Source organism: Anopheles funestus, chromosome 3RL (assembly GCF_943734845.2).
Source record: "Anopheles funestus chromosome 3RL, idAnoFuneDA-416_04, whole genome shotgun sequence".
Taxonomy (NCBI): domain Eukaryota; kingdom Metazoa; phylum Arthropoda; class Insecta; order Diptera; family Culicidae; genus Anopheles; species Anopheles funestus.
In genome coordinates, this window is record NC_064599.1 from 73,373,149 (window position 1) to 73,439,089 (window position 65,941).

Consider the following 65,941-nt stretch of genomic DNA (forward strand, 5'->3'; position numbering starts at 1 on the left):
ATAACAATACATATCACACAAAAATAACGGCTTTATTAATCATCTTGACCAACCACCATCAATATCGAGTTAAAGAAAACTTAAACATCCTTTTATTTGTACAGCAGTGAATGGATGCACCTTTTCGGGGATCCATTTCGATCAGCAACGGAAGCACCAAAGTGACTGATGTTACTTTTCTTGTTCTTCTAAGCGTTAAAGAAACACAAACAGATACATTGTACCTAATACAGTGTGTTATTGTCACCGTACTACTTGACGCTTTCCATTCAAGCGAACAATCGGGCAATTGAAATTTATGACCGTAGCACACGTATCGACAAGCGCTCACTTTATTTATGGTCGATTTCAAATCTATTGATTACATGTTTCCTCAACACCATCCCGTTCACCTTACCGATCCTTGGGCGCGTAGACATTTTGTTTGAATGTCTAGTTTTGGAACAGCCACATTTTCTTCACCCAGTACATCCTTGTCTAGTAGCGTTTTAATCAAACGACTACCTCATGCGCACGTGTTTTAATGGTATTCATCATCATCGTCATCTTGCTTGTAGTTCGAGATGCCTTTCAACTGTTTGTAAACAAGCCAACCCAAAGTGTGCAAGGCTTGGGCTATCAATGCTGATATACAGGAAACTGAAGTACTCTGATGAAATTGGAACACAAAAACGGAAAAAGAAACCATTTTTACCGGGCCCGCTTATCGTTAGTGGAAGTGAACTGAGAGTACGAAGAAGTAAAAAATACATACGGGTCAAGATGCGGCCTGACTTAGGTTATGTAAACTTTTGTTCCAACTGTACTAACGGCACCGATGGTTGCAGTTTTGTCTGGCTGCGAGTGATTGTGGAGCCGAAAATATGGCAAGGAAATAAACAGGCACAATCATAACAAGGATTGCCAAACTGGCTTCGAATCGGGGAATGTGACCCGGAAAAAGATGTGAGGAGTTTGTTGAGTGTAGCAACACAACGCTTCTAAGGAAGCGATTATTTACTGCGCTTCTTATTGCTTTGCTGGAGCTGAGTCTGTTAATAAACCACGTTGTTTAGTTTGCTACTTTGCAACTTACTGTACAACTTACTTTGTCGTTGTGCTGCAGCGCCCGGGAGAGGAGAATCAATCAATACGAACGGTCCACATCTTCAGTACCACCTCGTCTATGGGGCACCACCATCTAAATAGGCGCCGGTGTCATAATTCTAATTGACAACTTGTGCATTGCAATGACTGCAGTCACTACCAGCGCATTGCAAACGCTGGCAATGCAATCTAGGTTGTACAAATATCGCTGACGGTTTTGTCGTAAATGGGCACACAGCTGCGCCGGCTGATTGATCGTGATTAGTGAAGTAGGAAATACACACGCTACACGCCGCAGCTCGGTCGGTGCTTTATGCTTTGCAGGGCAGGAGTGCGTGCCCACGGTGTGTAACCATGCACACCATGTTAATGGCGAACATGAACGCCAACGAAAGCGAAAACAGCTGATAAGCAACAACGCTGAACAGCACTCGTTTAGCGAAAGTTTGTCCATTCCGTTCAAGAACTTGATAAGACGGTTGACACAATGTAGCTGGGAGTTGTAAAAATCAAATGAGTGCGTCTAAATTGATTGCCCCGGGCTGTTGGAGCTTGTACTCGATCAAGATATATGTAGATGGTGGCATTTCTTGAGAGGTCCTAAGCAATTTTGTTGCATTTCTGTGTCCTAGAAAGAGTAGAAATACTAGTAGTAGTCCTAGAAAATGGAGTAGTTATAGATCTTGAATGGTGCATTAGGTGTAGTGGAATGTTTTCAGTCTCGCATCATAAAACTCTTAAGACTGAGGGCTTAAAGCTTTCAGCTTGCATTCCAGCAGCAAAACTTATGGTTTGAGATGAGAAACACTCTCGAAGTTCCTGAAGTGTGAAGGTCGTAGTTTCAGCGAAACTCTATCTGAACTAATGGACCTGTACGAACCTGATTAATCAGGATCTTAATATGAGATAAGTCATAGCTCCACAAGTATACATTCGGTACATTGTTATCCTGAGACAGATTGTTTGGGAATTCCACATCATATTGTTGAGAACTCTCAACCAAAGAACTAATTTAGCAAATCTAGTGAGTACTGAATCTGAGGCAGTAGATGGCCTGCAGAGCATTTAGAGAAGGAGTTGATTTAATTCAGATATTAAAGAGTCCAAAGCTCGGTGTAATGTTGTGAATTCTTTCAAGTTATAACGTGTACTTCCTTCTTAATATATTAGGACAGTGAAACATTTCAGGTGACATTTTGCAAGAACTCATTCACAAAGTAAAACGATTTTTTGTATCAAACTGGAAGGCATGGAAACATGTTGTGCTGTTAACGAACTGAGCAAAAATATTTCGACGTACCTATATCACATACACTATGTACCGTATATCTTGGGGAATTGCTTCAAAGTATCATATCTGCGCTGACTAGCTAGGTTTGGTTGTCTTATCAGGGAAGAATGAAAGAGAAAAAACAAAAAGCAAAAATAACATTCCGTAAGAGTACATATTTTATTCTATATTTAAAAGCATTTACTGTCATCTATTCATATTACATTTTACTTATGCTATTGCGGAAAACGAACTACATCAATCATAGAGCACTTCAACGGAATTTTTGCTACCACCAAACACGATACCTTCCCGCTTGTAAAACTCAATTCTTGCCTGCCGTATCGACATCTTGGACGTTTCCGGAAGCTTCCGGTACAGGATATACCCAATGACCAACAGTGGTATACCAGCTACCAGAAGCGTTCCACCGTAGCGATCGTACACGGTAAAGTCCCACTTGTAGACGACCGAAAACACAATCACATGAAGCACGTTTTCCAGCACATGCACCGCAACAATCGAAAGTGCTTTCTTCTGCGTGTTGAACGCTTCCGAGCAGAGTACGTCCGGGATGAAGGTAAGGCCGAGGGAGGCACCCACTTCACATGCCAAGAAAATGGCCATCGCTATGTCGGGTGTGATCGTGTCGGTTGCTATGTAGGTGATACCCATCGCTATCATTATCATACCGGTCGATACGGTGGAGACCAGCTGTAATGCACGCCGTCCGAGCACATCGACTAGAAACATGGCACACAGGCCAACTACCATTCTGATCGACGTCACCATAACGATGGAAAGGCGCGCATTGGTATCGTTCACATTCAAAACTTCCTCGATTACGTTCACTTTGATGGTGTTGACGGCGTAATTGAAGGAGAGCACGGATGCGATCTTCCCGAGCGCGATAAGCACCAGTGGTCGTAGGTTTCCCTCCCGAAAGATCGATCGCGTTGTAGACGCATCCTCCGATAGCATCGTTTTGAATTCCGTCATTTCATTACGAATTTCCCACGTCTCGGTGGACTCGTTGCGCAGCTTGATCATGCTACGGATCGCATCCGAATCAAGGTTACGTTTCATCAGAAACACAGGAGACTCATAGCAGACGATTAGATTCAGAAAGAATGCTAGTGGCATGTAAACTAATCCTATAATTCCCATAAACTGATACGGTGCCAGAGACTCTACCTCTACGTTGTTCATAGCGCCACCGATAAGTATACCGGAAATGATGCAAAAGTTAACCGCCGCCATAATAACGCCGCGTAACTCCTTGATCAGTATTTCGCCACCGTGTATCAGCACCACCAGATAGGCCATACCGTGTGCGATTCCCATCAAGCCACGGGCAAACGCGATACCAATTAGGTTGTGCGGTAATGCAATGCTTACGGTGCAGCCAATTACCACAAGCGACATTATTACGAACTGATGAAGAGAAAGAATAAATCGGATATATTGCGGAAGATTGAAGGACGCAAAGCACGGCAACACTTACATTGATCTGCTTCTTGGTGTAACGCTCGATTAGAAACCATCCTGTAAGGGAGCCCAAAATTGCCGCAATGTGGAAGAGTATCAGCGTTACTAGGATTGTCGAATCCGACCGGTCGTACGTCCATTCGTGGTTTTTATAACCCGGATCGTAAAGCGTTCCAGCGTGGTACATGCCAGTGGCAAGCAGCGTTAATACTCCTATTCGGATAAATTAATATAATGGAGTCAGATTTTTGTACTTGCAGTGGAGATCCTATTTAACAAACTGTGTTACTATTATGTACCAAACAATCATTTTTAATCGAAGATTTTTTTTTGAGAAGAGTTATTTATATAAATCTTCATTGAGAGGTAATTTGAATCATGGGCCAAATCTCAAAAGATTCATAGAACTCTGAAAAGATTCACGAATTTATGGTGATTTCTGATTATACAACTGGCAGTAGCAATTCGGCTTAAATGTTCGACGACACAAGCCAAGACATCATCGAGTTGTAGAATCCCAGAATAATTTTTGGAGATTTATTGAGGATTCAAGAGTCTTTGAAAAATTGATGATTCTTCAAAATTGAGTTTGCAAGTCATTCATTCGGTTTAAAAATTCATCATGATTCATGAATTCCAACACGGTCAGATCTGATTCACTTAACACTTGTTTCTCCATTTTTATAATATAAAATCTTTTGCCATAAAGATTTGTTTCTACTCGGAGTACTCAAAGAGTACGTATCAATCCGTTTTATTTATAGCTAATGCGTGATACATCACAGCTCCCAACACTAAACAAGGTGATGAGTAATAATTCAATTGTTTTGTCGTTTCAAACACACACACACACAACGAGCATCACTTTATCGCAAGTCGCTTATCATTGGGTTAAACCATAATGAATGAACCGCTATAAATTCAAGCAGCGCTTACAACCATGGAATCTTATCGTTGCACAGTAGTGCGATGCCGAAAAGGCTTCCTGTGGCTTGTAAAAACAAATTATCGCGTTGATTTGTTTTGATACCGCTCTCTCTCTCTCTCTCTCTCTGATCTCACCACTTGGATGGGCATTTTCTTAGGCCCCCCCACAGCACTTGCATCGTGTCTTACTGTATGCACCACACATCAGGTCACTTCACTGCATCGCTTCAAGGGTTCGTTTATCGATAGGGTGCTGCTCGTTGATAAGAAGGCGTATAAACGAAGAATAACACTTATCGTTATACTACGCACCTGTGCCTATTGCGTTGCTTTGTGGTTTGTTCTTTTGGTTCGATTCCACCCATTCCGTACAGCCCATCGTTGCCTGTGGTGGAAGGTTAGAAAGTATGTAACACCGGATGGAAAACTATCCTGCCACAAGTGTCTCCAACGGAGTGTGGGTTTTTTGAAGGATGTTTTTAAAGAAGAAAAAAAAAACACACAGACAGAATCACAGGAACTCGTGAAGATTAGTTGCGTCCGGTGGAGCCTTCTCAGCTATACTAACGTACGCCTACAGTTGCAATTGTTTTTTGCGCGCTTCCCGCGTTCCTCGCTGTACCCATCTGATTGCAAACCGTTTCACACTCGAGGCACTGCCGTTATCAACACATGACGATACGAATGACTGGTCCAACAGATATGATAAGTCACCAGAGCACAGCGCGGCTGGAGCAAATAATTGGGGATACATTTTGGGAGCTGCTACAGACAGCCAATGAGCACCCGCAGGGCGGACTCATTTCCGGTACGCATGATTTATCTGCTCTCATGCTATAGTTTGTTTGTTCTGGTTCTTCGCACAGCGTCACATTGTTGTTTGAGAGGGCGCTGTCAAGCTATCGCGTAGGCCACGTAGTCAAAGGCGACTTTTATTTACAAATCAGATCATATACAGCTGATAAATACGAATGTAAATATTGATTCATAACATTCAAGCAGGCGAAATGCTGCTTATCCAATGTTTCTGGTTTTATTTTTTATAGTTGATGTTATGTTAAAATAAAGTTCAAAAGAAGATATATTGTTTATAAGTTTATATATCCGATTTTTTTGTTCTTTCTCTCTAACTTGACTTTATCAGTTTATTAATATTGTGTATTCATACACAACCGCAACTTGCCAAATGTCAAAAATGTCCGCTTTAACATCTACGTTTTTTTTATTGTGATTGTGTGTACTTCGTTCATTTACCCCATGTACTTGACGAATTGTACAAACAGAAGCAAAAACCCCTTTCGCACACACACGCACACACTCTTTCATGGCACTAGAAACAGACAAAGTACTGAGCGTCATCTTAACTACGGTGCAATCCCCCAACAGACGACCCTGACAGGGCTAAGTACACACAAGCGCGCTCGGTTCCATTTGCCTCTCGAATGGCGTTTGAGCGTCTGACAAGTTTGATTCGTTTTGTCGTGTCTTAAGATTTGCCTTAGGTTTTCGGTGAAGCGTTGCAGCTTATATTTGTACAAGAATCGTATTTTTTTGTCTGTGTTGTGTTTCGAAATGTGAGATAATATGAATCTGTCTGTTGTATGAGAGGAGGTTTATCTGGGGAGTAGTAAATAAGTTTAAGTAAACATTTAGTTTACGTTTTTTTAAGCTTCATAATTTTAGTTTTATTTCCCTCTTTTTTATAATTTCGTTATGTGTTTGTTTATTCTTTACGCAATATTCTTATGTGTGTTTGAAATGTCGCTATGAAAAAATATATTTACATTCCTTTGGTAATCGCGTCTACCACCCCAACATTACCGACTCGACGTCTGGCGAGTTTATTCGTCAACAAGAATTTCTTGCCCAACCAACAACCCGGCTAGGTACTGTAGTCAATGAACAACTCGACACAGTTGACACTATCTCCATGAATTCCAAGACCCAATAATCCAAGTCTTGCAAGCTATCCGTACAAAACTATAGCCAGTTCCGGAATCTTACACCTACCCAGCTTCCAGCAAATCATGCAATTGCGAACATTGTCTGCATCTGTTTCTTCGGCAAACAAAATTAAAAAAAACAGGCTTTTGTGTGCAAAAGGGAACACATTACGCCACCGTGCGAACCTGTGTCGGAGTGGTGGAAAATGGAACCAAAAAACCAAAAACCCAAACCCCCAAGATAGCCTTTACCTGTCGTCGGTAAGGTAACTCACACGTAGGAACAACTCAGTGTGGTCGCAAGAGCTGGTGGTAACCCCTGTGGAAGCCCATCCACGAAATAAACTGGCAAATAAGCGGTTTGGCAATCGGATTATCATAAATCTGTCAAATTTTAATTTATTTGCTTACATGACCGCTTGTCGAATGGGCGCCGACACATGCAGACGGAACCAGCTCGTGGTTGGACAGTGGCAGTGTTCCGTTGGGTGTCGCTTTCGGTGGCCCGAGTGTGCGCGCATTCGCCCTTTCGATGGTGAAACATACTTTTCGTTCATTATTTCCTTCATCGCGCTGTTGCTGATGCATTTGCTCAAACGCGTTACACACATTCAGGTTCAGTTACCTTCGGAAGTTCTCGCGTGATCTGCAGAATGGGCCCGGTACGGTGGTACAGTAAGGTGCAGAAACATGTCGCTGACCGGTTTGTATGGGTGAGGAATTTTGAATGTTAATCGCCAATGTAAGAAATAGTTTATTATTCTATAACCGATCAGGCAATTGTTGATGGATGAAACACCGAACGCATGGTAATCGGTCTGTTGAAGCGACCATAAAGAATTTAAATGATCGATTAATGCAACATTGCAGTTCAATAAACGATATGAAGTCTCTTGATATGGCCTGGCTGTTTTTTAAAATATAAGCTAGCATTAATGGATTGTACCATAATAACCATAATCCATAACTTTACCATACGACAAATCTTGGAGAAGATGGAGAAGCAACAGCTCCACCACTTCCATCTCTTCAAAGATTTCAATGGCGCATACGATAGCATAGCCAGAAGTTATTAGAGGAACCAAGTTCCATACCCTGTTTGAGAAAATGTAAAGTTTTCTTCATTTTTGAGCAATTTAGCAAAATTTTTAAATGTGATATATATTAATGCGAATTTGTTGCAATAAGTATCTTTTCACTCAAATAATGCTTTAAATTAACAAAAGAATAAAAAATCGAAAAAAAATTTAAAACAAATTTTCAACTCGAAAATTTCATAAGGCTTACCCCTTACGATTTTTTTGAGAAATTTTGCAAAAAAATTAAATTGTTTTATTTTAATGCCAATCGGTTGCAATGTGTTTCTTTTCACTCAAGTGATGCTTTAAAAAAGAAAAATAGTGAAAAATAATCAAAAAATCAAAAAATTCAAAAATATAAAAATTTACTAAGGCTCATTTTTGCACCCAATTTTGCCTATAACTCGGTCGGTATTCAACGGATCTCCAATCTTTAACCTGTGGTCGATAGATGGCACCAATGGCTACATTTTCTTCTTGGACGGCCATGCCCTCAGATGTCTGTGCCAGAAGTTATTAGAGGAACCAAGTTCCATACCCTGTTTGAGAAAATGTAAAGTTTTCTTCATTTTTGAGCAATTTAGCAAAATTTTTAAATGTGATATATTTTATTGCGAATTTGTTGCAATAAGTTTCTTTTCACTCAAATAATGCGTTAAATTAACAAAAGAGTAAAAAATCGGAAAAAAAATTCAAAAAAAATTTCAACTCGAAAATTTCATAAGGCTTACCCCTTACGTTTTTTTTGAGAAATTTTGCAAAAAAATTAAATTGTTTTATTTTAATGCCAATCGGTTGCAATGTGTTTCTTTTCACTCAAGTGATGCTTTAAAAAAGAAAAATAATCAAAAAATCAAAAAATTCAAAAATATAAAAATTTACTAAGGCTCATTTTTGCAAAAAAAAATTGCCTATAACTCGGTCGGTATCCAACGGATCGCCAATCTTTAACCTGTGGTCGATAGATGGCACCAATGGCTACATTTTCTTCTTGGACGGCCATGCCCTCAGATGTTTGTGTCAGAAGTTATTCGACGAACCAAGTTCCATACCCTGTTTGAGAAAATCTAAAATTTTCTTCATTTTTGCACCATATTTTGCCTATAACTCGGTCGGTATCCAATGGATCGCCAATCTTTAACCTGTGGTCGATAGATGGCAAAAATGGCTACATTTTCTTTTTGGACGGCCATGTCTTCAGATGTCTGTGCCAGAAGTTATCCGAGGAACCAAGTTCCTTACCCTGTTTGAGAAAATGTAAAATTTTCTTCATTTTTGAGTAATTTAGCAAAATTTATAAATATGATGTATTTTAATGCGAATTTTGTTGCAATAAGTTTCTTTTCACTCAAATAATGCGTTAAATTAACAAAAGAATAAAAAATCGAAAAAAAATTTCAAAAAAATTTTCAACTCGAAAATTTCATAAGGCTTACCTCTTACGATTTTTTTGAGAAATTTTGCAAAAAAAAATTAAATTGATTTATTTTAATGCCAATCGGTTGCAATGTGTTTCTTTTCACTCAAGTAATGCTTTAAATAAAAAAAGAGTGAAAAATAATCAAAAAATCAAAAAAATAAAAATTTACTAAGGCTCATTTTTGCACCAAATTTTGCCTATAACTCGGTCGGTATCCAACGGATCGCCAATCTTTAACTTGTGGTCGGTAGATGGAACCAATGGCTACATTTTCTTCTTGGACGGCCATGCCCTCAGATGTCTGTGCCAGAAGTTATTAGAGGAACCAAGTTCCATACCCTGTTTGAGAAAATGTAAAATTTTCTTCATTTTTGAGCAATTTAGCAAAATTTTTAAATGTGATATATTTTAATGCGAATTTGTTGCAATAAGTTTCTTTTCACTCAAATAATGCTTTAAATTAAAAAAAGGATAAAAAATAATTAAAAATAAATTCTATATATTTTAAAATTTCCTAAGCAGAGGCGAATCTAGTCAAGACCTCGAAGCGGCTGAAGCATCTAATAAGTATGTAAGTAAACTACAGTGTATCTTGAAGAGTTTAATGCAAGGAAGAAGCACCAGAGGGATAACTATTCCATTTATTTTGGATTGGGATCAGCAACAGATGAAATGAAATAAATAAATATAAATTACTAAATAGAAAGAAGCATTTCCTCTTTATGTTTCATTATACACTATAATTTATTTGTCTATAATTTCAATAATTCCATTATTCCATACTTCATTCGATTTGGTTCAGCTGCACAATTACTTAATTTAATTAACACCATGTTATGGTAGTTCTTATTAAAATTTCAACGATAATGTTGAAATGTTAACATGTAACTATTGTTTTATTTTAACATTAATAATTGATTTTTCTCAACCTAAACTTCCAAAAAGCGAAATTTAAAATTTTTTGCACAAGAAATCGCACTATCGCGTTGAAATACGTTTCATTTCACTTGCTAAATGACGTACATGATGAAGCTGATACTAAACAGCATGATTACCCGCAAAAGGAACACGATAATGCATAACACACTGCTAATCTAAATTAATTAGACCAATGTTTAAATCGCATCCTGGTACATTAGTCATGCGATTCTAAGGACTATCTATGCCATTTGCACACTATCTATTAATGGGCCAACCGTCCGAAGTTCATTATAATTTATCTACGCTAGTTTTTAACTGTCCGTTTCGCTCTCCGCATGCAATCGTGAGATTCACGGCGGGAAAAATTAATTTTAATGCAAATTGATATCGCTAAAGTTATGGGATTCGTTCCGTAACGGACCAGTTTTGGCTAGAGTTGATTCCTTTTTATTTCTTTTTTTTTACTATAACTGTTTAGCATTTTAAGAGTCTTTCTCAACCTTTATCACAAACATACGCCCACCGGGTCCATGTAGCGAAGATATCAATGGACAAATGATTAGCATAAAGGCGAAGAATTTATCTATTCTAGGCGTGTGTTTCCAAATTATTTTTTTCTGAGTGTTTTTTTTTTTGCATTCCTAATAAATGGTGATACATCGCCGTACTGGAACACATGTGAGCTGCACATTTGCAAAGCTCGATCGATTATTGTACGCTGTGAATGAATGCCTTCTCCCGGGGCGGGTTTACTTTGCACGTGAGAATTTCATTAAAATTCGCTTAACCCGGATCGTTCCCCGTTTGCTTGATTCCACCAGCAAATTCAAATCTCCCTCCCCCCGCAAACCATCATGCCCAGTTCCAGTAAATATCGTACCAAATAGGAGAAGGGTTGCATAAACAGCAAAACTGAAAAGCCCCTTCGTACGATCGACGCTGGTTGTGGTGCTGGTGGTCTTCCAGCAAACAGAACTGGTTCTTCCATCCCGTCACCAATGAGACTTCCACCCCTACTGCTAGGGACAGCTGAAACACGGCAGAACCTGTCGGCATGTTTCTCCCGAAAAATCTCTCGAGAAGGTGTTCCTTTTCCTTCTACCCGGTACTTTTGGCTCCACGTGAATACATTAAGGTTCCGCCAGGCGTGTTGCGAACTTTTTCCCCGCCCCAGCACACTTCCTTCACACGTCCTTCGCCTTATCGTTGCCAGGCCGTCATCGTTACCAGCGTCGGCAGGAACACTAAAGAACCTGCGGGCAAGATGTGTTCTGAAAGCGACCCAAGTCCCGAAATGCTCCAAAAACCTGTCCACGGAACTTGGTGGAGAAGGTTCACGAATTAAGCCAAACATGGTAGAAGATAAAAATATCACCCATCAGCACCACAAAAAAAAAAACAATCTTCCATTCGTCGGACCGTCTTCCTTTCCCTTGTGGTGGTTTTAAGAACAAAACTCTACCGGGCAAAAAAAAACAAACCCAAAGCAACTCCACAAATTCTAGAACCATTCGTGGAAGGAAAGTGCTGGAATGAACGGTCCACAGTGCTTGGGGTGCCGAAATGTGGTAATGGCTTTTCTTCAGAAACGAGCAGAAATTCCACCGAGAATTCGAACGTACCGGCGAAAAACTCTTGCAGAATCAGGCAAAGTTTGTTGGAATGAGAAATGAGCCGAAGAACATTAGAAGCCGCAATAACAACAGCATACAGACACACACACACGCGAAAAGGCGCACCCGGAACATGAAATCATTAGCATTCGCGAGAATCATATATTTTATTCACGCATCATCCAATCGACGCAACAAACCAAAAAAAAACAACCTGCTCGCTGGGGACTAGTGTATTGGTGTATTTTTATAGCACCATTATACGATTGTTTACCTCGCGAGCTCAAGGTAATTCCCATCCGCAAGGGAAAGCACCGGTTCCCCCATCGAAAGCAACGACGTTGGATGACGTTGGCCGGGAAGATCATTTGGAAGATCACGCAGACGGCGCGCTCACATTGCGTATGTTTTGCGCCTCGGGGAACGGATATGTGTGTGCGCAAGTGTGTGTATTTGTTAACAATAAACATGGTGACACTGGTCATCTTAATCATGGCGTTAATTTGGCATGTCGAATCTTTTACTTACCACTGTCCTTCGGTCCATCACCCTCCCATATATGGTCCGGTGTTTAATGAGCAGCTTTAACCCGGCATTGAATGTTTTAGAATTCATTTAGATGGGTACTGGGTAGAGTTTTAGATTCACAAAAAGGGGTGAGCGAATGTTCTTGAGTATTTTTCATGTATTGTATTGTATTGAACATGTATTGAACATGTATTTTTCACAACTGATGTAAATCTTCTTATTCCCCAAATTTTGAAAATTCTATTTAAAAAAAAAGTTCATCAATTTAATTTCCAATATGACGGCATTTGCCACATTGTCATAACTCCTTATGCTGAATTCAGTAGATTGTAATAAAGGCATTTCCTTCTTGTTTTTTTCTTCTCTCGCGCATGCTCGATTGTGACTTTGTGTTTAGCTGTTTATACTATTTGTTGTTGTAGGTTAAAATGTCCTATTGCATTGTGTGTTTTGATCAAATCTAGCTATGTGTCATATCACCTATGATGTCGATGTTGTAGCTATTGCTCATTGTTAGTTGGTGAAGTATTTTGAAAAACGCTCTTGCCGCTTGTTGATCGGGCCTGCATGGAACTATAACAAAATATACAACAAGTAGGTTTAAATAGACAAAACAGAACATTCTGATATGTCTGACTCATATTGATTGTTTCGAACATTGATCGACAAAGACAACGCCATCTATAAGAAATAATTTAAAGGAGTAGACAATTGTCCCTGACCAAGGGGAAGATGAAGACATCTCAGATAGATGTATCCGGCTTCGTATTCCACGCAGGACCACAGAAGGTGATCCACATCGTAAAATCCAATATCGCAGCCACACACTCGTTCGTCTGAGCCAGATTAATACGCTGTAGATGTGCATTCAGAGCGAAATGATTCGACATGCCACTAGACGCATGATCATCCGTAGGAAAGTACGTTCTACAGAGGAACTTGTGGAGAGATCTAGAAAATGAGGGGTTGCTCTGGGGAACTCTTGGGGAATAAGATAGATTGAGATAAGTTAAACTTTTATTTAATCGTTTAAATAAACTTATAAATACCATTTTTTTTTTCAAACTGAAAGATCATCATCATAAACATCACAAGATCATTATACACTTGTATTCTGGACCTGTCATTAGGCATAAATACTCAAAGTTTTCAATTTTTCCCTTTCCGACTAGACGAGCTTGCTACGAAACTATGTTATACTTAACGTTTTTTATAACAAATCCAAAATTGTTGAAATATTTCTTAACATGGCTTACGATCTGATGACTCACGGTGAAATTCAATAACGTTCATTATCAGTAGCAAAACTCAATAAAACACGTGCCCCGGACCGGCTAGATGATTACAAACCAAAGCAAACAAACACGGAAAGCAACACCAACACAAAAATGTCTGATTTAATTATCAATAACAACAACGAACGAAAAAAAACACCGAACTACTCACACTCCATGCAACACTAAACCCCCCCCCCCCCCCCCCCTCCCCCGCCATTATCAAAACATTTCTCGGATGCTGCGTCACGACGTCATTCAGCACTTTGAAGGTCACCCTCAAGAAAATCATCCCCCCCGAATCATTCTTTTCGCTCTTCCGCTTTCCTCAACCATCTTTTGCTGTTGATTCGCAAAATTCCAACCTGAGCGAACCATCTTCATGAAAATCCAACCTCCAAAAACACACTGTACCCTTATAGCCCGCCGCTGTTTTACAACACTCAGCCTCAGCCAGCGGGCGAACCTCTGCCGAATATTTCACTCTTTCGCGCTTATCAACCGTACACGATCATAATCCATCACGGCGCAGCCTTGCTGTCTTATGTTTGAAGTTGGAACGAATGAAGGAAAGAAGACGAAAAAAAAGATCACACACACACTCACACTCGTTGCTAATTCCTTTGAAATTCTAACCCTAAACCCTGAAACATCTCGACTCTCCCCAAAAACACGCGTACTGTACACGGGTACACGGGTGCACGTGGTAGTGGGTTTTGTATGCACGTTAATTTTGCGAAATGATTTGCAGTATTTTACCGCCAACTGCCAGTGCGCCGGTGATTCCTTGGTAAACCAAGCCCCAAAAACGGGAAGGTATCTCCTTGCCTACATCGGTACCAATTCTTGCAAACCTGGCCAAAGAATGGCGAGTAAGAATTCCACCTCCCTTTGGAAAGACCCGAAAGATCATGGTAAGATCTCGAAATAGCTCAAGAGCTCCACCACAACCAATACCCACCGCAACATTAAACGCGAGAAGGTCAAACGGCGCGCGCGAAGAGTATGAAATTTCAAACAGAATAAAAGTAATTGCACACCACACCAGAAAAAGGGAAGGAACAAACGAAGAAGTAAAAACACGACGCCTTCTCCAGTGATCTACTCACCTAATTTATGTTCGTTGCTGTTTTTTTCGCCTCTTTTACACTCCATTTTTTTTACTGTTGTTGTTACGCCGTAAAAAGCGAGAGCACAATAATGATTGGGAACAATATAGACGCTAATGGAAGGGAAGTTGCAATCGGTTTCATTTTTATTTTGATCGCGATGATAAATGAATGAAAGCGATTAGAATTCTTCCAGAACACCTCTTTACACATGGTTTTTTTTTGTTTGCCCCGACTCAGATTCACTGCAAGCTCCATTTCGCACGTAAAGCGTTTGATATCATTTATGATTAGCGAGTTTTTTTCTAAATCGATGAAAAAATGAACTAATGCGTCAACAGCCCATTCAATAGGTGTACAATTCGTCATTAAGCTGCAGTTGGAGTAACGTTTAATACGCTTAGGTGTGGTAACACTATGTTTTTATGCTTGTGAAGTTCGAGCGGAGTTTTTTTCTCTCTCTATCGCATTTTTGCAACATTTCAACAGTCAAACACTTCCTAGTTCCGTCAACCGTGAAAAAAAACACACCCCTTAAACGTAACCCTAATCTGGTAGGATGCCGGTCTATCGTCAACCGAATGAAAATAAATCGTAAAGAAAGAAGAAAAAAACGCCCGTTCGTCGCTTAGCGTTGAAAGTGACTTAAACGGTACATTAGTGAGAAGTGAGCGTTTTTTGCTTCCCTTTGGTGTGTTGTGCAAGAATCAGTGCTTGCGTCAGAGCGTATTATGGATTCGATTTGTTGGAAAGATTGGCATAGGAAATAGGTAGTATTAGAAGAGCGAAAGTAAATTTGGCCACAAGTGATTTTTTTTGCTATTGTTTGAATTTTTTTTATGAACGGTATTTGCTATTAATGTTTTTCTTTTGTTACCACTTTTCTGTTGCTTCGAGATCTTGCTTTGAAGTTAGCAACACTACGAAAAGCGTTTTTAGTTAAATGCATTTCAGTTGTTAATAAAGTGCAGATATAATAATTTAGGAGTATTGAAACACAGTGTCAGTTTTTTTTAAATTACGTCCATATACGAGAAAGGATTTTTGGTTTTGAATCTTAAGCATCCAACCGCCATCAGCCTGCAGTAGGAATCCTCTGATCCGCTCAAGTTTAAGTCAAAATAAAGTAAATTAAGTTAAATAAATCAATTTATAAAATTTTGCTACATTGCTCAAAAAAGAGAAAAATTTTACATTTTCTCAAACAGGGTATGGAACATGGTTCCTCGCATAACTTCTGGCACAGACATCTGAGGGCATGGCCGTCCAAGAAGAAAATGTAGTCATTGATGCCATCTATCGACCACAGGTTAAAGATTGGCGATCCGTTGGATACCGACCGAGTTCTTGGCAAAATTTGGTGCAAAAATGAGCCTTAGTAAATTTTTATTTTTTTGATTTTTTTGATTTTCTGATTATTTTTCACTCTTTTTTTATTTAAAGCATTACTTGAGTGAAAAGAAACACATTGCAACCGATTGGCATTAAAATAAATCAATTTAATTTTTTTTTGCAAAAATTTCTCAAAAAAATCGTAAGGGGTAAGCCTTATGAAATTTTCGAGTTGAAAATTTTTTTGAAATTTTTTTCGATTTTTTATTCTTTTGTTAATTTAACGCATTATTTGAGTGAAAAGAAACTTATTGCAACAAATTCGCATTAAAATACATCATATTTATAAATTTTGCTAAATTACTCAAAAATGAAGAAAATTTTACATTTTCTCAAACAGGGTAAGGAACTTGGTTCCTCGGATAACTTCTGACACAGACATCTGAGGGCATGGCCGTCCAAGAAGAAAATGTAGCCATTGGTTCCATCTACCGACCACAAGTTAAAGATTGGCGATCCGTTGGATACCGACCGAGTTATAGGCAAAATTTGGTGCAAAAATGAGCCTTAGTAAATTTTTATTTTTTTGATTTTTTGATTATTTTTCACTCTTTTTTTATTTAAAGCATTACTTGAGTGAAAAGAAACACATTGCAACCGATTGGCATTAAAATAAATCAATTTAATTTTTTTTTGCAAAATTTCTCAAAAAAATCGTAAGAGGTAATCCTTATGAAATTTTCGAGTTGAAAATTTTTTTGAAATTTTTTTTCGATTTTTTATTCTTTTGTTAATTTAACGCATTATTTGAGTGAAAAGAAACTTATTGCAACAAAATTCGCATTAAAATACATCATATTTATAAATTTTGCTAAATTACTCAAAAATGAAGAAAATTTTACATTTTCTCAAACAGGGTAAGGAACTTGGTTCCTCGGATAACTTCTGGCACAGACATCTGAAGACATGGCCGTCCAAGAAGAAAATGTAGCCATTAATGTCATCTATCGACCACAGGTTAAAGATTGGCGATCCGTTGGATACCGACCGAGTTCTTGGCAAAATTTGGTGCAAAAATGAGCCTTAGTAAATTTTTATTTTTTTGATTTTTTGATTATTTTTCACTCTTTTTTTATTTAAAGCATTACTTGAGTGAAAAGAAACACATTGCAACCGATTGGCATTAAAATAAATCAATTTAATTTTTTTTTGCAAAATTTCTCAAAAAAATCGTAAGGGGTAAGCCTTATGAAATTTTCGAGTTGAAAATTTTTTTGAATTTTTTTCTGATTTTTTATTCTTTTGTTAATTTAACGCATTATTTGAATGAAAAGAAACTTATTGCAACAAAATTCGCATTAAAATACATCATATTTATAAATTTTGCTAAATTACTCAAAAATGAGGAAAATTTTACATTTTCTCAAACAGGGTATGGAACTTGGTTCTTCGATTAACTTCTGGCACAGACATCTGAAGACATGGCCGTCCAAGAAGAAAATGTAGCCATTAATGTCATCTATCGACCACAGGTTAAAGATTGGCGATCCGTTGGATACCGACCGAGTTCTTGGCAAAATTTGGTGCAAAAATGAGGAAAATTTACATTTTCTCAAACAGGGTATGGAACTTGGTTCCTCTAATAACTTCTGACACAGACATCTGAGGGCATGGCCGTCCAAGAAGAAAATGTAGCCATTGGTGCCATCTATCGACCACAGGTTAAAGATTGGCGATCCGTTGGATACCGACCGACTTATAGCCAAAACTTTATGCAAAAATGAGACTTAGTAAATTTTTATATTTTTGATTTTTTTGATTTTTTGATTATTTTTCACTCTTTTTTTATTTAAAGCATTACTTGAGTGAAGAGAAACACATTGCAACCGATTGGCATTAAAATAAATCAAATTAATTTTTTTTGCAAAATTTCTCAAAAAAATCGTAAGGGGTAAGCCTTATGAAATTTTCGAGTTGAAAATTTTTTTGAAATTTTTTTCCGATTTTTTATTTTTTTGTTAATTTAACGCATTATTTGAGTGAAAAGAAACTTATTGCAACAAATTCGCATTAAAATATATCACATTTAAAAATTTTGCTAAATTGCTCAAAAATGTGGAAAATTTTACATTTTCTCAAACAGGGTATGGAACTTGGTTCGTCGAATAACTTCTGGCACAGACATCTGAGGGCATGGCTGTCCAAGAAGAAAATGTAGCCATTGGTGCCATCTATCGACCACAGGTTAAAGATTGGCGATCCGTTGGATACCGACCGACTTATAGCCAAAACTTTATGCAAAAATGAGACTTAGTAAATTTTTATATTTTTGATTTTTTTGATTTTTTGATTATTTTTCACTCTTTTTTTATTTAAAGCATTACTTGAGTGAAGAGAAACACATTGCAACCGATTGGCATTAAAATAAATCAAATTAATTTTTTTTTGCAAAATTTCTCAAAAAAACGTAAGGGGTAAGCCTTATGAAATTTTCGAGTTGAAAATTTTTTTGAAATTTTTTTCCGATTTTTTATTCTTTTGTTAATTTAACGCATTATTTGAGTGAAAAGAAACTTATTGCAACAAATTCGCATTAAAATATATCACATTTAAAAATTTTGCTAAATTGCTCAAAAATGTGGAAAATTTTACATTTTCTCAAACAGGGTATGGAACTTGGTTCCTCTAATAACTTCTGACACAGACATCTGAGGGCATGGCCGTCCAAGAAGAAAATGTAGCCATTGGTGCCATCTATCGACCACAGCTTAAAGATTGGCGAAAATTGGTGCAAAAATGAGGCTTAGAAAACTTCAACTAATTCGCATTAAAGTAAATCAATTTTGTTAAATTTCCCAAAAAAATAGCTAAGGCCTTAGGAGATTTATACCGAGGTTTTTTATGACTCTGAAATGAGTCGTTAAGCGAGCTGACTCATAATAAGGACTTATTCATTCTGAGTTGGTTCACTAAAAAGAGTTGTTATTCTCATCTCTAGTGTGTATGAGGAGAGCATGTTAGAAATGAAAAATAAATCGTGATCAGCGACTCATTTATCAGGAGACAAAGACAATACAAAGTGTTTGATGACCGGAACAATCGAAGATATCGACCGAAGATCAGTTGCCATTGCTGGACTGATTCGCCCGTAATAAGTAATTAGTTATGCCATGTGACGTCAACATTAAGTCTTCCAATGCTCACTACAAAAATGCCAGTAACAGCAACTGGCAAAAAATGAACAATTCCAAATTTATGAAACTGCAATAAAGAGTAGTTCAATTACCATTTTGAGTTTGATGTAATCATATCACAGATAGATAAACAAATCAATCCCTACTTTTATTCTATCACGGAAGTTATTCTGTTTATTATTATCTTTTCACTTCAAACATTCCATGAGACTATATTTCAAAGATTCAGTTGCCTATTTAGTCCAGATGTGATTGACTGAAAATGGTGATCATGTGAACCGCGCTCACATTCATGTCCATATTCATGATCAACAAAGTGGAATAGAACTCTTTGCAGACTCGAATCTATTTGTAGAGCTGCACAGGTTTCTATAATTAGGGCAATTCGCGTTCGATCGGCTTTAAACACCGTAACTCTGGAACAGATTCTGTTCCGATTCGAGTTCTAAAAAAGACAAAGACTCTTTTCAACACATGAAATTTTTTACGAAAATATACAAAACACTCACCAACGAACACCATTACATCCGTGAAAACTATTTGAACCGTTTCAACCTCAACTGCACATGAATAATTGAAGCATTACTCATCCCTTTCATCATTTCTGGATTGCACTAATGTAATCATAAATGTAGATACAAAAAAATCTCTTCAATTCAACACATCTAACAACACCACCACGAGCAAAGACATTGTTGTCACGAAATTAATATTCATTGAAAGCATTTCCCTTTCGAGAAGTGTGCATTAGCTGCCAGTGGAAAGGCTCGGTACTCGTACTAAAACATGGCGTTTCAAGCATGAGAGTCTATGAATGAGAGGTATTGTGTTGGAAGGTAAATTTATGCATAAAAGCCATAACCCAAGATAAAGGAGAATTATCGATAAATGCTTTACGTGGCGCTGTTTTTCTTTTTTTTTTTGAGGCGTTGTTCGCCTTCCCCGAGAACGTTCTTGGCCATTTGCATTTTCGTTGCGTTTTGCATTCTTGTGCGTGAAAAGAAAGATATTTCTTTTTCCTCTTATTTACTCGCCTTTTTTAAACCTTTGCATTAATAACATCTACCATCCGTTGTACACTTTTGAAACACAATCTTCGAGACTTATTACTTCGGTACGGTATGCACAACATCTTCTGTTCTCTGTCATATGTAAAAGCTACCTCGTTTCTTCATTATTTTCGGTGGGACCAAAAAGAAGAAAAAAACATAATCAACAAGCGCTTCAATGGCGCTATTTATTCTACGTTCGACAACTTCACATTAAGCTGCCTGCGGTTGCAGCATCAACCACGTTTTGATTTATTGAGGGGAACCATTTTTTGATTCGCCGTCGAATGTTTTTGGCCGCCATGCGCAAATCACGGTGCAAATTGATTGCTCAAAAGTCCTGAACGATCGGTAAGCGGGAGGTTACCCGATCGATTTGCGCGGCACACGGATACGCTGTATGATACCGGGGCATTGTACACGCATCGGCGGTTACCACCAATTGCGCAACAATGTTGCAGTCGGTCAGTTCAGCTTTTTTTTATATAAGTCGTACGAAACTTAAACACATTTTTATGCGGTTATGAAAAAAAATGTTATCGCCATGATGTATTGATACGCAATCGATCAAATTTGGTGCTGCTTTCGTAAAGGGAAGTGTGGCGAAAAAAATGCTCATGAATATGTGGGGAAATATTTCTTGAAGAATTTCATACAGCAGAAAGCATAAGTTGAGAGTAATTTGTTAAATCAAGATATTGCAAAATAAGTAGAAATTATATTTTTTATATATTAAATAAATAAAGAAAAACTGAACACAAATTAAGAGGTGCGATAAATGCTTTACGCAATCCTATACTTGACTCCAATCTTTTAGGCGCATCGATATGGGATAGTTGTTGGATATGGGAAGTTGTCGGAGCTACGTAGGCAACAACAAAATAATTGATTCGATTACTGTAGTAAGTGTGAATAAATCAGATGCAAATTGCCACTAATTCTGTGAAATCAAGCGCACTACAACACATCTGCCATCACCTCAACCGTAGTACTACACCGTATAAACTGCGACAGAGAGATAGAGAGAGAGATGAAGAATGTCACTGGATAGTGGCAAGATTTATGATCACCGGTTGTAGTGCTGCAGTACAACGTTTGCATCATCGGTACTTCAGTACCAAACGCCTACGGAGGTGCATCGGATCGTGGGGTGAGTGAGTAAGATGTCGCCGTGAGCGATCGTTGGCATATTGTTCCAGAGAATCTGCCCAGCTGAAACTCCCGGAGGTCGCGAATGGTAAATAGGCGACCATAAACCAGGGTGACAGACACTGTACGACCGCAAGGTTCTCTATCTAAAACCCTCCTAACCCTTCATCCCATCGCAATTTCCCTTTCGCGTGATACGCTAATTAACGATGCCATTTGCAGGTTATGAATCACTGAACCAGAACCGGTTCAGTTTAATGGGGTGGCGCGTACAACCCACCAACCGGGAGGTTAAATCAATCCTGGGCTGTGTGATGTTGGTAAGGTACAGGACAAACAATTTGCGACGGAACAGGCCATTTTTTAGCTTTACAGCAAAAGCTTCGGTCGTATTCGGTGTTTCATCAACGCTGTTATCATGGGAAGAAAAATTCTTTCCACACACGCTTGGCTAACTAAACGGGTTGATGAATAGGAGATGCACTGAACTAATCCCAGAATTAATTATTCAGTAATAAGTGTGCTGAAAGAATGGCTGGCTTGACCACGTGAGTGGGTTTTACCATTAGATTTGTATTTACATCCAAGGTATAATTATTTTTTTATTACAGTGCAGCACCGTTTTATCCGAGATCAAACATTAGCCGGATAATGGACCAGCACGGATAAAAGGTACATCTTTGTCTTTGATCAATAATTGAAGCCTTTACCATTTGTCCATATAGACATTAAAGATGATCTGTCAAATTGCGTTTTGAACTGTCATTGGTGAGTAACACGGATAAACTGTCATCCGGTTAAAAGTGTACCCGAATAAACGAAATTCACTGTATGTTCATGGAATATGTTCAAGTAGATAAAAGCAAAGTGTTTTTATTTTGTTTTTTTTTTAATAATAAACGGTCTAACACGATTTTCTATTACTTCTTGACATGACTTCTCCAATCGGTACATTATGAACCACAATAAATGTCACTTTTTTCTTTTTCAACACAAACAGAAAATAAAAACCCTCTGTTTAGCCAACGTTAGCTTAGCAAATCAGCCAAGGCAATCCTTATGAAATAATCTACGCTTATTACAAAATCATTACAAGTGCACGTTGCATGATGTTTGCATTCACGTTAGATCGCAGCGGTCATATATTTGAACCAGCACAAACGCAGAAACAAACGTGACACACCAGATGATCGAGTTCTTTGCTAACGCACTACTAACAGCTCGATTCAATAAAGCTACGGGAGAAACATTAGAACGCATCCGATGATAGACATTTACGTTTCGTGATGAGTTTTATGGCGTTTGCTTGTTAGCGACAGTACAGGCAACCATGATGGTGGCCCCCACCGCTTGAACAGCAGTTCGTAGTTCAACCCCCATATCAACGGGATCGTAAGATGTTTGATGGCTTTTACCCTGCCAGCACAAAGAGATATTCGATCGTGTGGGTCATGATCGATACCGTACAGCCGCAGCGCAGCGTATGTATGCGTGTCTGTAATCGGAGATTTTTGGACAAAAATTCATAAGTTGGGTACCTAAGACGGGTAAAATCGTAAACTGTGTGTAAAACATATTTTAACGAGTATGTTTTTATGGGTAACGCGTGTTGGAAACCGTAGCGATTGTCGACAATGTTTCGTTTTATGGTTGGACGAAATTATGAATTATGATCCATCCAGGCACCAGATTTGTTTGTTATGTGTCCGTAAATACGATTTTGTGTTAAATTAAGACAATATTTAATGTTTCTTTTCGCTGTTGGATAAGCGTTTATCGCAAATGAATTATTATAGTTGAAGTTAATGACGGTGTTCTTCGTCATTTGGTCCACCGTCTCCATTCTCATTGGTTTTGTTGGTTGAAATTGGATGCTCAGAGCAAGTAACCATTGAAAAATACAGTAATGTCAGATAGTCTCGGAGATATACGATACTTGATATAGGAAGATTTTAAAACTTGACAGTTAAATGATTTTATAGCAGATGAGTAAAATATTGCATGATAATGCCGTCAAATTCAAACCAGCTTATTTCTTATAATTTTTTTTTCCTTGAAAAAGTTGCTTTAAAGTTACGAGCAACGAAAATCCTATAAATTTCGACTAAAAACGAATGAAGGATTTTTCAGACTTTTTTCATGAATATGACTTTTCGTGAATATGACTTTTTTCATTAATTTTTTATTCGTTCAGCCTTGTTGTTCTTATCTGGTAAATATCGCCATGATACTTAAATCACAGCTAAAAAGCAATGGGCCTCGTTTTGGTAAATATCACACTTCACTATTATAAGCAAGAAGTTATTTTTTTGCTTGAAAATTAAGCAATAAACAGGAAAAACTTGCCAACAATCTGTAACTGATTGAATTCTCAATGTGTACAGAATTTCAGAAGACGTCATTTAACATTTAATTAATTTCAGGTTGATTAAAAATTTTTAATCCTCATACATGCATAATTTGAAAGTCAAACAAATAGCACACAGGTGCTAAAAACAGAGCAAAGCATTTTTCAGATGTAATAAAAGAATATTTCAATAGCCCACATGATTGCCACCGAAACGGCCCGAACGCCACTAGCTCAAACGTTCAAGCTCAAAGGGAGGGGAAAAAACACTAAAAAGAATACGTGAGGTAGTGGCAACTATTTCGGCAGAATCTAATTAGATGAACATGGTTTCCAACAAACCGCGAAAGAGGAAAAAAAGACTCGCTTCAAGTACCTAAACGTTTATTTCCGCCGGCGCTTCTGACGGTATGGAAACGAGCTAAACAACGTGAAGAAGAGAAAAAAAGTTGCACACACACAGCAGACAAGGATGTACAACAATAAACTCTGATACCATAAATCATTCACCATTATGGCAGTTTGAATAACCTCCGCAACAGTTCGGTACGCCAGCCAAAGCCTAGACGACGTGTACTGGGGCCCACCATTCGTGAGGATCAGCTTTTTGCGGACGTGTTGGCTTAAGGTAATACCTCCCAGCTCGTGTTACCCTGGGACGGAAACCCACACTAGCCCACCACCACCAGGTGACGAACCGGTCTCCAAGAATAGAACAGCTTCTGGCAGTGCGGTGAAGGGCTCCGCTTGTCGGACATGTGGTCCATGAAATGAGGAACTCATTCAGCAGACATGCGATTTCCTCATTTTATCACCACCTAATTGAATAGTCACGACACCGTCGACGAGAACTCTGGTTGCCTTGTACGGTAAAGCACGCCGAACGGTTGATGAGTGCGAATGTTGCCTGTTTTTTTACCGCTAATGTGGTAATCTTGGCCGTCTTGAAGCTGAAAAGCGACTCGCACCTAGAGCGGTTGGTGTGGTACGGTGTGTAACATAATTATAGCTAGATTTTTTTCAAGATACTCACACAGGTAGTATCAGCATCAGAGTTATGAAGATATTGCACCCGTTCATAAAGATTCTGATCGGTGATATTTGCAACCTGGACAGGTTTCAGGTCTGTACACAATTTGTTTAGCCGCTGCGGTTTACGACGCTCTTCAATTCGATTTCTTGGGCAAAAAAAAACTTAACCGGATGGGCTCGAGCGTTATGATCTTGCCAAAAATAAAAAGAAACACCCCGCCTGCAGCTTTTCCGAACGATTTATCATTGTGGCAAGCGCGACGTAATAATCGTAATCGATTCAATCGAATCTTCCTTTACTCCATCCCAGCGGTTAAAACCCGGTAATTGTGGGGACGTCTGCATCTTTGCTGCCCGGCTGAACCAATCTCATCTCTGCCCATCCTATGCCCCGGGATGTTCTATTCCGACCATCATGACCTTCAACTTGTCCGCAGTCGATCGAGAAACGAGCTCCAAACTACAAGCCGAACCGAACAATCGTCCTTTAAGACCCAAAACCTGCGATAGCATTCCGGCCCGAAAAACAAAATTCAAGAAATAGCAGAAGGAGGTAGCACATAACAGCAATAAAAAAAAACCGCATCTGAAACATATCTGCCAAAAACGAGCCACACCATCGTGTGGAGTTTGCGATCGACGCGTTTCGGTCTGGGGCGATTGTTGGTCTTCTTCGAAATAATTATCTTCATCTTTTGCCGAAACTTCATCTGGCTGTGGAGGCTGATGAAGGGTGAGAAGGTGGAAGGTGGGAGGGGGGGTCGACACCAGTAGAACCGATTCCGTACAGCCTCTCTTACCGTGGTTGGAACCGGTTCTGTGGCTTTTGTAATCACCTCCAGGCTCCGGTCGGTACGTCAAGTTTCCTGGTGTTGTATACCACGTTTCCTGGTTCTTGTCCAAAAAAGACTGTCTCGAGGATGCTTCTCAAGCGCCCTTTTCTAGTGGTTCTGCGGTAACAGAGCCACGTACCATTTCAAACCACATCGTGCACCCGCAGTGTACGTAAGGGTACGATGACAACAGCAAATCTTGCCTTCGAAAAACAACGGATCGGATGCACAAGTTGGATCACAGGTGAGGCAGATGCTTCAACGCGGATCTCAAGTCACACCGGTGACGATCCGGTGTGCACTATACGCTCAAGCACACCCTGTAGACATACGCACACAACCGCTGGACTCAACGCCACCTAGCCGCTTGAGTGTGGAATAAATTTATGGAATGATACTGGTGCGGCGATAAATAATGAACGATATTTATTCCGACGAGCCGGCGTCTGTTCCATCCACGGATATGGAGACCGGTTGGCATATTGGTACAACTCCACTCCACTCCACTCCAAAACACAGCAGCCCGCCCGTCCGCCTCTGCCAGGGCCAGCGGCCGGCAAAATGCGGAAGAGTGTGTTAAGGTCAATCAGTACCGGCCCGGTGAAGACCGTACATCGGGCCGATACCGTGAGACGAAACCGTTGAAACGAGCGTGAACCGTGCTGTGAAATCACGGAAATCCCAACCTATGTATACGCAACTGGATTGGTGGTGTAAAGGCCTGGTCTCAACTCTTTGTGATGCGATTGTACCGAATGGTGAACCATTTGATCGTGGTTAGTGTACGAGCTAAAGGCACGCGTACACGCGCGTAGATAAAAATAGTTAGCCGCCGTTCGTTCAGGGACGTTTTTTTTTCTTCAACAAAGCCGCTAACAGGGATGAGGCCGTCGAACTCACCGACAATACAGACGTTGGTCAAACATTTTGACGGTAAATACAGATGGTCATAAAGAAAATGGCATACGAGTTCAATACAGAGTTATTCTAGGTGTAAGATCTACAGCCCCAAGATATCAGAAGAAGCTGGAGTATTTTGTATAGAAATACAGTAGCGTAAGAGGAATGACAATAATTTTAAATGTTCCGAATCTGTCTTTTTACACGCTTAAAAATAATAAGTATCTATGAAGATGTTCGTGTATAGACTGAAGCCATGTAGATGTATAAAAATAAAATATTAAGCCAATATTGAGTTAAGGAAACGAAAAGAATACTCACGGCTTATAAAGACATCTTCAAGCTATGGAAAAAATATAGAATCAGTAAATAACACAAGTTACGGAATCATTTATGATCAGGATAAAGCATTGACTAACTCTGTCCAACAATGAACAACACATGCATTAAATGAATTTGCGTTAAGAACTCAACTAAGAGACGGAAACATGTTAGAAATGTGTCTGTTTAGATTAAATGAAAAATGGATTAGGAAATCGCAATAGTAATAAAAAATGTATCTGTAAATGTAAGCTGTAAATGTAAATGTAAATGTAAGCTGTTTTAAGACTTTACTATTTAGAACACGGTTGCAAAGATTCTCATCTGGAGAAATTGAAACGCGATTGCTTTAGTAAATTACTATTATAGTAAGCTAAAGTTATAGTGAATTATAGTACATAGTTGTTGTACGAGAATCGTCAAGCGGTGTACTTATTTATGAAAATGCCATAAAAACGAGGTTATTTATGGTAGTGTTCTCATTTATCGTTTTGATATTGATGAAGTGTCAACTGTTAATGATGAGAAATTCAAACATCAAGAGCAAAAGCTATAATTACAAATTTATTATGCTCCACTAGAGACATGTTCAATGTGCTAAGTAAATAAAACTGTTATCGAATAAGGAACTCTAAGTCTTCCTTCTACACTGATACCTACATACGTGAGATAATTCTTATCAAACCCTTCTGCACAACCATAAACCTATTGTTTATGATCCGTTTTACGGTATTATAACTACTTCCTCGTTACAGTACGTGTTCTAAAGCGGTGTCCGTATGCAACCATTACAATCACACCGCGGATCGTTGTTTACTAAACTGATTTCATAATAACAACAACTTACAGCAGTGTGCCGTTTGCGATTTGTGTTTCCACCGTTGAGGCCCTTGCCAAACGCCAACGCATTACAGTTGAAACACAATTTCCTGCTGTACGACTTTCGTTTTTTCATGTTTTTTCTTTTCTTTTTCTTTTTAGGGTTGATTTTTTTTTCATTTTGCAATTACAACGATCGGTAGCTAGCGCAGCATGTTGCAATTCACTTCTGGCTTAATTATAGACACCTCACAACTCGAATGGATCCACACTTAGCATGGTGGAACAAATCTTATTATAAGGTTTTTTTTTCGGGGCCCAGCTAACGCAACTCAAAAAAGCACCTTTGCAATAGCACAATTAATCCTCCATGACTCATCGGTGTGTGTGTGTCGTGCAGAAGGTGAGCAAACATCCCGAAAAATCCCACTCAACGTTCGTGTATGAATGGAGCGTAATTGAAGCACCGGTGTCGTGATGATGTGCTGGTGAACTTGGAAGGTAGCGGTGGAGTCATCGTCACAACATGAATTTGATTGATTGGTTAATTGAGGCATTATTCATCACCGTGTATACCTCGCCGGGATTGCATGTTTAACTTGATGGGATGTCCAGTACGGAGCTTCCACTTAATTAGCTCTCATGTCAGGGAATATGAAGTGAAAAAAATGAATCATAAAAGCTCGTTTCAAAGATAAACAAAAAGATGGTTAAAGTACTCTATTTTTGCGTATTTAGCCTACTCAGAGCTGAAGTAATGTTACTAATATTGCAAAAAATTCCCAAAGATTTAATCACAAATCTTTAGAGACGAGCAATTCAAATGAATCATCCTTGATGATTCTTTCTAATTATTAATCATATGAAATCTCCATAGATTCTTGAGTCTCTGAAGAATCCAGAATTTCTGAAGATTCTTGAGTCTCTGAAAATTCATGAATTTCTGAAGATTCTTGAGTCTCTGAAGATTCAGATAAAACTCTTCAATCAAATTTATGACTCGGAATCAACTTCATTTAAACGCGAGGATAAATAAATAGAAATAAGAGTAAATAATATTCCACACAACATCTTCGTTTTCGTTAACAATTATTCTAATTTTAAAATTAATTTCTCTAAGGTAATTAACCACTCATCATTAAAATAATCTTCAGTTCGCATATTCTATTTACCGTCACAATTTCAAAACTTCTGCTTTAGCTTATTGTTTAGCTTCTTCAAGCTTATATTACTCAACGACATAGTTTTTGGGCAAATAATTGAAAACATACCCAAAACGTGTAACTTTAATTTCCCTTTCCCTTTTGCGGACGACATTAAACATGTTGACATGTGCGTATGATGAATGGATGACCAGCCATTGGTTTACCTCATCCACTCCCCGGGCCCGGGGCCTTTAAACCGTGACGAATTACATTACGGCCAGCGAAAGAGATAACTACCGATCAAGCGAATCCATCCTGTAACGGCATGCGCGGGGAAGGTTTTTTTTTTGCCATCGAAATCTCACGCACGCAATCATGAACACTAGACTGACCCCAAAGGAGCCAGAAAAATAAGGCAACTCTGCAGCAGACACAACTGACCAGTCGCAAGTGGCCGCCACCAAGTGGGTGTGTGTGTGTCTGTGGTGTGTGAATCGTCACGGTGCATGGATTACGCCATATACGTATGCACGTTAAGGCACACACGGCGGCGTTTGCTCACTGCACTACTGCAAGGAAGAAGCATTTGCTGGCTAGCCGTGGCCAAGCAATTGGAAGCCGTGCAATGTTTTGCTACCATACACGTTACATTACCAGCTTCGGTAAAATATTTCACCTCCATTTTCCTTTACCTCACATACGCTGTAACGGTCGTGATCCTGCTGCTGTGACGTAACGGAGGCAGACTTCGGTGCAAATGGCTTTTTCCTCTGCGTTATTTCATAGAGGCAGCGGCTAGTTGCAAACGGCATGCCGCCAGATCGGAATCGGGGTAGTTTTTTTTTTGCTTTGCTTGCTTGTTTTGTGTTGGTAAAGCGTCTGCTACCACGGTCAGCGCTACTGAATCGAAAGGAAAATCAACGCAGTTTTGGATAAATGCGGCCATTGTTTACTTTTAACACCTCGATGTGAAGCTGCGTACCGTACCAATGATCAACGACTTTGAGGCTTTCTTTTTACCATGGTCATGAGCTTTTCTCTGTCTCTCTCTCTCTCTCTCCCTCTTTTCCCCTTTTCCATCACTGTACGAAATGCACATTGCACAACACCATTGTGTGTCACTTGGTTTCAAATGCAAACGAGCAAATGCTGCGAATGCTCATTAAATCACGCCGGAAAAGTTGTTGCTAGTGCTTTTTACAAAGTCCACTACTAAGAGGAACTTGAGCCTGTAGCTGGCTGCTTATCGCCGATCTTTTAAAACTCGCGCACTAAGAGAGCACGTTGACTCTTTATGCAAGTGCGCTACAAAATAGCATCTTGATGGCATTTTATTTCGTCATTATGCAAGTCCTAAACAATGAAATTCCACCAGCTTCACGTGAACGCTTCTCTTATGAGTGATTTTAAATTTAAATCTAATAAATTTATTTTTAAGCACTACCTATTTCCTATCTGAAATCACCCGTATTTAAATAGATCTCATCCCGATCGGCTTTAAAATGTAACGGATCATCTTAATTTTGCATCCCGCCTGATGAGTTGCAGCGTTTATATTTCATGCCCAGCAAGGGCATGACAGTTCAACAGGGAAAACAATGGAAATGCTGCCAACTACCAGGTGCAGGTCAAATATTGCAACGAAATCGCTTACGAAAAGGTCATAAAAAATGAATACACGAAAAAAAACAAATAAAATGAAATGCTCACTGAATTGGGAAAGAGGTGAAAGTGAAAGCAAAGCCGGCCCGCGGCCTGCGGTTTTTGTGGTCACGCTCTAATTATTGATGAAGGCGAGACACCTTACCGAACAGACAGACGCGTCGAGTGTTATAAATATTATTTATTTATTGTATGCATGGGAATCGAAATGTTGACTAGCTTTTGGTGCAAATTCTCTTACCCTGGCTATACACCGGCAGTTCTTTCACTGCACTATACACCGGCAGTTCTTTTTGAATAGGGATTTTCCGCAACAGGAAAACTTTCCATTCCCGTGCAAAGGAACTTCTAGGGTAATAAAGTTTAAGTGCGGAAGGCATTAAAAATTCTTTTTTTTTTAATTATGATTCTGGAAAGCATTATCCAAGAGAATTTACAGAGTTTAATGCTATTCTTTAAAGAATCATCTGCGATCTTGCCTCATTTGTCATGCCAGAGTAGTTTTCATAAGCTTCGGAACCTCACATTAGGATTTTACTCCAATATACTGCAGCATTTTGTGTTTCATGTCTTGTCTATGACAATTGGATATGAAATTCAATTCTCAGTTTTTTGTGAAATAGAATTAGATATAGAAATATCACACACTAAATTTGCTTATATGCAGTTTTTATGCGGATGAACTCAAAAGTCAAGCATTGATATGTAATGCTATTGATTCTGCTCTCTCTGAAATAGATCTGCAGGAGTTCACAGTATACTGCAACAGTTAAATCTATGGTAAAACCTGAAGATGTTCATATCAGGCATTTCTTGAGATTAACACTATGATAATGCTAGTCAATTCTTATGTTTATGGAGGATGAAAGATGAGGAGTCGGAACCCATAAAGCTACATGCTCAAGAAATTATCAGAATATTGGTTAAATCTCATGAACTTGAAAACAGTTATCCCATAATACATCAGAACTCTTCATTTGGCTCAATTTAAAACATCCTTACCAAATGTCTGCAATTGAACTCTGACCACATTTTACCAACCATTCGATAGTATGTCAGAACATTCCTTTTGACTCTGAAACATTCATGCCATATGTCTATACCAGGGCTCCGACCACATTAAAACATTCGAGTTGCTAGTATGGAGATTTCTAGGCATTATCATTTGTACGAATTTGGTCCAACATTCGCAGTCCATCGCTAATATCCTCAAGAACCTCCTGACTCTTTGTACACCAGAAAATACCCAATGAGAAGCTACTCCCATTAAAAGAATAATATATCTTCATCCGGAAGATCGATTTTGAATCAATCATTTGTTGCTTTTTTAAAAACCCACACCAACTGATTCGCCACTAAAATGCTTGGAATTTGCTGAAACACATTTATTATGGAATATCTTTTGTTTATCTGTCTTGCGTCAGATACCGAAAAAAACATTATGTTTGGTCTATTTTCTTCACATTAATAATTTGTATTAAAAAAACTAAAGATTGGTTAAATCAAACCCACCGAATTATAAAATGTTTTTGTAATAAACCAACATTTTCAATCAAGCCTGTTAACATGATAAACATTCTTATTTTGGCCTTCATGCTGTTTGTTTGTATAAACCAGCGTGTGTTGGGTTTTTCTTTTCTTAACCCCGACTTATCTTCCATTCGTTGCCAAATAGTATCACAGTGTTTTTTTTCATGCTCCTCTGTGGTTTAAACGCACGAATCCAAATATGTATAAAAACACCTAAGCAAACAGACCAATCTTCTTTCGTAGGGTTCTACTCGCTCCATACATCATTCTGTGCCGATGGACCGCTTCATGTTGATACCGCGCGACGACGCACTTCCTGTGCGAGGACAACGGGGTCGGTAAACCATTTTGTGGCCCCATGCTGCACGGAGCGATAATGCGAACGATCGATACGGCAGTTTATTAACTCTGCAATACATATATTATGCATTCGTTGCGGCCTAATGTTTGCACAATTTGCGTCCCCGGAATCTTACAATCTCCGTGGGTCTGGGATGAGGTTTCGTTTTTATTGCTGTTTGGTTTTTCTTGCTTTACTTGCTCAATCTTCCCCCTATCGTGCAGTAGACCCTGAACCTAACCAAACTCGAACTCGAAGCGATCGCATCGTTGGACGACGTTTGGGTAATGTTTGAACAAGTTTTTTCGCACACAAAAAAAGGAAGAAAAAAACGAAACAACCGTCAACTTGTCCAAACACTGTGAGGCTTTCCTCAATGTCCAAACAACCAGCCACAACCTTTCGTACAAGACCCGCAGGAACAGACGAACCGATGTGTGGAACGGTGTGCGTCGAATCAAACAGATACCGGAGCAAGGCCCTGGAGGACCAAGACTTCAGCCAAGGGGGGAATAGCACGAGGCTGCCACGCGTATGACACCCAAATCTAATGTTCGAGGTCAGTCTCGAAACGCACACCTTCCTTCGCTAGCCGCCCCGAAATTAACACACGCAACTTGGACTATTTTTTCGTCCAGTTTTTTGTTTTTTGACATCTGATGCCGGGCACGTCCACGTGCGTCGAACTTTGACAGTTACGAGCGACGATCATCCGGCGGTTTGGATTGGGTTTTTTTTTTGTTTCTTCAGCAATCGTATTCCAGCTTCAACTTTCAACGGCACGCAAATGTGTGTTGTTTGGGACGCTCTTCAAGCGATCATTATTCATGTGACGCGCGAGTCGCCTTGACTTCTGTAAGACAGTGCGATGGAGGGAAAAGTGGTGCGGTTGTTTCTTAACATTGTGCTGCATTCTAGACGACCGTGTTTGTTTTGTTTTTACGATCACCAACCGGCACACACATTAGTAGTGAAACATACAGTTTGTAAATTATCACTTATACATTCTGAGCCATACCATCTTCCCCCCACGGGGGGCAACCTTTTGCAACAAACTCTTTCCTTCTCGTTTTACTTTGCACTCAAGCGATCACCGTTCCTGTGCAATGCTTTTCACTCCTTGAAATTAATTCAACACCGATCCAGACTGAACTCAGATCCGGTCGGTGGGATTAGACCACAGTAGTCGCGTTTGATGTGTCGCGATATGTTTGTCTCCTCACGTATTCAGCATTATTCATTTCTCTCACCAACTGCCCGATCTCTGATGGTCATCCTCCAGCTGTGGGATACATGAATGGGGATGTTCATCTCCAATTCTACCAAGCAGGACAAGTTACAACTGTACCGCACCGTGACGTTGACTGTTCGCATATGTATAAAGGTGTCGGTTTGCTTGCAATTGCCCTTTTACCGGTTGTCTGAAGCGTATTACCGTGGTGTGACATCCAACAACAAGAGAAGGACAGGAGGACTGATTGCCATACTGACTGTGACTTCTGCAAGGACTGTCTATCTTGTTTAAGGTGTATGTAAACTACTGGAATAGTTTAAGAGGCGATTCAGATCGACAAAGATCATAGAACCTATGTAGGAACAATTATTGAAAAAGTTTGATTGGAGTAAGGCTTTTGCTGAAAATTTGTTTGTTCTCCTGGACATTTAGATTTATGAAGATCCTACGATTTAAAAGATTTAGATGTTAGATACTGAGAACTTAAGATTAAAGTCTAATGATGTAGATGTACAAAACATTCGACGCCATCATTTGCAAATAGATTTAAGAATGTCTTCAATAAAAACTTGAATATTGGAATATTGGAATACTTGGAATATTGAAAGTCTGTCCTATACGTTTGGAGTATCGTACAAGAGACTTCTTGAACTTTAAATTTTTTTAAGGATCCCCAAACGAACCTGCTTCAATAGCAACAACTCTTCGTGCTTACGGACGACAACGCAATGCTTCTTCAGATGATAACTTTAATCTCAAATGATCGAGGGTAACTTTTCGTGATGTCGTGATCTTTGGTTTTACTGGAGAGAATCAAAATCAATTTCCGGCTGATCTTCCGAAAACGACGAAGAGTTTAATCCTTCAAGGATATTAGATTTACTCAACTTTCCAAAATTCCCCGTCATTCATATAGTCTCTACGAAGATCGCCAAAATACAATTATAGGCTGTTCCAAGTGTTTATCGGAAAATATTTTGTTTAAATGGAACTAGTCTGCTAACTTAAAGTTTATCTGTTAAAGATATTTGAGACATTTTTGATCTATTAGAACACTAATTAAAAACAAACAAAATAAAGCAAACTTTAAAAAATGTTACATTTCTTCGTAGTAATAAAAAAGTAATCAATTAAAAAGTGACCAAAAGATCTAGAATACCTAGAATGTTAATGAAGCGAAAAGCTGTCTTCTTGTCGCACAGTAAAGAAATATGTTTCAAAAAGAAAACGAATCTAAACGCCAGGCGACAGCCTAATTGAGGATAATTAAAACCCATAGCGTACAAGCGAACGATAAAACGGTCCACACGATCTGTTCGCTGTTAGTCGAACCGTTGTCATAAGCAAGGCAAGAGGAGCGGAATTTCCCAACCGATACCAAGAGGAACCATGAAAAAACAAAGCAAACAAAAAATGGCAAGCAACGAAACAGTTCGAATAGCCACAGACAGTTAGTGCTATTATTGTTTCATATTTTTAAATTAGTCTAAATTGGTCCCGAAGAAGCAAACGAATAAACCACGATCTTCGGGACCTGATGGGCTAATTTAGTCATTCAGTGTGTTTCTCCTCCTGCGAACATCGTATCGCACAAGGGGTGTGCGGTTCTGCCAATAAAAAAGGGGTTAAAGCCGTCGAACGAATGTGGATCACCCGGTTCGGTTGTCGGACTTTGATTACCTCAAACGACCAGAACGCAGATCGTTCATGTGACCCATGAGCGGGTGTCGAACCGCGGTAAGAACCATTTCCACCCTAAGTCGGATGGAGTAGGGTGCCTGTGGGGCAGTAGCTTAAAGTCCCATGCAGGACGTTTTTCTCCAAACTATACAGCACGGGTAAACCGCAAATGCAGCATAACTTCCTTGCAAAAGCGTAACCATGGATGGTGTGTGTGGTGGTACGAATTTAAAATAAATTGATCTTTATTTAACACCAGCCATCTCTACCGGTCGGTACAACGTTGGAGGTTTGGTGCCGCATCTCTTGGACAAAACCGGCCCAACTGCACATCACACAACATCAGTGTGCAATCATTCATCCACCAAACTCGGCGCACACAGCACGTCGATTTTATATTCATTTGCACGGGTTATGCGCTTGATTAATTCGTCAATTGAAGATCGGATCAGAGATGATGGTACGCTTTTATTTGGTAACCCCTACACTTCAAACCCGTTATTTGATTTACATTCACTGTTTCTGTAACTTATTAACATGACAAAAGATAGCACCAGTGGTTGACGAGCTTGTTTGTGTATTTGTATTTTTTTTATTCGAACAATTCTTTTTACAACCAGAAAGACGCCGGGAGAAAAAGGCGATCATTCATTTCGGGAACAATCATTCGACACAGGATGTGTGCATTTTGCTTGATTTTGTTGTTCGTGCCGAGGTTCGTGATGGAGGACCCCTTTCGTGACGAAAATGATGGTTCACTCCTTTGTTGCTGTTGCCAGTATTCTGCAGGCCTTGATTAATCATAATTATTTATGCATTCTTTTCCCACTGAACCGAGTATTGTCGGCGATGCAAGAACTTTCGGCTGCGGATGCATTCTTCGACATATCTTTTTTTCACAACCTGTCATGTTTGTGGGTTCAAAGATTGTTTTAAATTGAAAGTATGGCTTTCAAATTCGTAACAAATTTTACGCCAGAAGCTAATGAAAAAAGTTCTACAATGTTTTGTAATTGAGATACAAATAATAGAATTTTAAATAAATATTATTAAAAGTAAGAAAAAGGAAGGATCACATATGTGTGGCAAGTGTTGGTACAAGTAAACAAGGAAACAAACAAGAACACTGAAAGAGCACGTACCAAGGGATGTTTAAAAGTAAACGAAAGTGTTAACAACGCACTATTAAAGTGTTTCCCTTTTTTATTCTAATGAGTATTACCACACTATTCTCGTTTCAGTTAAACTCCCCGTACATTCGGTGGGGAATATTTTTCACCGAACACTCTGAAGAAACATTTGCTCAAACAGAACCTTTCAGAACAGCCCTGGCATTAACTGTGTAACGCTGGCAAAGACGGAACTCGTTAGGAACTCTCTTCATCTTCTGTTTATTTTCAGGAGAACAGCTTTACCCAACCCATAAATACACATTCTTTAGCGTTCTCGCACACATCAGAAAAAGCAAGCAGAGACAACCGTGCAAGCAAACGGACGATCGTCAAAACCTTTCAAAGAAGCAAGATGGAAAATAAATACAACGCTCTCCTGCCGCGTCACAAACGATTCCGAGCCATTGGTGAAGTGAAGATGTGAGTGAGCAAAAAAAAAACCTTTGGGCACATAAATGCGACAAACGAGACGCGTTCTTCAAGCGGCTTGTTTTCATGAATGACGGACTCAAACGGAAGACTGCGTTGACAGCTCATGAAGGGACATATTTGCCGCCCGATCGACAGAAGAGACCCCCACAAAGCAGAAATCCGCCACAAAGAAGAACGATGGATATGTTTTTTTCTTTCTTTTCATTTTACTCTCGCTGGCAGTTCCGTGTGGCGATATACATTGCTAACATCTTGGGCTGGAAAATCGTGAAAATTTTTTCATGATAAATCGAGGTCAATTCTGAAGAATTAAGGTTTCAAATTGCTAAATTAAGCAAGCAGTTTCATACTCTAGAATGTACGAGCTACTATATCAAAAACCTCCCAGCTTTCCTTCACTTATCACTTTGCTATAAAATATCGAGGGCTCAACCGGGATTTGAACCCGGGACCTCTCGCACCCGAAGCGAGAATCATACCCCTAGACCATTGAGCCGACAGAAAAAATAGAAGACACACACATACGCAGAGTACATCGAAAGGATTCATTCACAATAAAGTAATCTTTCTTCTACAACACATTTCTACCTTTGCTATAAAATATCGAGGGCTCAACCGGGATTTGAACCCGGGACCTCTCGCACCCAAAGCGAGAATCATACCCCTAGACCATTGAGCCGACAGAAACAATAAAAGACACTCACATACGCAGAGTACATCGAAAGGATTCATTCACAATAAAGTAATCTTTCTTCTACAACACATTTCTACCTTTGCTATAAAATATCGAGGGCTCAACCGGGATTTGAACCCGGGACCTCTCGCACCCAAAGCGAGAATCATACCCCTAGACCATTGAGCCGACAGAAACAATAGAAGACACTCACATACCCACACAACATCGAAAGGATTCATTCACAATAAAGTAATCTTTCTTCTACAACAACATTTCTACCTTTGCTATAAAATATCGAGGGCTCAACCGGGATTTGAACCCGGGACCTCTCGCACCCAAAGCGAGAATCATACCCCTAGACCATTGAGCCGACAGAAACAATAGAAGACACACACATACGCAGAGTACATCGAAAGGATTCATTCACAATAAAGTAATCTTTCTTCTACAACACATTTCTACCTTTGCTATAAAATATCGAGGGCTCAACCGGGATTTGAACCCGGGACCTCTCGCACCCAAAGCGAGAATCATACCCCTAGACCATTGAGCCGACAGAAACAATAAAAGACACTCACATACGCAGAGTACATCGAAAGGATTCATTCACAATAAAGTAATCTTTCTTCTACAACACATTTCTACCTTTGCGATAAAATATCGAGGGCTCAACCGGGATTTGAACCCGGGACCTCTCGCACCCGAAGCGAGAATCATACCCCTAGACCATTGAGCCGACAGAAACAATAGAAGACACTCACATACCCACACAACATCGAAAGGATTCATTCACAATAAAGTAATCTTTCTTCTACAACAACATTTCTACCTTTGCTATAAAATATCGAGGGCTCAACCGGGATTTGAACCCGGGACCTCTCGCACCCAAAGCGAGAATCATACCCCTAGACCATTGAGCCGACAGAAACAATAGAAGACACACACATACCCACACAACATCGAAAGGATTCATTCACAATAAAGTAATCTTTCTTCTACAACAACATTTCTACCTTTGCTATAAAATATCGAGGGCTCAACCGGGATTTGAACCCGGGACCTCTCGCACCCGAAGCGAGAATCATACCCCTAGACCATTGAGCCGACAGAAACAATAGAAGACACACACATACGCAGACTACATGGAAAGGATTCATTCACAATAAAGTAAACTTTCTTCTACAACAACATTTCTACCTTTGCTATAAAATATCAAGGGCTCAACCGGGATTTGAACCCGGGACCTCTCGCACCCAAAGCGAGAATCATACCCCTAGACCATTGAGCCGACAGAAACAATAGAAGACACACACATACGCAGACTACATGGAAAGGAATCCTTCACAATACAGTAATCTTTCTCCTACAACAACATTACTACCTTTGATATAAAATATCGAGGGCTCAACCGGGATTTGAACCCGGGACCTCTCGCACCCAAAGCGAGAATCATACCCCTAGACCATTGAGCCGACAGAAACAATAGAAGAAAACCACAAAAGGCAGAAAAAATTCAACTACTTACTACTGCTAAATACAAAAAAATACAAACTACTTACAATAAAGCAAATCGTTCTGGAAGTGACAAAGCTAACATAAAATACCTTACAGTAGTATTTCGTTCGTAATTACAGCATTTGCTTTTTTGTTTTCATTTAATTTTGCTTCTTCCAATTATTATTGCATTAGTAAATCCTTTGCCCAGGTATATTTTGGTTTTTTTAATCAGTGATTAATGGTATGATTGTATTGCAAAAACATTCAGCTTTAGTTCCCCCTTTTACCGATCACACAAAGCAATGTAAAAAAAATCAACTATGTAAAATAATACGATCGCCCATGGATCATGTTATGCTTTCGATTATGTAGGAAACACACCTAAAACCTTTTAAAAATAGATGGAAAAAATTACGTTTAACCCATACGGTGACACGGAACAGGAAAACCATTACCGATTCCAGCGGTGCCAATGTGGTGCAGTGCGTGGCAAAGCGGGCGTTATAAATAAATGCTGGCCCATAAATTGCCGTACCTAAAAACGCACATGCAGTTACACTTTCGCTTTTTGCTAACGTAATGGCACCAACGGGAGTGCATGTTTCATGTACGGCAGGAAATAGCCCAATGCACCGCAGAGCCCGTAACGGCTGGTGTCCGGGGGCCGAGGCTGCTGTTGCTGCAGAAATGCATTCAAGCGGTGAGCAGCGATCGATTCAATCGAGGCACAATCTGTAAGCTTGATTTGCGCCTTGTACAACGCGACCAATGTTACCAAGCGCTGCGCTACGGGAGAGCTCAATGGGGCCACGGGAGCTGGACAGCTGGACATCGGCATATGCATAACGTCGGCGAACCGGTATGGCAAAAACCAGAAATTCTATTCCCAAGAGGTAAAAACATAATTCTTATCCCACTGAGCTTACAGTCAGCTCCAGCATAGTGATCACTGCAGTAGAACAAGAGCGGTTTTTTTTTCCTGGATGTTTGATTATTTATCCAATCGATGAAGCAAAAAAAACCTAGATCCACAAAATTAGACACCACATCTGAGCACCCGCATTGTGCCCGAACGAAAGGAAAAACATGGCGGCAAAATTATAGACCTAACAACGCAGCTGCAAAGACTTGCCTGTTCCCATACGGATTGCTAGTATGCTACAAGCGAAAGCCTCTGACCGATGACTATTTTTGTGCAAAAACGACTCTGTTGCATTGTCCAGCTGCACGATTCGACGACTTCTGGGGCCAGCTTTTTTTTATGGAACAGTACAACTTGATTGAAGTATGATGTTGTTTTCCATACATTTACCCTAACGATTACAGATTCAAAGTATAAATCCCTTTCTGTAGAAATGATGCATGACTTGAGTATGTCCAGAGAAGTGCCTGATTCAAGCGAACAATTCATTAACCTGACTGAGCTGTAGATGATCAGAACAGTTGTGATCTCTGTCAACCTTCCAAATCTTTTGATCATTCCTCGAAAAACCCGTTACTCTAACCCTAGTACAACCGTAACCAAACATTAAACCGCACACACGCGGTATATTCCCTCGACTTTAACATGTCCAAGAGAAGCGGAACAGAAGGTTTTTGCTAAAAAAACACACACACACCACTCATACGAACCTCACGAGCCAACAGCAATCTTGGACCTGTTTCATGAGTGACTTATCTACAATCGAGTTCGCACCGGAGCGACGGCGCAAAAGGCTTCCGCGATCGTGACTTTAAGGCGCAAACCGGCTAAACTAGCGATTGGGTGGATTGCGCACTCAAACAGGTCCAGTAATTAATATGATCATTTCAGCGGTGTTAATCAACGCGTACGGCCGGCTGGTTATGGACGACGATGGATCGAAACGAGAGTGGTCGTCCAACGTGGTCCAGCTGGTTGGTTGGAGCGCTAGCAAACGAATGACAACGTCAACATATACCATGCATGTGGGTGTCTTGGAAGGTTGCTGGTGGCGGTAAAAAAGAAACCGGTAGATTATCTACAAATTCGGTTGTATTACCCTTTTAATGATTATTAACGATCATGGTGGTACCGAGTAGAAGCTGTGGTAAACCTGTCTATGAAAGCAATTTAAAGTAATTAAAAAATGTTAATAAAAAAAGAAACTACATCATTTTCCTAGTAACAATGCAACCAAGCAGAAACTTTAATTTTTTAAATATTATTCTAAAATATATTATACAGTTCTATGCAACACTACTGCTATATCCGACCGCTTTGCAAACCAGTGAGTTGAGAAAGCTTTGAACAGAATCGATATCGATTGAGAAATTGAGTCGATGAGAAATTTTGCAAAAAAATTAAATTGATTTATTTTAATGCCAATCGGTTGCAATGTGTTTCTTTTCACTCAAGTAATGCTTTAAATAAAAAAAAGAGTGAAATATAATCAAAAAACCAAAAAAAATCAAAAAAATAAAAATTTACTAAGGCTCATTTTTGCACCAAGTTTTGTCTATAACTCGGTCGGTATCCAACGGATCGCCAATCTTTAACCTGTGGTCGATAGATGGCACCAATGGCTACATTTTGTTCTTGGACGGCCATGCCCTCAGATGTCTGTGTCAGAAGTTATGCGAGGAACCAAGTTCCTTACCCTAATTGAGAAAATGTAAAATTTTCCTCATTTTTGCGCCAAGTTTTGCCTATAACTCGATCGGTATCCAACGGATCGCCAATCTTTAACCTGTGGTCGATAGATGGCAAAAATGGCTACATTTTCTTCTTGGACGGCCATGCCCTCAGATGTCTGTGTCAGAAGTTATTAAAGGAACCAAGTTCCATACCCTGTTTGAGAAAATGTAAAATTTTCTTCATTTTTTATTAATTTAGCAAAATTTATAAATATGATATATTTTAATGCGAGTTTTGTTGCAATAAGTTTCTTTTCACTCAAATAATGCTTTAAATTAAAAAAAGAATAAAAAATCTGAAAAAAATTTCAAAAAAATTTTCCACTCGAAAATTTCATAAGGCTTACCCCTTACGTTTTTTTTGAGAAATTTTGCAAAAAAAATTAAATTGATTTATTTTAATGCCAATCGGTTGCAATGTGTTTCTTTTCACTCAAGTAATGCTTTAAATAAAAAAAAGAGTGAAATATAATCAAAAAACCAAAAAAATCAAAAAAATAAAAGTTTACTAAGGCTCATTTTTGCACCAAGTTTTGTCTATAACTCGGTCGGTATCCAACGGATCGCCAATCTTTAACCTGTGGTCGATAGATGGCACCAATGGCTACATTTTGTTCTTGGACGGCCATGCCCTCAGATGTCTGTGTCAGAAGTTATTAAAGGAACCAAGTTCCATACCCTGTTTGAGAAAATGTAAAATTTTCCTCATTTTTGCACCAAGTTTTGCCTATAACTCGATCGGTATCCAACGGATCGCCAATCTTTAACCTGTGGTCGATAGATGGCAAAAATGGCTACATTTTCTTCTTGGACGGCCATGCCCTCAGATGTCTGTGTCAGAAGTTATTAAAGGAACCAAGTTCCATACCCTGTTTGAGAAAATGTAAAATTTTCTTCATTTTTGAGTAATTTAGCAAAATTTATAAATATGATATATTTTAATGCGAGTTTTGTTGCAATAAGTTTCTTTTCACTCGAATAATGCTTTAAATTAAAAAAAGAATAAAAAATCTGAAAAAAATTTCAAAAAAATTTTCCACTCGAAAATTTCATAAGGCTTACCCCTTACGTTTTTTTTTGAGAAATTTTGCAAAAAAAATTAAATTGATTTATTTTAATGCCAATCGGTTGCAATGTGTTTCTTTTCACTCAAGTAATGCTTTAAATAAAAAAAAGAGTGAAATATAATCAAAAAACCAAAAAAATCAAAAAAATAAAAGTTTACTAAGGCTCATTTTTGCACCAAGTTTTGTCTATAACTCGGTCGGTATCCAACGGATCGCCAATCTTTAACCTGTGGTCGATAGATGGCACCAATGGCTACATTTTGTTCTTGGACGGCCATGCCCTCAGATGTCTGTGCCAGAAGTTATGCGAGAAACCAAGTTCCTTACCCTGTTTGATAAAATGTAAAATTTTCCTCATTTTTGCGCCAAGTTTTGCCTATAACTCGATCGGTATCCAACGGATCGCCAATCTTTAACCTGTGGTCGATAGATGGGAAAAATGGCTACATTTTCTTCTTGGACGGCCATGCCCTCAGATGTCTGTGTCAGAAGTTATTCGAAAAACCAAGTTCCTTACCCTGATTGAGAAAATGTAAAATTTTCTTCATTTGTGAGTAATTTAGCAAAATTTATAAATATGATATATTTTAATGCGAGTTTTGTTGCAATAAGTTTCTTTTCACTCAAATAATGCTTTAAATTAAAAAAAGAATAAAAAATCTGAAAAAAATTTCAAAAAAATTTTCCACTCGAAAATTTCATAAGGCTTACCCCTTACGTTTTTTTTTGAGAAATTTTGCAAAAAAAATTAAATTGATTTATTTTAATGCCAATCGGTTGCAATGTGTTTCTTTTCACTCAAGTAATGCTTTAAATAAAAAAAAGAGTGAAATATAATCAAAAAACCAAAAAAATCAAAAAAATAAAAGTTTACTAAGGCTCATTTTTGCACCAAGTTTTGTCTATAACTCGGTCGGTATCCAACGGATCGCCAATCTTTAACCTGTGGTCGATAGATGGCACCAATGGCTACATTTTGTTCTTGGACGGCCATGCCCTCAGATGTCTGTGCCAGAAGTTATGCGAGAAACCAAGTTCCTTACCCTGTTTGATAAAATGTAAAATTTTCCTCATTTTTGCGCCAAGTTTTGCCTATAACTCGATCGGTATCCAACGGATCGCCAATCTTTAACCTGTGGTCGATAGATGGGAAAAATGGCTACATTTTCTTCTTGGACGGCCATCCCCTCAGATGTCTGTGTCAGAAGTTATTCGAAAAACCAAGTTCCTTACCCTGATTGAGAAAATGTAAAATTTTCTTCATTTTTGAGTAATTTAGCAAAATTTATAAATGTGATATATTTTAATGCGAGTTTTGTTGCAATAAGTTTCTTTTCACTCGAATAATGCTTTAAATTAAAAAAAGAATAAAAAATCTGAAAAAAATTTCAAAAAAATTTTTAACTCGAAAATTTCATAAGGCTTACCCCTTACGATTTTTTTGAGAAATTTTGCAAAAAAAATTAAATTGATTTATTTTAATGCCAATCGGTTGCAATGTGTTTCTTTTCACTCAAGTAATGCTTTAAATAAAAAAAGAGTGAAAAATAATCAGAAAATCAAAAAAATCAAAAAAATAAAAATTTACTAAGGCTCATTTTTGCACCCAATTTTGCCTATAACTCGGTCGGTATCCAACGGATCGCCAATCTTTAACCTGTGGTCGATAGATGGCACCAATGGCTACATTTTGTTCTTGGACGGCCATGCCCTCAGATGTCTGTGCCAGAAGTTATGCGAGAAACCAAGTTCCTTACCCTGTTTGATAAAATGTAAAATTTTCCTCATTTTTGCGCCAAGTTTTGCCTATAACTCGATCGGTATCCAACGGATCGCCAATCTTTAACCTGTGGTCGATAGATGGGAAAAATGGCTACATTTTCTTCTTGGACGGCCATCCCCTCAGATGTCTGTGTCAGAAGTTATTCGAAAAACCAAGTTCCTTACCCTGATTGAGAAAATGTAAAATTTTCTTCATTTTTGAGTAATTTAGCAAAATTTATAAATGTGATATATTTTAATGCGAGTTTTGTTGCAATAAGTTTCTTTTCACTCGAATAATGCTTTAAATTAAAAAAAGAATAAAAAATCTGAAAAAAATTTCAAAAAAATTTTTAACTCGAAAATTTCATAAGGCTTACCCCTTACGATTTTTTTGAGAAATTTTGCAAAAAAAATTAAATTGATTTATTTTAATGCCAATCGGTTGCAATGTGTTTCTTTTGACTCAAGTAATGCTTTAAATAAAAAAAGAGTGAAAAATAATCAGAAAATCAAAAAAATCAAAAAAATAAAAATTTACTAAGGCTCATTTTTGCACCCAATTTTGCCTATAACTCGGTCGGTATCCAACGGATCGCCAATCTTTAACTTGTGGTCGATAGATGGCACCAATGGCTACATTTTGTTCTTGGACGGCCATGCCCTCAGATGTCTGTGTCAGAAGTTATTAAAGGAACCAAGTTCCATACCCTGTTTGAGAAAATGTAAAATTTTCCTCATTTTTGCGCCAAGTTTTGCCTATAACTCGATCGGTATCCAACGGATCGCCAATCTTTAACCTGTGGTCGATAGATGGGAAAAATGGCTACATTTTCTTCTTGGACGGCCATGCCCTCAGATGTCTGTGTCAGAAGTTATTAAAGGAACCAAGTTCCATACCCTGTTTGAGAAAATGTAAAATTTTCTTCATTTTTGAGTAATTTAGCAAAATTTATAAATATGATATATTTTAATGCGAGTTTTGTTGCAATAAGTTTCTTTTCACTCGAATAATGCTTTAAATTAAAAAAAGAATAAAAAATCTGAAAAAAATTTCAAAAAAATTTTCCACTCGAAAATTTCATAAGGCTTACCCCTTACGTTTTTTTTGAGAAATTTTGCAAAAAAAATTAAATTGATTTATTTTAATGCCAATCGGTTGCAATGTGTTTCTTTTCACTCAAGTAATGCTTTAAATAAAAAAAGAGTGAAATATAATCAAAAAACCAAAAAAATAAAAAAAATAAAAATTTACTAAGGCTCATTTTTGCACCAAGTTTTGTCTATAACTCGGTCGGTATCCAACGGATCGCCAATCTTTAACCTGTGGTCGATAGATGGCACCAATGGCTACATTTTGTTCTTGGACGGCCATGCCCTCAGATGTCTGTGCCAGAAGTTATGCGAGAAACCAAGTTCCTTACCCTGTTTGATAAAATGTAAAATTTTCCTCATTTTTGCGCCAAGTTTTGCCTATAACTCGATCGGTATCCAACGGATCGCCAATCTTTAACCTGTGGTCGATAGATGGGAAAAATGGCTACATTTTCTTCTTGGACGGCCATGCCCTCAGATGTCTGTGTCAGAAGTTATTCGAAAAACCAAGTTCCTTACCCTGATTGAGAAAATGTAAAATTTTCTTCATTTTTGAGTAATTTAGCAAAATTTATAAATATGATATATTTTAATGCGAGTTTTGTTGCAATAAGTTTCTTTTCACTCAAATAATGCTTTAAATTAAAAAAAGAATAAAAAATCTGAAAAAAATTTCAAAAAAATTTTCCACTCGAAAATTTCATAAGGCTTACCCCTTACGTTTTTTTTGAGAAATTTTGCAAAAAAAATTAAATTGATTTATTTTAATGCCAATCGGTTGCAATGTGTTTCTTTTCACTCAAGTAATGCTTTAAATAAAAAAAAGAGTGAAATATAATCAAAAAACCAAAAAAATCAAAAAAATAAAAATTTACTAAGGCTCATTTTTGCACCAAGTTTTGTCTATAACTCGGTCGGTATCCAACGGATCGCCAATCTTTAACCTGTGGTCGATAGATGGCACCAATGGCTACATTTTGTTCTTGGACGGCCATGCCCTCAGATGTCTGTGTCAGAAGTTATTAAAGGAACCAAGTTCCATACCCTGTTTGAGAAAATGTAAAATTTTCCTCATTTTTGCACCAAGTTTTGCCTATAACTCGATCGGTATCCAACGGATCGCCAATCTTTAACCTGTGGTCGATAGATGGCAAAAATGGCTACATTTTCTTCTTGGACGGCCATGCCCTCAGATGTCTGTGTCAGAAGTTATTAAAGGAACCAAGTTCCATACCCTGTTTGAGAAAATGTAAAATTTTCTTCATTTTTGAGTAATTTAGCAAAATTTATAAATATGATATATTTTAATGCGAGTTTTGTTGCAATAAGTTTCTTTTCACTCGAATAATGCTTTAAATTAAAAAAAGAATAAAAAATCTGAAAAAAATTTCAAAAAAATTTTCCACTCGAAAATTTCATAAGGCTTACCCCTTACGTTTTTTTTGAGAAATTTTGCAAAAAAAATTAAATTGATTTATTTTAATGCCAATCGGTTGCAATGTGTTTCTTTTCACTCAAGTAATGCTTTAAATAAAAAAAAGAGTGAAATATAATCAAAAAACCAAAAAAATCAAAAAAATAAAAGTTTACTAAGGCTCATTTTTGCACCAAGATTTGCCTATAACTCGGTCGGTATCCAACGGATCGCCAATCTTTAACCTGTGGTCGATAGATGGCACCAATGGCTACATTTTGTTCTTGGACGGCCATGCCCTCAGATGTCTGTGCCAGAAGTTATGCGAGAAACCAAGTTCCTTACCCTGTTTGATAAAATGTAAAATTTTCCTCATTTTTGCGCCAAGTTTTGCCTATAACTCGATCGGTATCCAACGGATCGCCAATCTTTAACCTGTGGTCGATAGATGGGAAAAATGGCTACATTTTCTTCTTGGACGGCCATGCCCTCAGATGTCTGTGTCATAAGTTATTCGAAAAACCAAGTTCCTTACCCTGATTGAGAAAATGTAAAATTTTCTTCATTTGTGAGTAATTTAGCAAAATTTATAAATATGATATATTTTAATGCGAGTTTTGTTGCAATAAGTTTCTTTTCACTCAAATAATGCTTTAAATTAAAAAAAGAATAAAAAATCTGAAAAAAATTTCAAAAAAATTTTCCACTCGAAAATTTCATAAGGCTTACCCCTTACGTTTTTTTTGAGAAATTTTGCAAAAAAAATTAAATTGATTTATTTTAATGCCAATCGGTTGCAATGTGTTTCTTTTCACTCAAGTAATGCTTTAAATAAAAAAAAGAGTGAAATATAATCAAAAAACCAAAAAAATCAAAAAAATCAAAATTTACTAAGGCTCATTTTTGCACCAAGTTTTGTCTATAACTCGGTCGGTATCCAACGGATCGCCAATCTTTAACCTGTGGTCGATAGATGGCACCAATGGCTACATTTTGTTCTTGGACGGCCATGCCCTCAGATGTCTGTGCCAGAAGTTATGCGAGAAACCAAGTTCCTTACCCTGTTTGATAAAATGTAAAATTTTCCTCATTTTTGCGCCAAGTTTTGCCTATAACTCGATCGGTATCCAACGGATCGCCAATCTTTAACCTGTGGTCGATAGATGGCACCAATGGCTACATTTTCTTCTTGGACGGCCATGCCCTCAGATGTCTGTGTCAGAAGTTATTAAAGGAACCAAGTTCCATACCCTGTTTGAGAAAATGTAAAATTTTCTTCATTTTTGAGTAATTTAGCAAAATTTATAAATATGATATATTTTAATGCGAGTTTTGTTGCAATAAGTTTCTTTTCACTCGAATAATGCTTTAAATTAAAAAAAGAATAAAAAATCTGAAAAAAATTTCAAAAAAATTTTCCACTCAAAAATTTCATAAGGCTTACCCCTTACGTTTTTTTTGAGAAATTTTGCAAAAAAAATTAAATTGATTTATTTTAATGCCAATCGGTTGCAATGTGTTTCTTTTCACTCAAGTAATGCTTTAAATAAAAAAAAGAGTGAAATATAATCAAAAAACCAAAAAAATCAAAAAAATAAAAATTTACTAAGGCTCATTTTTGCACCAAGTTTTGTCTATAACTCGGTCGGTATCCAACGGATCGCCAAACTTTAACCTGTGGTCGATAGATGGCACCAATGGCTACATTTTGTTCTTGGACGGCCATGCCCTCAGATGTCTGTGCCAGAAGTTATGCGAGAAACCAAGTTCCTTACCCTGTTTGATAAAATGTAAAATTTTCCTCATTTTTGCGCCAAGTTTTGCCTATAACTCGATCGGTATCCAACGGATCGCCAATCTTTAACCTGTGGTCGATAGATGGGAAAAATGGCTACATTTTCTTCTTGGACGGCCATGCCCTCAGATGTCTGTGTCAGAAGTTATTCGAAAAACCAAGTTCCTTACCCTGATTGAGAAAATGTAAAATTTTCTTCATTTGTGAGTAATTTAGCAAAATTTATAAATATGATATATTTTAATGCGAGTTTTGTTGCAATAAGTTTCTTTTCACTCAAATAATGCATTAAATTAAAAAAAGAATAAAAAATCTGAAAAAAATTTCAAAAAAATTTTTAACTCGAAAATTTCATAAGGCTTACCCCTTACGTTTTTTTTGAGAAATTTTGCAAAAAAAATTAAATTGATTTATTTTAATACCAATCGGTTGCAATGTGTTTCTTTTCACTCAAGTAATGCTTTAAATAAAAAAAAGAGTGAAATATAATCAAAAAACCAAAAAAATCAAAAAAATAAAAATTTACTAAGGCTCATTTTTGCACCAAGTTTTGTCTATAACTCGGTCGGTATCCAACGGATCGCCAATCTTTAACCTGTGGTCGATAGATGGCACCAATGGCTACATTTTGTTCTTGGACGGCCATGCCCTCAGATGTCTGTGTCAGAAGTTATTAAAGGAACCAAGTTCCATACCCTGTTTGAGAAAATGTAAAATTTTCCTCATTTTTGCGCCAAGTTTTGCCTATAACTCGATCGGTATCCAACGGATCGCCAATCTTTAACCTGTGGTCGATAGATGGGAAAAATGGCTACATTTTCTTCTTGGACGGCCATGCCCTCAGATGTCTGTGTCAGAAGTTATTAAAGGAACCAAGTTCCATACCCTGTTTGAGAAAATGTAAAATTTTCTTCATTTTTGAGTAATTTAGCAAAATTTATAAATATGATATATTTTAATGCGAGTTTTGTTGCAATAAGTTTCTTTTCACTCGAATAATGCTTTAAATTAAAAAAAGAATAAAAAATCTGAAAAAAATTTCAAAAAAATTTTCCACTCGAAAATTTCATAAGGCTTACCCCTTACGTTTTTTTTGAGAAATTTTGCAAAAAAAATTAAATTGATTTATTTTAATGCCAATCGGTTGCAATGTGTTTCTTTTCACTCAAGTAATGCTTTAAATAAAAAAAGAGTGAAATATAATCAAAAAACCAAAAAAATAAAAAAAATAAAAATTTACTAAGGCTCATTTTTGCACCAAGTTTTGTCTATAACTCGGTCGGTATCCAACGGATCGCCAATCTTTAACCTGTGGTCGATAGATGGCACCAATGGCTACATTTTGTTCTTGGACGGCCATGCCCTCAGATGTCTGTGCCAGAAGTTATGCGAGAAACCAAGTTCCTTACCCTGTTTGATAAAATGTAAAATTTTCCTCATTTTTGCGCCAAGTTTTGCCTATAACTCGATCGGTATCCAACGGATCGCCAATCTTTAACCTGTGGTCGATAGATGGGAAAAATGGCTACATTTTCTTCTTGGACGGCCATGCCCTCAGATGTCTGTGTCAGAAGTTATTCGAAAAACCAAGTTCCTTACCCTGATTGAGAAAATGTAAAATTTTCTTCATTTTTGAGTAATTTAGCAAAATTTATAAATATGATATATTTTAATGCGAGTTTTGTTGCAATAAGTTTCTTTTCACTCAAATAATGCTTTAAATTAAAAAAAGAATAAAAAATCTGAAAAAAATTTCAAAAAAATTTTCCACTCGAAAATTTCATAAGGCTTACCCCTTACGTTTTTTTTGAGAAATTTTGCAAAAAAAATTAAATTGATTTATTTTAATGCCAATCGGTTGCAATGTGTTTCTTTTCACTCAAGTAATGCTTTAAATAAAAAAAAGAGTGAAATATAATCAAAAAACCAAAAAAATCAAAAAAATAAAAATTTACTAAGGCTCATTTTTGCACCAAGTTTTGTCTATAACTCGGTCGGTATCCAACGGATCGCCAAACTTTAACCTGTGGTCGATAGATGGCACCAATGGCTACATTTTGTTCTTGGACGGCCATGCCCTCAGATGTCTGTGTCAGAAGTTATTAAAGGAACCAAGTTCCATACCCTGTTTGAGAAAATGTAAAATTTTCCTCATTTTTGCGCCAAGTTTTGCCTATAACTCGATCGGTATCCAACGGATCGCCAATCTTTAACCTGTGGTCGATAGATGGGAAAAATGGCTACATTTTCTTCTTGGACGGCCATGCCCTCAGATGTCTGTGTCAGAAGTTATTAAAGGAACCAAGTTCCTTACCCTGTTTGAGAAAATGTAAAATTTTCTTCATTTTTGAGTAATTTAGCAAAATTTATAAATATGATATATTTTAATGCGAGTTTTGTTGCAATAAGTTTCTTTTCACTCGAATAATGCTTTAAATTAAAAAAAGAATAAAAAATCTGAAAAAAATTTCAAAAAAATTTTCCACTCGAAAATTTCATAAGGCTTACCCCTTACGTTTTTTTTTGAGAAATTTTGCAAAAAAAATTAAATTGATTTATTTTAATGCCAATCGGTTGCAATGTGTTTCTTTTCACTCAAGTAATGCTTTAAATAAAAAAAGAGTGAAATATAATCAAAAAACCAAAAAAATAAAAAAAAAAATTTACTAAGGCTCATTTTTGCACCAAGTTCTGTCTATAACTCGGTCGGTATCCAACGGATCGCCAATCTTTAACCTGTGGTCGATAGATGGCACCAATGGCTACATTTTGTTCTTGGACGGCCATGCCCTCAGATGTCTGTGCCAGAAGTTATGCGAGAAACCAAGTTCCTTACCCTGTTTGATAAAATGTAAAATTTTCCTCATTTTTGCGCCAAGTTTTGCCTATAACTCGATCTGTATCCAACGGATCGCCAATCTTTAACCTGTGGTCGATAGATGGGAAAAATGGCTACATTTTCTTCTTGGACGGCCATGCCCTCAGATGTCTGTGTCAGAAGTTATTCGAAAAACCAAGTTCCTTACCCTGATTGAGAAAATGTAAAATTTTCTTCATTTTTGAGTAATTTAGCAAAATTTATAAATATGATATATTTTAATGCGAGTTTTGTTGCAATAAGTTTCTTTTCACTCAAATAATGCTTTAAATTAAAAAAAGAATAAAAAATCTGAAAAAAATTTCAAAAAAATTTTCCACTCGAAAATTTCATAAGGCTTACCCCTTACGTTTTTTTTGAGAAATTTTGCAAAAAAAATTAAATTGATTTATTTTAATGCCAATCGGTTGCAATGTGTTTCTTTTCACTCAAGTAATGCTTTAAATAAAAAAAAGAGTGAAATATAATCAAAAAACCAAAAAAATCAAAAAAATAAAAATTTACTAAGGCTCATTTTTGCACCAAGTTTTGTCTATAACTCGGTCGGTATCCAACGGATCGCCAAACTTTAACCTGTGGTCGATAGATGGCACCAATGGCTACATTTTGTTCTTGGACGGCCATGCCCTCAGATGTCTGTGCCAGAAGTTATGCGAGAAACCAAGTTCCTTACCCTGTTTGATAAAATGTAAAATTTTCCTCATTTTTGCGCCAAGTTTTGCCTATAACTCGATCGGTATCCAACGGATCGCCAATCTTTAACCTGTGGTCGATAGATGGCAAAAATGGCTACATTTTCTACTTGGACGGCCATGCCCTCAGATGTCTGTGTCAGAAGTTATTAAAGGAACCAAGTTCCATACCCTGTTTGAGAAAATGTAAAATTTTCTTCATTTTTGAGTAATTTAGCAAAATTTATAAATATGATATATTTTAATGCGAGTTTTGTTGCAATAAGTTTCTTTTCACTCAAATAATGCTTTAAATTAAAAAAAGAATAAAAAATCGGAAAAAAATTTTAAAAAAAATTTCCACTCGAAAATTTCATAAGGCTTACCCCTTACGTTTTTTTGAGAAATTTTGCAAAAAAAAATAAAATTGATTTATTTTAATGCCAATTGGTTCAAATAAGTTTCTGTTCACTCAAATAATGCTTTAAATGAATAAAAAGAATAAAAACTATAAAAAAATTAAAAAAATGAAAATTTTGTAAGGTCCTAACCACCCTCCTAGTGCTTCTATACGTTTATCCCTGGTTTTTTTGTGACTCCGAAATGAGTCGTTTAACGAGCTGATTCCTAATAACGACTCATTCACTCTGAGTTGACTCACTAAAAAGAATTGTAATTCTCATCTCTACAAGCTGCGTACAACAAAGTGAATATGATTTTTTTACCACTCTCCGTGGCAGCCGAGACTGCTGATGCGCAAGTAGGATCCACATCGTTTTAATCACAAAAACCCTGTGATGAAACGAATAAAAAAACAAGATGTGTCGCTTGTCATGATAATCGTTCGTAAGCCAACACTCACACTTAACAAATTTATTGGTAAATATGAAACGAAACATATGATTCCCGCACAACCAAGCAGGGGTTGGTTGGCCCAAACCCGAGCGATAATTTCAACAAACAAGCAAAGCTATTTCATAGTGCACATTAACGATAGCGAGAGAGACAAAAGTCAATCGACCTACTGTCATAAATTTCCGCACCATCCTGCAGAGATCAGGGAAAATAAACGCTGTAAGAAAATATATCCCTCTGCAACGGAAGAAAAGAAAACCATGCTCCACAGTTGCGACCACTTGTCTACCGGGTAATTCGTGATGTCGTAAATAATCGCTAAAGAAACGATTACAAATACGCGGAACGAAAAAAAAAACACAAAACGAACACGACCCGGAGTGCAAGTGCATCGACAAGTAAGGGTACGTACCAGCAGCTAAAACCCAAAGCCAGTACCCGAATTTGAAGGGACCAAAACAACCTTACATCTTAACGCAGTGTGTCTATTTTCCTGTTTTTTTTCTTCTCCTTTCTCTGCTTCATTATCATCATCCTACTTGCTTCCCCTTTGCGTCGTGGGTTCCCGTTTAAATTACCGAAATCCCTTACAACACGTCAAGTGTTTCGAAGCGGAACCATTCCTTTGCTCCTTCCACGCACAGAGAAAAATAAATCTAAAACCCCATCTATCGAGTGATCTCGAGGATCTATGTTCAGATCCTTTCGGGGTTGGTTTTTTTTACTCTTCCAGATACACCTCACTTCTTCATCCCCGGGGGCGTTGTTTTTGTTCCTCGTTTTTTGTCCCGTGTTGGTTTTTTCTTTCAAGTTGCGTATGTCCTCAACGAAAAAAGGGTCCCTTACGGATCTCGCCTTACGCTTGCCACAAAATTCATTATCCATCCATCTCCGATTACCCGAACGTGACGAGGATAAAGTGTATACAAGTTGAAACGATCCTACGGTAAACTGTCCCAGGGAGACCCTTTACCATTTCGTGGGTCTTCCGAGACGAGATTTCGACATTACGACCCCCTTAATATTATTTTACTCAATATTTTACTTCGTTTTGTTTTTTTTCTTGGTTGTTGTTGCTTCATCTCGTACACAAAACTCAACCCGAGCTATCGCTTCCTGCGTTAACGCTCCTTGAAGATATTTGATTTCATGTGTGCGTGTGTGCGGGTCTTTTTTCCTTCTTCAGCGTTAAATGATCTTGAAGTGGATTTCAACCCACCAACAAAAAAAAAAATCCTTCCCCAGCTTAGATATGAGAAAGATTTTTCCATTGGCCTTATTTGTTTATTTACTCTTGCTCTTTCGCTCTATTCTCCATCCTTAACCTATCCTTTTGCGTAAAAGCTCGTTTTCAACTTACCAACCGTTCGCCGTCTTTACCAGGCATCAATTTTTCGTCTTTTCCTAATTACGAAAGATTTCAACGCTCGATAAAGCCTAAACATGGCTCACGATCACTGAAACCGGTTTGTGGAGTTTTGTGGCGTAGGACATCGCGCTACGCTTCGATCGAGGATACCGCCGCATGACGAAGCTCCTTTCGAAGGAGCAAGAGCAGTGTGTCTGTGCAAACGAAAGAAGGCAATGAAGCAGAACAACAGCGGCAGCTAAATATAAAAAAAAGGATTAAATTGACTGACCGTACGATCGGTTAATGGATCGTTTGAATGGTTTTACAAGGACATGAATAATATTTGAAGATCTCTTCATCAGTTTTATTCTTTCTTGCTTCCTTTTTTTTGTTGGCTGTTGACCGATCGATACGTTACCGCCCGGAGGTTTAAATTAAAACAGGGCAAACCTTCTTCTTGGAACGGTTTTCGTTCTTTTTGGGTGCATATTTTATGTAGTGGAGGAAAAAAAAGTATGATGGCTCACATTACAACCGACGCGCGTTTAATCAAATCGATCTTATCGAAATGATCGATAATGCGGATAGATACAGCCCTGATGCTTAGGCGCTTATTGTGGCTTTGCGGGATTTATATCCTTTTTTCATGTGTTTCTTTATTCGATTTGCAACTCTTCAAGCTCATTATCACAATAATGTGGATCAATTTAAAAAAAGTAAATAATTTAAATAAACAAGATTTATTTAAACATGAAAAAAAAACAAAAAATAATTTCTGTTCATTAAAACTCCTAAACTAGGGAAAATAAAATAGTTTTTTTTTAAATAAATTATTAACATGAGAAGAAAAACATTTTGCCTCCCGTATGGACATTATGTCCCGTGTAGCTTTGCCAATTTATTGCATCTTCGCAAACTTCACGGTAGTCACAACATTTCACCCCGATTGGTTCATTATGCAACAACATCCCCAAAACGAGAACCATACCAAGCAGATGAAAACATGATAAGCGTACCCAACATGGGCCGACGCTGGGCCATATGTTTCACCTTTCATACAGTGGACACCAGAAGAGACAGAGCCGAGAGAGCAAAAAAAAATGCACAAACCATGTCTGTTTATCATCAATGACACTCCATCTGCACTCTGGGCCACGATACGGGAGCAGCATATGAACCACCACCGCTCGCCAGAGTCTTTTTTGTCCATGTCACGAAACGTCCTTTAGCTCGTAAAGGAACCAGTTTTGCAACAGATCGCACTGCCGTTCTGCTGTGACCGGTTCGTGTTGGTGCGTGTTTTTTTTTCGTTCACTTCTTTGTGCCAAAAATGGTCCGACGGCCCATAACAGCATAAGCAGAACCAAAACTCTGTGGCATAATTGAGTGGAAAAGATAACATTTCGGGGGTTTGGAACGTCGCATATGACCGTACCACGACGACGCATTGGATTCCTTTTGCATTGGATGCGAACGAAAGAAAATAATAAAAGCGGAAAACCACCAGGGATGAAGAACACACACTGCAAAGGCGTCCCGCGGAATCATTCGCGGACGAAAACGATCGTATTGCTTATCTAAATTAAAAACATTCATAAAACCAGTCACCAGACTTGTTGTCGGGCTCTTACGGGTTCGCTCGGTAAAGATGACGGTTAACAGCATCGCAATCATCATCGTTCCGAGACGTTTGTCGCTGCTGCTGTCGTCATTCTCGCGCTGAGGATCGCGTTTTTGTTTTGTTTTTTTGGTGTGGTATTTGCATTTTTTGGTAATAATTTCCTCCATCTCCCGGGTTTGCTCCCGGGTGCTTTTACGATGCTGAGCGCATAACTCTTCCACTGTCGCGCCATTTTGTGTCGGCTTCGATAATGAGAATGTTGTTGCTTATTTGCCTCAACTTCATCCTGAACACCAAAAACAAAACAAAAAAGATGAGAACAATTTAATGTTTCAGTTCGTCTTTATCGGTGGTTTCGGTAGTATCCGGGCAGGATCTTCAGAACATCCAAGTACGCAAGTGAACACGACGGCGACAGGCATCCAGTAAAACATCACCACCGTTCAGCGAATCAATTACCCTTCCGAAATGGCTCATTCAGAGCGTCCATTGAAAATGGACTAGCTCCCCTTTTACAACAAAACTAAAAAAAAAACTCCCCTTCTCGGAGAAGGGCGAACCGATAGGATCTCGACCCGCAGACTTCCTTAAAGCATAATAAAGCTCTTTTAAATTGATCGTGCTGCGTCACGCTGAATGAGTGGTGGTATTCCTGTGTGCCAAAGTATTCGCTAAATGTTTTCGCCTAAATTTGTTTGATGAGTCAGTCAAAACAAGCACCAACAAGCGCGTAGGGACGCACTATTAGGCGCTGTGTCAATGATGTCAATTATATTATGAGCATACGAAATTATTTAAATTGGTCCATTTACATGAATAGAAAGCTAATGGAGCTTCAACATAATATTGAGCAGAGAATGGGCTTTTATACCTTTGTGTTCCATGTGCTGACTGTGAAATCTTGTAAAATCAATTACTACTAATATTAAGTACGTTAAGTAATAAAGCTGTTGAATAAACTGACACAACTTCATACGGAGCTTAATCTGGGCTTAATCAATATTTACAAAACGCAAGCTTTAAAACTCTATTAAAACCCTCAAGTGTGACATGATCGCCATTAAACAAATCAGGTTTTTTTTATCTCCTCTGAAAAATGAGCCATAACAGGTCGCATCAAACAAACGCGAATGTTGCAAAACACTCAGTCGACAGACCGGACGGCCCTGCACCGTACAACCTGTCCCAACCTTCGGTCGCATCCGTGCCAACACTAGCCTCGAACCAAAGTAAGCCTCAATTATAGTAATTATGTGTAAAAAAAAAAACCTACGGGTACCAAAATTATGCAACAACTCCCTTTCAGATGCCTTACAGAGGCCCCGCGATATGCTCATCGCTCATAAGACAATCCTTTAACACACGATGGCAGCTCTGCTGCAGGACGATCGTGACGAACGGGACGCGATCTTTTGCAGGCGGCACAAATACCCTTCCCGATAATGTATTCCAACCATTGTCTGTAGATTGTACAACGCAATGGCGGCGTTTTTTTTCTTCTCCAAATCGAGTGAATTTTGAAACTGTTCTGTAACCACAAAGCATCAAATTTAAGCACATTTAATTTAGGTCTTTTTGTTGCTCTTTTTTGAAATCCAACTGACTGGAATGACTTAAGGAAATTGGAAGATACTTCCAATAATTACAATATACTATTTTTTATACTAAATTTCTTCTTTGAAAAGGCTCTAATCATAATTCTATATCTCCTTCATTTAGCTATAATTTTATGGTAAAACAACTCAATCGCTTTTCTTAGTGTAATCCAAATCCTTGGTAAAAAAGTGTCTTATCACACTTAAGTGATGCACTCATGTACCTTACTAATGCAACATTGTTGTTGATGTAGCTTTTTTTGTGTTTCGAGTGCTTCCACAAACAAACTGGAACGTAGCCGTAATCGAAAGTGGTTTCTGTCGATTGCTTACGTACGCTTCAGGCTGCAATAGGAGAAGGATTCGATGTAACTCGAAACATCCCGCTCATGTCAAAGATTATCTGTAGGAAAAAGCGGCCTTATCGCGCTGTTTAAACTAGAAGCATTGTAAAACAAAAAACGAGGTAAAATTATAAACATCGGACGGATTAAGACTATGGGAGAATGTTTTCTTTTTTATGGCTAAACATTGTCTAATAACTGAAAAAAAAATTTGTTCCCTAAGAAAAACTTAACTTAAAAAATAGCTTAATGAAAGCATCATCATTGATTATTGTTTTATAATTAATGCATTGCATAAAAATAATTCCACACTTTAATTATAAACAGCTCCGAAAGGTACCACTCACTCACATGCACCTCGGCATTGAACCTAGTCGAACTTCGCATGCAAAACCTCTTAGATTGATAGTGTGCGGGACCGGAATCACTTCAAAGGTTCTAGCGTTAAAGCAATGGTGAACAATATTTGCTCGTGCCGGGTACACCAACCCGGGGTCTCGCTTGACGGTTTGTTGACAAAACGTTTTGCTGCACGTCTGCGTCAATGGTAAAACAACGGCGTACAAGGCGAATGTTATCGCCCATCATCCGGGCAGCGGTTGATAACTTCTGACATATTCAGCTCAACATCCGCATCTGACGGTGCTACCCCGGTGCTGTGCTGTTGATGTGCACCCCAGTTGATGCACGGATGGTAGTATGCAAAGTGCTGAGATCACCAATACTAAAGGGAAAAAGTAACGCAAATCAAATTTGAATCGTGTCTAGTGATAAAATCGTATAATTATATATGATACTTTCATGTTTGTGAACTTCATCGAAGAAATAACGTGAATAATTTAAGATAGAAATCAAATTTTCGCTTAAATAAATTAAACATGAAATTGGTTCTTAGTTAAGTTGACAGAAATAAAGCAGATAAATTTTCAAAAACCTAATACTAAAATGCACTTATCGGATTTCTTGTGCCTAAGACCGAAATTTACATTTATACGAAGATCCTCAAAGATTGAAATCTGAAGAACGAGCTAAATGTTCTAAATACTTGTTTGTTTGAAGAACGCAAACTTTGACTCCTAACTATATCTTGGACTAACGTCCGGCTAAAACAGCCAAGTTGATAAAACTTGGAAGTTGATGGAGCTTCATCCTCAGTAAAAGACTTCGTAGAAAATACCAAAATTCGCAGTGATGATAGATGAATTTGATTGACTCTGAATCTCTATTAGGAAGATTCACAAATCTTTAACGATTCATAGGCTGGAACTTCATCCACAATGGAAGACTTCGCCGAAAATTCCAAAATTCGCAGTGGCTATAGGTGAATCTGATTGACCCTGAATCTCTATTAGGAAGATTCACGAATCTTTAACGATTCATAGGCTAGAACTTCATCCTCAATGGAATACTTGGCTGAAACTTCCAAGATTCGCGACTCTTCAACGCTTTGTAGGCTTTAATAGTTTCTTAAACTCCTCTCTCTCTCTAGGAAATTCATCAATCTTTAGTCAGTAGAATCATGATACGAGTGATTCTGCTCAAAAGATTCATTATCCACAACGCTAACTTACAATAGAAAACGTTATTCAATCTATATAGTTAAATCAATAATCGATTATAACAATTATTTATGGTTATATTCCTTCAATTTCCTTTGCGAATACCTTAAATCAAAAGAAAAGTAACAATCTTCATCACCGTACGATTCTGATCGCGGCTAAACCGTTACCAATATATTTTCCTTGCCAAAAATTCGCCATCCGCAAATTTATAAGCACGTTCTTTGTCTTTGACCGTTTCCTTATGATGTAGTTCCAGTTTTGTTGTTAATACTATGTTTTCCCGTTTTTTTTTCATTAATCTTTCCATCAAGCTGCAGCAGAAAGATTGGTTTTGTCTTCCCTGGTTTCTGCTGTTGTTCCGCCTCCTTTTGCATTCTCAAGGTTGAAAAATGATCGTACCAGCAGCAGCCCTAAAGCGATAGAGAATTCGGTACCGGGGCGGTCCACCGCGGTACATTATAAACCCGGTTGCATCATCTTCATCAACATTATCGTCCACACCGTCGTAATCAGGCGGTGCCTGCTGGCATGGCTGCGGTTTTTTAAGTGATGGATCGACACATTGTTGCTTCAATTTCGTTGCTCCTCACGGCCGAAAACTAAACCTCTCTGGACACCGATACGCTCTTCCAAATGCACTTTTCAATGGTGCCGTGCCCGGTCCACTTATCGGAGTGGCTGTGCGTTCGTTAAGACGTGTCGCCCCAAAAATCGTTCAGGTTTCTCAGGAGTGCCGATCAAAAATTACCCGTCCCCTGTATGCTGAACGTGAGGAAAGGGTTTCGGCCGAAGGGACTAAGGTAGGAGAGAGGATGTTCGCGAATTCACAACCCTTGCCGTTGAATAACGAACCGCATCATTGTCCTTTTTGGAGTTGTACTGTGAGACAGGATCACCTCGTATTACATGTAGCGCAAGCAAAAAAAAAGCTCCCTCAGCGTACAATTCCCTGAATGGAATGTCATCGTCCTGCCTATGTTGTCCTTTCTCCGGATTGGGCAAACAATCCTGTTCTTGCCCTGCAAAACCTGCCTTTGCGTTCCATTCGTGCAGAATCAGACAAAAATCACCGTTCGCTTGCATCAGAGCACATCCGTTTGCAGCATAAAATCGACGAATCCTGGAATAATTGTGAAAGAGAATGAAACCAACTTCCATCCATTTTTTGGCGATGTGAAAGAAGGGTAGTGAAGTAAACGAGTACGGGAGGGCTTTGTTTTAATTTTATCAACGTTCTTTCTCTCGAGTAGCGAAAATTTTGCAAACCCATTCCCTCGCACGAAGTTTTGTCGTTCTCCTTCATGCGTCCTGTGGCTGCACATACGTGTCGACAAATCATGCGATCGAATAATAAAAAAGCAGCTCTTCGGTAACAAAACCTTAAACGCGATCCAACGAAACCGGGCTTGTCCTGGCCCTTCTCCTCCTACTCCTCCACAAAGGATCACTCCACCATCCAGCTCGATCGACGGCAAAACTGGATCCTGGAGGTTCCCAATTCTTCTCCCGGGACCGGTTCGCTGAAAAATATCGGTTTACTTAACCGGTGTTTGTGCTTCGTTTGTGTGCCCCGTTGGCGACCTCTGCCTTCCATCGGTTTCGGTGGCACGTTTTGGCAATTTTCATGCTGGGTTCTTGGACGTCTTGTCTTGCGCACCGTTCGTTCTCTCTTCACTTGCACATTCGGGGGGTTGCGGGTTGTATCATCTCCTGTGCGCGGTCCTTCGTTTTTTTTGTGTGTGTACAATTTACGAACGTAAACAAGTTAGCATTTGCGACGTTGCTTGTCGCGTTATTTATTTTAAGCAGTTGTTATTGCTGAGTTTGACTCGTTTTTTTGGTCCTTCTCCTCTTGGGATTGTTTCCACATTTATTCGATCGAACCAAACTTTACTCTGGCAACTTTGGCAAGAGTAAGTACGACGGGGTTGGGGATGAGGGAAGAAAAGGGTAGGAATAACTGCGTGAATCGTTTTTGTTTTATCCTCCTTTTTTGTTGTTGCTTAAACTATCTGTGAGTATTTACCGATGCGTCAACCAAGAATGGAACAGGTTTCAAAAGACAGCTCCGGCAGGGGTTTCAACCATTCAATTCATTAATAACATGTCAACATCCCGCCGATGGACAGGCCACTACTGGAAAGGCTCTCGCACGCTGCTGGGGCTACACATTGAATGATGAAACACTACGCGCTGGGTGACGTGTTTCAACCATTCTGGGCTCTCCTGGGAGTTCCAATTTAAACAGTGCAACAACTGTACTTCAATTGTATCCCTGTATGTATCAACTTGCATTTGGACATCCAAGGTGAATATTTTATCAGATTTTCAGCTTGGAAGAAAAAGCTACCATAATTAACCAAACAATCAACGTGCTCTATATTTGGTGGGACCAACTCGACGTCGTATATTATGAGCTGCTGTAATTTAATGCAAAGGAAACCAGTGTATCTCACTTTATATATGCGTTTGAGGTAAACTGAGGGGGCGACCTCGTGGTGTATGTGATAAACGGCGCCTGTTCCACACGACAGGACTGGGAATCAAATCACATCCGAACCGTGTCCACCTGTAGCGAGGACTAACTATCCAGCTACGCTGTAAAAATAAGTCTACCAAGCCCGACGTGATCTTAGAGGTTGTTCAGTCAACAAGAGAGTGAGATCTTCGGGATCTTTTCTACCCTAGTTTATCAGTACTTCCTTGCTCTAGTTAAGGATAATTTTAGTATTTAGTATCACCATATTACATATTTTCAAAATATTGTCAGTTAAATTTGCAATAATTGTAATCAATATTGTACCAATTTATGGTGATTTTTTGTGACGTTTCACACAAGGAGATACAACCCCATTTCAATATGGAACTCAGTCAACCCCAACATGCAAAACACAGTTTCTTCGATATCCGACGAGAGAAATCGTCTTAAGCCACCGTTGTGAAGATGAACCATACGCATTTCCAATGCCGCGCTTCCACCCTGTTCTTGACCCGGTTCTCAGCATAGCGTAAAATTTCATATTCCATCCAAACGAAACATTACAACGAATGAAAACTTCTTCCGTTACCCCTGTGTGTGAGTGTGTGGTTGACCCTCGACCGATATCACGTAGCAACCGATAACCGCGCCTCGCTGGAATCCTCACATTTGTTCGCCCTTCGCAGTCCAACTCGCTGCTCGGAAAGTGAAAACCCATCCACCTTCAGCCATCGGACAAGCGTCTTCAGTGGTGGCCGTGTGCTGTTGCACCACTGCCCCAACCTCCAGTACGCAAAGTGCGCACGGCGAAACCGTAGCCTTCGAGTAATAAAAACGAAATTAAATAACGCCCGCCAGAAACGTAAAAGCACCGGCAAACTGTTGGGGCAGATGGGACGAATAAGACATGGTGCGAGGGGGGGAGAGAGTTGCACGAGAGGAGTCTACGCACCGTACCGATGCTCCTATGCCTAATAATAATAATGCTGCAAAGTCTGCGGGGTTCAAAGATGAATGTTCAAAATTTATTGCGCGGACCAGACCAACCTTGCCTGTGCGGGTCCTGCACTCGGATCGGCAAAACTGACCATTATATTTATAGATTAGGCTCGTAGATCAAACCGCTCGGCGAACTTTGCGTCCGTGGGCGAACAAATACTCTGTGTGGAGCCCGCTTTCAGACAGGGCACGGTTCAGGTCTCACCGGTCTAGACCCCTATAATTTTTTGGAGGTCTGTGAGTGGATCTCGTCTAGGACCATTACCAAACCGTTAGTGGATACATATATTTTTTTGTTCACATCAAACTATAAATGTGTGGTACACGTATCGTATCGAGCCAAAAAAAAAACCTCCCGCCTATGAACCTTATGTCTTAGTCCTTTCGGACTTCTGGAGGTTCTTCGCATTGTCTAGACCTTCTGCCACAGGAACATGCCGCGTCGGTTACGTGACTTCGCACTCAAACGAATGCCGTCCCGAGTCCAAAAATCGAACGAGTATTGGCGATTCGTGAAAAAAACATACTCACTTTGGACCGTTTCATCTCCCGTCCGATCGTTTAACTGCGACAAGAAGCCGACCCCCGTTCTTCACCCGTTACCGAGCATCCAGTGCTCCACACCCTTGCCATCCTATCGTAACCGGCCCCGGTCGCACTATCTTATCGTGTGGAAGAAACCCTGGCAAACCCATTCAACATGTACCCCATGTCTGCAACATGTGGACTTTAGTGTGGTGGATTTTTTTTGTTTGTATTTCTTCCTATTTCTCGTGGTTACGTTTGCTTTTGTTTTATCCACAGTTTTCGCGGCACACGAACGGAACGGTTTGAAAATTCATTTCATTTTGTTTTCACCGTCTCGTTGCGTCCGCAGACACCCCTTCCGGGCTTACCCGGGTGTGCGTGTTAGTTGTTTTTTTTTTTGCGTGGCCACGTTGCGTGAATCGTGCGACGAAACTTAAAAATTTTAAATTGAATATCGCACATTGTGAAAGAGAGACGCACGGAGGGGCCGGAAAGCCTGCCGGCGGCGGGTTGGGAAAGGTGCAGCAGCAGGAGAAGCAACAAAAAAAGTGTTTATGAATAAATTAACCTTGAATCGTACGATACAATAACGACGAAAAAACTGGCGAAAAATGGTCAAAACTAAAGTTGGCAAAGCGGGCAAATAAAAAAAGCTTTACGATCGCATATATTGAACGGGCGCATTTATTTGATTGGGAAAGCAAGTCGTCACAGTGTCGTATAAAATCTGAAAAATGAATTTTTGTATTAGAAAGAGACTCGTATTTTTTCGAAAAAAGTATAAACAGATTTAACACAAACAAAATATCGCTTAGAAAAATTTAATACATTCTTAAAATAAATTTTAAAATCCTTCAACCGTTCCCCAATGTGGCAAACTCAGCTTATTGGGTTCATGTTTTGAATTCTTTCCATAAAATTACCTGTAACCATCCGTACAACCGTACATGATTTAATCAGCCATGGATTCTTGCAGCCAAAGCCCAACCAAGACGAACCAAAAAACAAAACTACAAGCGAGCGAATTTTGGGCAAGCGAAAAAAGAACACGTTTGCCAAAGGAGATATACCAAGGTGGCAGACGGGTGGATTTTTGTTATTATTGTTTTCTTCGTTTTGCTGCTTGATTGGTACGTATCGAACGCACAGGGTTGCCACAATCAGTAGGGCGAAAAACCTCACCGAACGATGCGCGTTCGAACCGTCCATGAAATTATGCTGGCAAATAAATTGAACGGCGACTATCAACCGTTATCGTGTGATCGTCATTTGCCACGGCACAGAATCGTATCGAAACATCGAAACAATCGTTCATTGGTGTGGTCTAATTTTTTTTTGGTTCAGCTTCTGAATCAATAACGATTATTATTTTCATGGAACGATGGAACCCGCATTTAAAAACATTTTACCTCGAGATGAAACATAATTCGACGGTGAGGTTTAGATATCAATAACCTACAAATGAGTTCCCAGTGTTTTATTATATATTTTTTACACAAAGTAATGTCCATTCCTATGATCTTTAAGATAAAAGTGTAGAGCATTCTTCAGAATCGTCGACTAAGCTATAATTTCTAATCTCCTATCAAGTAAGAAGTTTTTTAAATGAATTGTAATGAGTATTCTGAGTAACTCTTATTTCGAATTATGACTCCTCAGAAACTGCACTTCCTATACCACAGTACACAGAGTATCTCCCTACTCTACCTGTGACCAGACGATGCAAAAACGACTTCTTAGTATGCTGCTCCATCAAAATTTCCAACATAACATTTCGTCTTAAAACAGCTATCAACTTATATCAACATATTTTGAGGTCTTGTGTCAATTCGACGACTTTAATAATTTTCAGCTTTTCAAACAATTTAAACCAAATATTCGGCTCCGATAAAAAGCGCCAAATTGTATTGATGTTAAGGCCAGATTTCCAAACTTTCAATATGTCACATAAGATCAAGCATTTCTGCTCCAATATATCTAACCCTGGGGTATCATACGTTATAAATCGTTCCTCCCATTGGCACATTCGTAAAGATCATCGCATTAGCGCTACTAATGAGCAAATCACGAATGAGACAGTTATTCAAATTGCCACATGTTTGGTGCGCCATTTGATACGCTATTTGCTTTTCGACCGCCTTAATCAGCTGATGCATAATAATAGCATACACACCTCATATCAGAGGCCAGAGTTATTCACGAATTCAAACTTATTAAACAGTGATAGTGAATGCAAATCGTTCAGCTTTCGATATCCTTGAAGGTTTCC

The 65,941-nt window shown here is 38.6% G+C and overlaps 1 protein-coding gene, 2 long non-coding RNA genes and 10 other non-coding genes across 16 annotated transcripts; 1 reads left to right on the forward strand and 12 right to left on the reverse strand.

Annotated features, from left to right (window-relative positions):
- Nucleotides 1-2,528: 2,528 nt before the first annotated feature.
- Nucleotides 2,529-5,734, reverse strand: LOC125770380 (solute carrier family 2, facilitated glucose transporter member 5-like). Its single transcript, XM_049439879.1, has 3 exons — nt 5,084-5,734; nt 3,861-4,057; nt 2,529-3,790 (listed from the first exon to the last, which is right to left on the reverse strand). Exons 1-3 carry the CDS (start codon nt 5,148-5,150, stop codon nt 2,615-2,617), a joined length of 1,440 nt encoding a protein of 479 aa, XP_049295836.1. The 5' UTR covers nt 5,151-5,734; the 3' UTR covers nt 2,529-2,614.
- Nucleotides 5,735-20,814: 15,080 nt separating this feature from the next.
- Nucleotides 20,815-23,347, forward strand: LOC125770386 (uncharacterized). Of its 2 annotated transcripts, none has more exons than XR_007419202.1 (3): nt 20,815-21,470; nt 21,605-21,930; nt 21,994-23,347. It is a non-coding gene; the product is annotated as an uncharacterized LOC125770386 (long non-coding RNA). The 2 variants fall into 2 exon arrangements; XR_007419203.1 differs by having other exon boundaries at nt 20,815-21,383.
- Nucleotides 23,348-37,253: 13,906 nt separating this feature from the next.
- Trnap-cgg (transfer RNA proline (anticodon CGG)) lies at nt 37,254-37,325 on the reverse strand. The gene has a single exon. It is a non-coding gene; the product is annotated as a tRNA-Pro (tRNA).
- Nucleotides 37,326-37,436: 111 nt separating this feature from the next.
- Nucleotides 37,437-37,508, reverse strand: Trnap-ugg (transfer RNA proline (anticodon UGG)). Its single transcript has one exon. It is a non-coding gene; the product is annotated as a tRNA-Pro (tRNA).
- Nucleotides 37,476-40,337, reverse strand: LOC125770384 (uncharacterized). 3 transcript variants are annotated; one of them, XR_007419197.1, is made up of 3 exons: nt 38,887-40,337; nt 38,198-38,702; nt 37,476-38,014 (listed from the first exon to the last, which is right to left on the reverse strand). It is a non-coding gene; the product is annotated as an uncharacterized LOC125770384 (long non-coding RNA). The 3 variants fall into 3 exon arrangements; XR_007419196.1 differs by having other exon boundaries at nt 38,198-38,565; nt 38,934-39,093; XR_007419195.1 differs by lacking the exon at nt 38,887-40,337 and adding an exon at nt 38,750-38,854 and having other exon boundaries at nt 38,198-38,565.
- Trnap-ugg (transfer RNA proline (anticodon UGG)) lies at nt 37,620-37,691 on the reverse strand. The gene has a single exon. It is a non-coding gene; the product is annotated as a tRNA-Pro (tRNA).
- On the reverse strand, nt 37,804-37,875 carry Trnap-ugg (transfer RNA proline (anticodon UGG)). The gene has a single exon. It is a non-coding gene; the product is annotated as a tRNA-Pro (tRNA).
- On the reverse strand, nt 37,987-38,058 carry Trnap-ugg (transfer RNA proline (anticodon UGG)). The gene has a single exon. It is a non-coding gene; the product is annotated as a tRNA-Pro (tRNA).
- On the reverse strand, nt 38,170-38,241 carry Trnap-cgg (transfer RNA proline (anticodon CGG)). The gene has a single exon. It is a non-coding gene; the product is annotated as a tRNA-Pro (tRNA).
- Trnap-ugg (transfer RNA proline (anticodon UGG)) lies at nt 38,354-38,425 on the reverse strand. Its single transcript has one exon. It is a non-coding gene; the product is annotated as a tRNA-Pro (tRNA).
- On the reverse strand, nt 38,538-38,609 carry Trnap-cgg (transfer RNA proline (anticodon CGG)). Its single transcript has one exon. It is a non-coding gene; the product is annotated as a tRNA-Pro (tRNA).
- Nucleotides 38,722-38,793, reverse strand: Trnap-ugg (transfer RNA proline (anticodon UGG)). The gene has a single exon. It is a non-coding gene; the product is annotated as a tRNA-Pro (tRNA).
- Trnap-ugg (transfer RNA proline (anticodon UGG)) lies at nt 38,906-38,977 on the reverse strand. Its single transcript has one exon. It is a non-coding gene; the product is annotated as a tRNA-Pro (tRNA).
- Nucleotides 40,338-65,941: the final 25,604 nt, after the last annotated feature.

What these genes read in the sequence shown, in the direction of transcription:
- LOC125770380 (XM_049439879.1), bottom strand. Translation starts at nt 5,150, where the DNA reads ATGGGCTGTACGGAATGGGTGGAATCGAACCAAAAGAACAAACCACAA. An exon ending in AAGCAACGCAATAGGCACAG is followed by an intron (nt 4,058 to 5,083) that starts GTGCGTAGTATA and finishes TTATCCGAATAG; the next exon opens with GAGTATTAACGCTGCTTGCC. An exon ending in ACACCAAGAAGCAGATCAAT is followed by an intron (nt 3,791 to 3,860) that starts GTAAGTGTTGCC and finishes TCTCTTCATCAG; the next exon opens with TTCGTAATAATGTCGCTTGT.